The sequence below is a fragment of the Electrona antarctica genome (genome assembly GCF_951216825.1).
Source record: "Electrona antarctica genome assembly, contig: scaffold_679, whole genome shotgun sequence".
NCBI classification, from domain to species: domain Eukaryota; kingdom Metazoa; phylum Chordata; class Actinopteri; order Myctophiformes; family Myctophidae; genus Electrona; species Electrona antarctica.
In genome coordinates, this window is record NW_027637596.1 from 1 (window position 1) to 53936 (window position 53936).

A 53936-nucleotide genomic window follows, 5' to 3' on the forward strand; every position below is an offset into this window, starting at 1 on the left:
TTTATAAATCTATCTTAAAAGACGAAAATAAAACCGAGTTTTCCTGGTGTCATAAACTGTCAGAATCAGCTTTTGTTGCGTTGGTTCATGTGCTAAAAGACTGACTTTGAGAGCTGTTTCCCCGTTACAATGGAAGTCAATGAGCGACTTTTTTTATTTCTCAAATTTCTAACAAACAACACAACGGAGCGAAATAACTCATGGAATGGACTAGTTTGCCCATAATAAGGTAAGAAAACAACCCAAACCTCTAAAAAAGTGGTCTTACCCTTTAATGAGTATGGAGGTATATTAGGGACTCTGTGTTATTGGTTAGGTTGCTCCATTATAATGCTGTGTTTCCCGTGATTGTAAATTATGTTATATTGCCCTGGGAGGGCTTTCTGAGTTCATTAAAAGAAGTGTTTAAGTGCAAGTCGTTGTTGTTGCCTGGGTTTATACTGCATAAGGGTCCAAATACAGAGGTGTTCCTGACATATCGCCAACTGAGAATGTGCATATCAGTCGATATGTCAAGATATCACAGATGTCTATTGACATGAGGCATGATTTATTGATTAGGCAGAGGCAACGGTGCTTCTGACAGCCATGTTGTCAAGGTGATGTTTCAGTGATCAGAGAGCCCATGTTTTTCACCCGTGTCTCCCTGTCCTGACATCACTCAATCACAGCATTAGTGCTGAAACGACTGCTCCCGCTCGCACACGCTTTCACTTCAGGCACGAGGACGCTAGGAAAGCATTCTGTGCTCTCTTGATCTCACCACATACTGTACATGCATGAAAGACAGCACTGCGCCTTGCGCAACATTGTTGTTCTTAACGTTAATGAGAGCCAACACTCTGGTTGGTTTGATTAATGTACTGTAATGCCCAAATCATACCTATGCATAATCCTTAATAATCCTTAGCTTAGTGTAATAGTGTCTAGTGCCGGTGCTGTGCTTGGTGTAAGATAGCTAACGGTTATAATAGTTTATAATAGTGTCTAGTGCCGGTGCTGCGCTTGGTGTAAGATAGCTAAAGGTTATAATAGTTTATAATAGTGTCTAGTGCCGGTGCTGTGCTTGGTGTAAGATAGCTAAAGGTTATAATAGTTTATAATAGTGTCTAGTGCCGGTGCTGTGCTTGGTGTAAGATAGCTAAAGGTTATAATAGTTTATAATAGTGTCTAGTGCCGGTGCTGCGCTTGGTGTAAGATAGCTGCTAAAGGTTATAATAGTCTATAATAGTGTCTAGTGCCGGTGCTGCGCTTGGTGTAAGATAGCTGCTAAAGGTTATAATAGTTTATAATAGTGTCTAGTGCCGGTGCTGTGCTTGGTGTAAGATAGCTAAAGGTTATAATAGTTTATAATAGTGTCTAGTGCCGGTGCTGTGCTTGGTGTAAGATAGCTGCTAAAGGTTATAATAGTTTATAATAGTGTCTAGTGCCGGTGCTGTGCTTGGTGTAAGATAGCTGCTAAAGGTTATAATAGTTTATAATAGTGTCTAGTGCCGGTGCTGTGCTTGGTGTAAGATAGCTGCTAAAGGTTATAATAGTTTATAATAGTGTCTAGTGCCGGTGCTGTGCTTGGTGTAAGATAGCTGCTAAAGGTTATAATAGTTTATAATAGTGTCTAGTGCCGGTGCTGCGCTTGGTGTAAGATAGCTAAAGGTTATAATAGTTTATAATAGTGTCTAGTGCCGGTGCTGCGCTTGGTGTAAGATAGCTAAAGGTTATAATAGTTTATAATAGTGTCTAGTGCCGGTGCTGCGCTTGGTGTAAGATAGCTAAAGGTTATAATAGTTTATAATAGTGTCTAGTGCCGGTGCTGCGCTTGGTGTAAGATAGCTAAAGGTTATAATAGTTTATAATAGTGTCTAGTGCCGGTGCTGCGCTTGGTGTAAGATAGCTAAAGGTTATAATAGTTTATAATAGTGTCTAGTGCCGGTGCTGCGCTTGGTGTAAGATAGCTAAAGGTTATAATAGTTTATAATAGTGTCTAGTGCCGGTGCTGCGCTTGGTGTAAGATAGCTAAAGGTTATAATAGTTTATAATAGTGTCTAGTGCCGGTGCTGCGCTTGGTGTAAGATAGCTGCTAACGGTTATAATAGTTTATAATAGTGTCTAGTGCCGGTGCTGCGCTTGGTGTAAGATAGCTAAAGGTTATAATAGTTTATAATAGTGTCTAGTGCCGGTGCTGTGCTTGGTGTAAGATAGCTAACGGTTATAATAGTTTATAATAGTGTCTAGTGCCGGTGCTGCGCTTGGTGTAAGATAGCTAACGGTTATAATAGTTTATAATAGTGTCTAGTGCCGGTGCTGTGCTTGGTGTAAGATAGCTGCTAAAGGTTATAATAGTTTATAATAGTGTCTAGTGCCGGTGCTGCGCTTGGTGTAAGATAGCTAAAGGTTATAATAGTTTATAATAGTGTCTAGTGCCGGTGCTGCGCTTGGTGTAAGATAGCTAAAGGTTATAATAGTTTATAATAGTGTCTAGTGCCGGTGCTGCGCTTGGTGTAAGATAGCTGCTAACGGTTATAATAGTTTATAATAGTGTCTAGTGCCGGTGCTGCGCTTGGTGTAAGATAGCTAAAGGTTATAATAGTTTATAATAGTGTCTAGTGCCGGTGCTGTGCTTGGTGTAAGATAGCTAACGGTTATAATAGTTTATAATAGTGTCTAGTGCCGGTGCTGTGCTTGGTGTAAGATAGCTAACGGTTATAATAGTTTATAATAGTGTCTAGTGCCGGTGCTGCGCTTGGTGTAAGATAGCTAACGGTTATAATAGTTTATAATAGTGTCTAGTGCCGGTGCTGCGCTTGGTGTAAGATAGCTAACGGTTATAATAGTTTATAATAGTGTCTAGTGCCGGTGCTGTGCTTGGTGTAAGATAGCTAACGGTTATAATAGTTTATAATAGTGTCTAGTGCCGGTGCTGCGCTTGGTGTAAGATAGCTAACGGTTATAATAGTTTATAATAGTGTCTAGTGCCGGTGCTGTGCTTGGTGTAAGATAGCTGCTAAAGGTTATAATAGTTTATAATAGTGTCTAGTGCCGGTGCTGCGCTTGGTGTAAGATAGCTAAAGGTTATAATAGTTTATAATAGTGTCTAGTGCCGGTGCTGCGCTTGGTGTAAGATAGCTAAAGGTTATAATAGTTTATAATAGTGTCTAGTGCCGGTGCTGCGCTTGGTGTAAGATAGCTAAAGGTTATAATAGTTTATAATAGTGTCTAGTGCCGGTGCTGCGCTTGGTGTAAGATAGCTAAAGGTTATAATAGTTTATAATAGTGTCTAGTGCCGGTGCTGCGCTTGGTGTAAGATAGCTGCTAACGGTTATAATAGTTTATAATAGTGTCTAGTGCCGGTGCTGCGCTTGGTGTAAGATAGCTAAAGGTTATAATAGTTTATAATAGTGTCTAGTGCCGGTGCTGTGCTTGGTGTAAGATAGCTAACGGTTATAATAGTTTATAATAGTGTCTAGTGCCGGTGCTGCGCTTGGTGTAAGATAGCTAACGGTTATAATAGTTTATAATAGTGTCTAGTGCCGGTGCTGTGCTTGGTGTAAGATAGCTAACGGTTATAATAGTTTATAATAGTGTCTAGTGCCGGTGCTGCGCTTGGTGTAAGATAGCTAACGGTTATAATAGTTTATAATAGTGTCTAGTGCCGGTGCTGCGCTTGGTGTAAGATAGCTAACGGTTATAATAGTTTATAATAGTGTCTAGTGCCGGTGCTGCGCTTGGTGTAAGATAGCTAACGGTTATAATAGTTTATAATAGTGTCTAGTGCCGGTGCTGCGCTTGGTGTAAGATAGCTAACGGTTATAATAGTTTATAATAGTGTCTAGTGCCGGTGCTGTGCTTGGTGTAAGATAGCTAACGGTTATAATAGTTTATAATAGTGTCTAGTGCCGGTGCTGCGCTTGGTGTAAGATAGCTAACGGTTATAATAGTTTATAATAGTGTCTAGTGCCGGTGCTGTGCTTGGTGTAAGATAGCTAACGGTTATAATAGTTTATAATAGTGTCTAGTGCCGGTGCTGCGCTTGGTGTAAGATAGCTAACGGTTATAATAGTTTATAATAGTGTCTAGTGCCGGTGCTGCGCTTGGTGTAAGATAGCTAACGGTTATAATAGTTTATAATAGTGTCTAGTGCCGGTGCTGCGCTTGGTGTAAGATAGCTAACGGTTATAATAGTTTATAATAGTGTCTAGTGCCGGTGCTGCGCTTGGTGTAAGATAGCTAACGGTTATAATAGTTTATAATAGTGTCTAGTGCCGGTGCTGCGCTTGGTGTAAGATAGCTGCTAAAGGTTATAATAGTTTTGGATGTTTCATTATAGTTTAGTTTTAGTTTGTTTTGATTTTTTTTTTTAGTATTTAGAGCGGGTTTGCTCTAGTTATTATTATTATAATACGCTTAGTTTTAGTTTAGTTTTTATTAGATTTATCAGACCGTTTCAATCCTGCACAATGATGAATGAGTCAGGTGCAGGATTGAAAAGGGCCAGAGTAAGTATTGTTTAATAAAAACTCAAGAAAATATAGCATTTAAAAAAAAGAATATTCAGTTACAGATTAAGTTTAAAAATAAATTGCCAAAAACAAAAACTACGGGCATTTTGTCTAACATTTCAGTTAGTTTTAGTTCATTTGTAAACACACAATACAGTTTCAGTTACTTATCGTTTTTTCTTTTCCTTTTATAGTTTTGATTTAGTTCAGTTAAAATGTTTTTTTTTGTTTTAGTTTCACCGTTAGTTTTAGTTAACTATAATAACCTGCCACAACCCTATTACCACCACAAGCACCTTAATAGGGCCCTTTGTGTCTATGGCGGTGGTTCAAAGTGGGCTAAATGATAGTTAGGAACCAAATGGACCCTTACGGGTCTGTAACTCTGGTTCCATGTGTACACTCTCAGAGTTAAATTAACATTGATTTAACGATATAAAATGGGGTTCCCAGAGAGAAAAATGCCATTAAATGCAGGGGGTCCGTAGCCCGATGCATGTCCAACCGGGGGTGCTTGAAATGAAAATGGTTGAGAATCACTGCTAGAACCGTCATAAAAATATTCTCTTATTGGGGTCACTGGCATATCTTTTCAAATGTCAGCAGGCTAATAAATGTCAATTTAGGGGTCCTTGACATGAAAAAGTTTGAGAACCACTGGTAAAATGGTGCATTTATATAGCGCCTTTATCCAAGGCGCTTTACATAGATTGTGCATTAAATTCCCCATTCATACACTGATGGCGGCGCAAACCATGCAAGGCACCAACCAGCACATCAGGAGCAATTAGGGTTTCAGTGTCTTGCTCAAGGACACTTCGACATTAACTCTAAGGGAGCCCGGGTTCAAACTAGCAACCTTGCGGTTACCATCCAGCCACTCTACCACTGGTCTATGGTATGTATGGGTAGTGTAGTACCAACCTGGCCCAGGAGGAGGAGCTGGTCAGCACATTTCTTGGTTTGTTCATAATTGGATCTTTTCACCTCCTGCAGGTGGACTCGATCCAGCTGGAATTTCTGCAAAACACGAGTTAATCAAGACCATGTCACTTCACAGTTAATCAAGACCATGTCACTTCACAGTTAATCAAGACCATGTCACTTCACAGTTAATCAAGACCATGTCACTTCACAGTTAATCAAGACCATGTCACTTCACAGTTAATCAAGACCATGTGACTTCACAGTTAATCAAGACCATGTCACTTCACAGTTAATCGTTTGCCCGCCAGGAACATAGGAATATTAACACGTAGAATCTTGTAGCCTGCCACAAACGGAAAAGCCGTTTTAACAGCGATGTATTCATTAATGCATGTTTTAATACGATCGTATCTAAATCTACCGTCCGTTAGCTTTGTTATGCTTCTGACCCAATGGGCGCGGCCATTTTGAAAATGCGCGCGCATCCACTTACATTGCCGGCTCTGTTTTCAGACGGCTTTATCTCACAGAAGCGACATTGCAGAGGACGCTTTGTCCCAGACAAGCGTTTTCAACGGCCTGTAGCAGGCGCTGTGATACTCGCGGTCCACTTTTTCCACCACCGACCGAGAGAACAAGCACCAGCTTCGTCAACACACACGGAATGGTTTCATAGTAAAATGCGATTACGGATATTTGGCTCTTCAAAGTAAGTGTCACGCGCGATAAAACCCTGGCAGGACGCGACGGAGGGATTAATTAATGGCAGCGGTAAATGGGTTAATCAAGACCATGTCACTTCACAGTTAATCAAGACCATGTCACTTCACAGTTAATCAAGACCATGTCACTTCACAGTTAATCAACACCATGTCACTTCACACGCACAATGGAGCATTTTTACGCACAAAATATCATGTATAAAGACAGATGATCAAAGGTGTGGTTGAGAGAATGATCACCCTCATGTGTCTAGGTGTGTGTGTGTGTGTGTGTGTGTGTGTGTGTGTGTGTGTATGCGTGAGTGAGATATATAGAGATATAGAGAGAGAGATTCGATTTTTTGAGGGGAGCTAGCCCCTCCTATATGTCCAGCTTTGAGGGTTTGTGTAAACACAAACATTGAAGACAAAAGTGAGGACGCAAATTGTGATTGGCCAGAATGAGATGATGTATGATGATAAGAGCGCCTCTCACTTCACACGTGTGTGATTTGTTAGGTTTTTTTAACCCATTTAGGCCTGACGTCGAAATAAAAACAAATAAGTATTCTGAAAGAATATATATTCAAAGATTTGTGCCGCATTTTCACAATCTTTCAAAAATAGCAGACCTACAAGCTCGTAGCGCGCCACTGGGTGGCGCGCTACGAGCTTGTAGATCTGCTATTTTTCAATAGCTAAAGTATAACATAATGCTTAGTTAAAACACCAAAAGGGGTTCCCGCCCAGAATGGGCTAACACACTGTTGACATAATCACATTTCATATTCCCCGCTGGCCGCTGCAGAGCGGATGGAATTCAAACAAATGAGCGAATGGTGATTTTAGATAACCGAAATAAAAATTAAAAATTAATAAATTAGTACCGTTAACTATCTGTAAAAATATTTTTTTTACAAAATGTGAACGTCATGACAGGACTGGGGCAAAGACATACAGTACAAGTGAATAATGTATGTGTTGTGCTCTATGGCTCTATGTTTTGTTTGTGCTTGTATCGCTGCGTGCGTGCGTGCGTGCGTGCGTGCGTGCGTGCGTGCGTGCGTGCGTGCGTGCGTGTGAAAATCACGAAGCAGATATGCGTTATGCTTTTGTGAAGATGAGTTCTCCTCTGAGGCACAGCCATTGTTATGAATCATCACATAGATCAAAAATTCACTTAGTTTAACTTGCTGCTTTTATTGAAAACGTTTGTGCGTGCGTGTGTGCGTGCTTTGCCAGCATTATGCGTAGCTGATTGCTAAATAAGTGTTTCTGTTATAATAAAGAATAAAGTACAACAAAACATTTCCAATTTCGAAATGCCAGAGAGAGATCAATATTTACAAAGAATAAAAAAACACCATCATTTTAGAACATCCATTAACAGAAAAACCTCCAAAAGCTTGGAAGAAATCTGGTGGGCTGTCATGGCCATCCTTTCTCATTAACCCATTCTGACCTGAGATCAGATTCTAAAAATGTCTTCTACATCCTGACAGTTTTCTGAAAAAGCTATGTTTCTATGTCAGTCCTACAAGCAGCCCTCCAAGCTCGTAGCGCGCCACTCGGTGGCGCGCTACGAGCTTGTAGATCTGCTATTTTTCAATAGCTAGAGCATAACATAATGCTAACACCAAAAGGGGTTCCCGCCCAAAATGTGTTAAAAAGAAAAAAAAGAAAGAAAAAAGGAAAGGAAAAAGATAATAATCAAAATGCTCTTTCCTAGGCCTCATACAGACGTATCAAACACATGGTCGCCTCAGTGTTTTTCCAATGGGAGTCACATGGTTTGACCTACTGTAGCCTGGGCACCATTTCATTTCGGGTATATGATCCGGTCGGGAGCGGATGATATAGTTAGGCAGGAACAATCAAACGGAACTTCCTTTTCCCTCAAACAAATTTTTCAATCAGCAATCAAACACAAATGTTTGGTCAAACCATGTGACTCCCATTGGAAAAAACATTGAGGCGGCCATCAAACACAGACAGAACACAGAACATGAGTTCTGTACGTGTGTATGAGGCACTAGAAAAGCAGGGTATAGGCGCCTGGTGGAACAAAAGGCCAGACTATCTAGAAACAACGGGATATTCAAAATGTTTAATTTAAATCATTTAGACTCGAGGAAGCATCAGTGTCACCTTATAACTTTTAACCACTTTAACCATTATTTAAAAAAGCTGTTGAAAAATAGCAGATCTACAAGCTCATAGCGCGGCACCGAGTGCCGCACTACGAGCTTGTAGATCTGCTATTTTTTGAAAAATCTTGAAAACGTGCGCAAATCTTTGATAAGGTATTCTTTCACAGCGAACGTTTTTAACTCATATCTTTGTCCCATGGAGATTATCCCATATCTCCAAAACAGGTGGGTGAAACTGAACAACCAATATGTCAATTTGAAGCTATGATTCTCTGCTTTCATATTAAAAAAAACATTAAAAAAAATGAATCCAAATTTGGTCACAATTTCTGTCTGAAAGGGAGCTGCGATAACACTGCATACAGAAGAACGGGTTCATGAAGAACTACCACGGCTTCTCCGCCAGCCCTCACAGATCTTTGATTAAAAGCCTCCACTGTCACCTAGGCAACAAACATGGATGTCTTGTCTCCACTTGGTTGGCCGCGTGGCTGCCATGCCAACAGGCAGCCGTACGGGAGAGAGAGACGGAGGAAGGGGCCAATCAATGAGGCTTATATTAACCCATTTTGACCTGAGATCAGATTCTAAATGTCTTCTACATCCTGACAGTTTTCTGAAAAAGCTATGTTTCTACGTCAGTCGTTCTTCGACTTTTCAAAAATAGCAGACCTACAAGCTCGTAGCGCGCCACTCGGTGGCGCGCTATGAGCTTGTAGATCTGCTATTTTTCAATAGCTAAAGCATAACATAATGCTAACACCAAAAGGGGTTCCCGCCCAAAATAGGTTAAGGTAAACTTTTGCCAACACAGTCTACGGTGGGGGGGAGGGGGGATCTGTGGTCGATATTAAGTTTGAAAAAGTCACGCTGCATTGTTTGTCAAAGCTCTCTACGCTCCACCACCAGCCTCCCTCCTCTCCCCCTTTTCATGCCGATCCAGCCGTGTCATCGACGAGAGACATTGATCTTCCCAATGACAAAACCCTGCACAAACAAGGACATTTATTGTTTTTTTTTCTTTCATTGCTGCTCACTATAGCTGGGTATATTGACCCAGTGTGACAAGGGAAGGAATTCGGTGGGAGTACATGGAAGGAAGGAAGCTGAAATGCTAAATTTGAACTGCAAAAGGCTCCCTTCAAGCCCCGGGCTTAGTGAGAGACTAGGAAAAAAGAAAGAAACACAACCACTTTTAAGCCATTTTGACCTGAGATCAGATTCTAAAAATGTCTGTTTGAAAATGACAGTTTTCTGAAAAAGCTATGTTTCTATGTCAGTCGTTCTTCGATTTTTCAAAAATAGCAGACCTACAAGCTCGTAGCGCGCCACTCGGTGGCGCGCTATGCGCTTGTAGATCTGCTATTTTTCAATAGCTAAAGCATAACATAATGCTAACACCAAAAGGGGTTCCCGCCAAAAATGGGTTAAGCCTGGCGTCCCTATTTTGGGGCATGTCATTATAGGAGACAGATTTCAAGAAAAAAACAAAACAAAACAATGTTTTATTGCTTAAGCTTATGTAGTCACTATTCATTGATTCAGTCGTATACCAAAATCCATTTGAAGAAAAGGTTTCTCAGGTTCCCAGGTCGAATATTGATATGCAATTAAAATGCCATTAATCGAGATTAATTAATTACAAAGCCTCTAATTAATTAGATAAAAACTTTTAATCGCATCCCAGTCCTAAGACATACACACAACAGTCCAGGTGCTGCACACGCACGCACGCACGCACGCACGCACGCACGCCACACACACACACACACACACACACACACACACACACACACACACACACACACACACACACACACACACACACACACACACACACACACACACACACACACACACACACACACACACACACACACACACACACACACACACACACACACACACACACACACCTCTCTCTCTCTCTCTCTCTCTCTCTCTCTCTGCTTACTTGGAAGTAGGCGCTCTCGCACAAGGTGTCGTGGCAGATGTCCAGGTGGCTCTGCTTCTGGGAGACGACGACGACAGGTTGGGGGGTCTCTTTCTCGTCGCCCTGGGCCGGGGGGCGCTCCGCCGTGGGCACGCTCAGCTGCCGAGCCTTGGAGAACGACTGGAGGTAGTGGGCCGCCACCGTCCAGAACTGGAGGTCGGACTCGTCCCCGAACAGCCTGCGGTGGGTGTGGTGCAGCGCAGCGCACAACCAGTAGGTGGGGGGAAAAAGTATAGATAGATACTTTATTTATGTGTCATGCACACGAGGTGAAGCCTGGGTGCCAATCAGCGGCAGCTAGAGGCGGGATCAAGGCATACACAGTGCTGCCTTGATCCCGCCTCTAAGCTGCCGCTGATTGACCAGGCCGTTTGGTGGCCGGAGCATCAAGTCTGCCTGAGAGTTCCCAGATGGGAGCAGGAGGGGGGAACCCAGTGTACTCTCTGCTGCCCCATCTGGCGGAGTCAGGTTACCCGAGGTGCCCCGCCCACATGGACTTATAGGACACACCATACAAATCATTGCTTCAATATTGCATAAGTGTACAATAAAATGAAAACATTTTTTTTTTTTACACAAACAAAACATTCTGCCTTTTTTCCCACGCTTTGCATAAAAAGTCTGCTAAAGCAAAAATACCTTTCCTAAAACAAAATTCCAGTTTTTCGTATAGTCCTCTAACCAGAAAAAGTTAACACAGATGGTTGTCATTTTACAAAATGACATATAATGGGGCAGTAAAACAAAAAAATAATTTAATTTTCAATTTCTTTCAAATCACACACTAGACACGCTCTGTCCTCCTCAGGAGTACCAATGAATCTACACGTTTCTAAAGCTAATGATAGCTAATGATAAGGTGCAGCTGCAGAGGCGTATCTACAATAAGGCGAGGGCAGGCGTCCGCCTGTCCAAATCCATTTCTGGCCTGGCCAAAATCCATACAATGAGAAAAAAGGACAAAAACAAGACCTGAGAACTATTAAAATGGACAGCTGATTGGCGGTTGCGACCCTCAATCACCCATTGGAATGTAAATGCATGCCTTTCAGCCTTTGTATCCTACTCGTCTGGCAGGTATATCTCTTTGAAAACCTTTAGTGCTACGATTGTGCGCGGGGAGACGACAATTAACATATCTTGCCTGGCCAAAACGTAATTCCTGGATACGCCACTGTGCAGCTGTGCACAAAAAGATCTCTGACTTTGATACATTTTGTGTAACATAAGGTTCAGGGCCATAATTATTTTTAATAACAGCCCAACTCTCCTGTATATCATTCAATACTGCAATGTAGAACTAACTAAGTGCAAAACGTGTTGGCATGAAAATGTACTTAAAGTACCAAAAGTAGAAGTAGTCATTATGCAGAATGTGCCATTTCAAGTTTTTTGGAAAATAGCAGATCTACATGCTCACAATGCGCGACGCATTGTGAGCATGTAGATCGGCTATTTTCAAATGGCCGAAATGTATATATAGGGCTGAAGTGGATAATGTATGTTTTTGTAATAATGTACAAAGTAACTAAAGTTTTCAAATGCATGTAGTGGAGTAAATGTACAATATTTGGATCCAACATTTGGTGGAGTAGAAGCAAAAGTATTGGAAGTTGGAATTACTCAAGTAAAGTACAAATACCTACAAATTGTACTCAATTCATTGACCACTGACACCCCATCTGGTGTCTGAAAAAGGTACTCCAGGACCGCCCAGTCTAGCTTGTTTTGAGCCAAAAAGAAGAATATTACCATTCTAAAAACTGCGTCCGCATAGACCGCAAAAGCCAGGGGAATTTTCATTTTTCATCGTTATGAGCGCGTACAGGACACAGTTGTGAATCGTAATCAATTGATATCAAAAATAGGCGCCAAAAGGCGAACTCTGCGCAGAGGGCGTCAAAAGATAGCAACGCCCCACCGTTCCAACTATGGGATTGAAAATATATTCACAGTGCAAAGCAGTTGAAAGGAGGATTTTCAAGCCTCCATAAATGGGATTCTAGGATCGCTGTCCTTGGTGGATTTTCTGCCATCCACATTCCAGATTGAATTTGTGCCTTTGTACCGCAACGCTAACCTGACTCCGCCAGATGGGGCAGCAGAGAGTACACTGGGTTCCCCCCTCCTGCTCCCATCTGGGAACTCTCAGGCAGACTTGATGCTCCGGCCACAAAACGGCCTGGCCAATCAGCGGCAGGAGGGGGGAACCCAGTGTACTCTCTGCTGCCCCATCTGGCAGAGTCAGGTTACCGCAACGCTGCCACCATGTAAAAGCTTCTGACGAAAGGTAAAGAGTGTGTGCGCGTTCCAATGATACTAGAGTGTGTGTAGCGAGAGTGTGTGTGTGTGTGGGGGGGGGGGGGGGCAAACTCCGACTTTTTAAAGTGAACGCGTATGCTGGCCCTGGGAACCGGGGTTTATACTAACAGCTAGCAGTAGAGATAGAGTTAAGTAAAAGTACTTAGTTACTTTCCACCACTGCCTGCTGGTGGGATGCATCACAACCACAGCAAGGCTTTAGTTGAACCCAGTGTGGATAATGAGCTCCATGACATTAGCTTACTGTAGTTAGCTACTGTAAGTAGGCTGTATTCTTTGTTGTTCTGTACCATGGCGCTTTGTTCTCTAACGGTCTAACCCATTCAGACCTGAGGACGCATCTGTGTCGCCTTATAGCTTTTAACCACTTTAACCCATTTTGACCTGAGATCAGATTCTAAAAATGTCTTCTACATCCTGACAGTTTTCTGAAAAAGCTATGTTTCTATGTCAGTCGTTCTTCGATTTTTCAAAAATAGCAGACCTACAAGCTCGTAGCGCGCCACTCGGTGGCGCGCTATGAGCTTGTAGATCTGCTATTTTATTGACCCAGTGTTGCTATTTTGCTATTTTGGGTTCCCGCCCAAAATGGGTTAACCATTATTTTAAACTTTAGCAGTTGAAAAATAGCAGATCTACGAGCTTGTAGATCTGCTGTTTTCGCAAAAATCGTTTCACATTGAACGTTTTTAACTCAAATATTATTTGCTTCTGGGGGGTCCCTGGAACAACATATGTTCAGATGGGGGTCGGCGGCCAATTACATATTAATCTTGGTGCTATTTGCTGATATAGAAACAGGTTTTTCAGAAAACTGTCATGATTTTAGAAGACATTTTGTAGAAGCTGGTCTCGGCTCTTAATGGGCTAATGACCACGTCCATTGTCCAAGCCCACGCTTCGCCCCTGGCATCAAGCTAGCTTTAGGACCTTTCATGCCTTTCGTTATTGTCAGAGTTTTGCAGATTACACAAAGCTGTTGCTAGGTTACCTTTACCGATCTAAGACAAAGTGAAAGTGTTATTCTGTGCAAAGCAGGACCTTGGGTGTTCTCAGGTAAATTAAGGGTTTAATAATGCAATGGAAAAAACGGGGGAAAATTACAGTTCAGCTCAGAATAACTCTTCTAGGCATTGCCTGCAATGCCCGGTGGGAAATTAAAAACTGGGGCGAAGAAGACGCGAGAAATGAGGCTCGTCGACATTTCCCTCGCCTGTCACGCATTGTGTGGAGATGCAGAAGAGTGGTGTACACCACCACCACGTCTGGTTATTACATCCCAATCTGTCAGAGTGGTGTACACCACCACCACGTCTGGTTATTACATCCCAATCTGTCAGAGTGGTGTACACCACCACCACCACGTCTGGTTATTACATCCCAATCTGTCAGGCCAAACACAGAAACTGACACGTTGAAAAAGTGCATTTTGACTGCCGTCTGCCGCAATTCTCAAAACAGCCAGCCAGCCAGCCAGCCAGCCAGCCAGCCAGCCAGCCAGCCAGCCAGCCAGCCAGACAGACAGACAGACAGCCAGCCAGCCAGCCAGCCAGCCAGCCAGCCAGCCAGCCAGACAGCCAGCCAGCCAGCCAGCCAGCCAGACAGACAGACAGACAGACAGACAGACAGACAGACAGACAGACAGCCAGACAGACAGACAGACAGACAGACAGACAGACAGACAGACAGAACACAAATCCCTCAAGTCACTGTCAGACAGAATGTCATGCTTTATTTAATTTTTTTGTAACCCATTGTTTCACCCAGTGTTAATTATCTATTGTAATCCTGGGCTCTACAGGCTTTCCCCGGTTGGACGTATAGTGTGTGGAAGGAATACGTTATTCCAACCGGTTCCTTTCCCTCCATCAGGTGCCCCGGCTGGCCAGGGGGAGGCAGTTTAGAGACCAGGATTACTGCATGGTATTTGTGAGGGTACCTACTGTACCCTAGGGGACACGGGGAGAACATGCAAACTCTACTTGTAAAAGAGACTTTAGTCTCAATGTGGTTTTTCACTGGTTAAAAAAAGGTTATGGTACCACAACCGTGACCCGAAACGATGACGTGCCTGATTGACACTTTTGTCAGATCTCGTCACAAGATCTGACAAATACCAGATCTTCAAGCTCACGACGTGTCGCACCGCGACACGTCGTGAGCTTGTAGATCTGGTATTTCTGGTGTGCAACCAAGTATAAATCGGGCATTATCGTGTGGTCTTACCTTCACGGTGACATGTTGGTTTATGGTCAACGGCCATCATTTCACAATTCACACACACAGTTACCCATGAGGCCGTGCAACGGCGGCGAGCGGCAACTCACCGCGAGACGAGCAGGCAGCGCTGCAGCAGGTTGAGCTCGGGATCCTGCAGCACGCTCTTCATGTCGCTGCGTGAGGGGGGGGAGCCAATCAGGAGTCACAGAAATCACAACAACACAGTTAACAGCCAATTACACTTCAGCATGCGCACGCACGCACGCACGCACGCACGCACGCACGCACGCACACACGCTGATGGTAGGAGGGGGTCTGCTGCTTATCTGTCAGCTATAGCTGCCTGAGCTCGTGCTCAGCAGGCTCGTCGCTGTCTAAAGACAAAGGGATTGCTGCAGTGTTGGTTTCGTCGACGAATACGATGACGAAAAATGTTCGTCGTCTACCTTTTTTTCACTGACTAATTGAAAACTAAGATACGGTGACTAAAACTAAGACTAAATATATTGACAGTTTCGTCAACAAATAAAAACTAGACTAAAATGGTTGCAAGGGACTAGTGGACAAGAGATCCAGTATAAGAAAGTCATTTTACATTTGGTTGCATGCTGAAAATAGCCGGTACAAGCTCACAACGCCATGCCTGTGTGAATTCACTAAAGCAAACAAGCATGCATGTATAAACCCACACAAGCATACAGTACTGCAAAAAAAAAGAAACCCACATAAACTCAATGTGCGCACATGCACGCACGCACGCACGCACGCACGCACGCACGCACGCACGCACGCACCCACACCCCAACTCATGCTGTCACATTCTGGCCAGCTCCAGAAACAAACAAGGCACCATCAGACTAGTTCTCCCAGCGTGTGCCAAGAGAAGGCCTTGTGCTGCTGCTTTAGAAGACAGCACAGAGTCATAACTCACTTAGACATAGCGTTGAGCTGCTCCTGGATCAGCCCCTTTATCTCCTCTTTCTCAGTGTAGTCCCTGGAAGAGAGGCAGAGAGAGGGATCACTCTCAGCACGCTACAGAGACTAAGACCATCCCATGCTATGATGCACCCCAACATGTAAACACTGGACAGAGGTTTGTTCCGTAGGCAGCTCAGTGCTGGGAAAAGTACTCACATGTTTTACTTAAGTAATAGTATCCATACTGAAATACTTTGTTACATTTTTTTAACGAATTCAAAAGTCAAAAAAAAAAAGTATTGGTATCAAAATGTACCAAAAGTATAAAGTACTTATTATACAGATGTCCCATTTCACAAGTTTTCAAATGTATAAAAAATAATTATATATAAAAAAATATTTTGAAAATAGCAGATCTACAAGCTCACAGTGCGTCGTGATGCGAGGCATTGTGAGCTTGTAGATTGGCTATTGTATTTACATGTAGGGCTGACGTGGTTAATGTATGTTTTGTAATGATAATCAAAATCTACAAAGTAACTAAAGTTTTCAAATGATTGCAGTGGAGTAAAAGTACAATGTTTGCCTCGGAGTACCTCAGCATTTTTCTTAAAGCGCAATTAACATGCATTTTAAAACTGCTTTTAATATTTAATATCATATTGTCTATGTCCCTCAGAGCCTTTTCTCTGTCCCAAATCAGTCAGACTGAGGAGGTGAGAAATAATACGATCGCTCTCATCTAATATTTATGTCGAGGTTCGACGGCATCCACAGAGCACCGGCAAGATATTAAGCAAGATATTGGGGCAGGAGGGGGAGGGTGAGCGCTGGATGGAGGAAAAGCTCAATAATGCCAAAGGTCTGCTGAATGGGGCTAATGCGTCAGGTTGCAGTTAAATCTCTCTTGAGAACCTTAAAAGGCCAGACCTCGTCAGTGTAATGTTTGAGGGGCGCGAGGCCCTCCAATGCATGGCTTTTGAAATTACGTCATAATGGCAGCCACGTCGATCTATGGACTTCGAACTTTGTTTGTTTAGAGCACCTTTAACAAAAATAATTTGCCAGCCAAGTCTATGGACTTTTAACGTTTGTTTAGGGCCCGGATGTGACGACGTTATGTTGTACATCTTGTGACTGATTTTTGAGGGGCGCTCCTATATCCAGCGTTTGGTGTGTGTATCCACAAACAAACGTTGTCCTACACAAACATTACATTCCCATCGACAATGAATGGAGAATTTCACGCCATAGTGTCTGAGCACATTTTTTTCTACGTCATGATGATGTACGATGATAAGAACGCCCCTCACTTCACACTGGTGTGATTTTATTGTATACAATAACACACTGCATTCATGTCTCGTGACGTGTATATAGTGGCAGTGAATCTACAATGAATGAAACAGACTCTGCCACAATTCTGTGCAGGCTTAGATCTAAAAGTCAAAATCATGCTTCATTTCAACATTACCAGGCGGCCCTCACGTCACATGAGTGTGATCTTTAGTATTCCCATGGTGACCACTGACCTATGGCTTTATGGAGGCGAGTGTGTTTCACACTGCTGGTAATTGGCATTTCCTTTATGGCAACATTAACCCGAGTGTTAGGGTGTGTTAGCACGGCACCGTCTCATCACACTCGACAGACCATGACAGTGTTAGGGTGTGTTAGCACGGCACCGTCTCATCACACTCGACAGACCATGACAGTGTTAGGGTGTGTTAGCACGGCACCGTCTCATCACACTCCACAGACCATGACAGTGTTAGGGTGTGTTAGCACGGCACCGTCTCATCACACTCCACAGACCATGACAGTGTTAGGGTGTGTTAGCACGGCACCGTCTCATCACACTCGACAGACCATGACAGTGTTAGGGTGTGTTAGCACGGCACCGTCTCATCACACTCCACAGACCATGACAGTGTTAGGGTGTGTTAGCACGGCACCGTCTCATCACACTCCACAGACCATGACAGTGTTAGGGTGTGTTAGCACGGCACCGTCTCATCACACTCCACAGACCATGACAGTGTTAGGGTGTGTTAGCACGGCACCGTCTCATCACACTCCACAGACCATGACAGTGTTAGGGTGTGTTAGCACGGCACCGTCTCATCACACTCCACAGACCATGACAGTGTTAGGGTGTGTTCGCACGGCACCGTCTCATCACACTCCACAGACCATGACAGTGTTAGGGTGTGTTAGCACGGCACCGTCTCATCACACTCCACAGACCATGACAGTGTTAGGGTGTGTTAGCACGGCACCGTCTCATCACACTCCACAGACCATGACAGTGTTAGGGTGTGTTAGCACGGCACCGTCTCATCACACTCCACAGACCATGACAGTGTTAGGGTGTGTTAGCACGGCACCGTCTCATCACACTCGACAGACCATGACAGTGTTAGGGTGTGTTAGCACGGCACCGTCTCATCACACTCCACAGACCATGACAGCCGTGACATCAATGCCGATGTGTTGAGAGTCAAGACACTTAACCCCTTCTCCTGGTTCACAGGTCCCCACAGGCCTGCGTTTCTTCATGGCAAAATAACAAATTCGTTTGTTCCCGAATTCTGATGTGAGCATGTGTAGAATGTAACGTACGCTAAATGGTAAATGGTGCATTTATATAGTGCCTTTATCCAAGGCGCTTTTACATAGATGCATTACATTCACCCATTCATACACCGATTGCGGCGGAAGCCATGCAAGGTACCAACCAGCACATCGGGAGCAATTTGGGGTTCAGTGTCTTGCCCAAGGACACTTCGACATGTAGACAGGAGGAGCCGGGATTCGAACCGGCCTGCTCTACCTCCTGAGCCACAGTCGCCCCATACGCTACATACAGTACACATTGTGCAACTGCTGATAATAGCAGACAGACACTCAAATGGTTTGATACCCTCCTCCTGGACAATGACCATTTTGCTCTTACGTCATACTTGAGGAGAAGGAATCAATAATCACTAATCAATATGGTCAATTGATAAGAGGTTCCACCTACACTTGGGTGATGTCCATGGTGTAGGATCCTGACCATGGCTGCAGCAGCAGGAATGCCTTCAGGGTGAGGGCAGCTCTGGGCAGCAGCAGGTAGGGACACCACACTGGGTCTGAGGAGGTCCCCACATATACAGAACATTAGGGACACCACACTGGGTCTGGGGAGGTCCCCACATATACAGAACATTAGGGACACCACACTGGGTCTGATGAGGTCCCCACATATACAGAACATTAGGGACACCACACTGGGTCTGAGGTCCACAGATATACAGAACATTAGGGACACCACACTGGGTCTGAGGAGGTCCCCACATATACAGAACATTAGGGACACCACACTGGGTCTGAGGTCCACAGATATACAGAACATTAGGGACACCACACTGGGTCTGAGGAGGTCCCCAGATATACAGAACATTAGGGACACCACACTGGGTCTGAGGTCCACAGATATACAGAACATTAGGGACACCACACTGGGTCTGAGGAGGTCCCCACATATACAGAACATTAGGGACACCACACTGGGTCTGAGGAGGTCCCCACATATACAGAACATTAGGGACACCACACTGGGTCTGAGGAGGTCCCCACATATACAGAACATTAGGGACACCACACTGGGTCTGAGGAGGTCCCCACATATACAGAACATTAGGGACACCACACTGGGTCTGAGGAGGTCCCCACATATACAGAACATTAGGGACACCACACTGGGTCTGAGGAGGTCCCCACATATACAGAACATTAGGGACACCACACTGGGTCTGAGGAGGTCCCCACATATACAGAACATTGGGGACACCACACTGGGTCTGAGGTCCACAGATATACAGAACATTAGGGACACCACACTGGGTCTGAGGAGGTCCCCACATATACAGAACATTAGGGACACCACACTGGGTCTGAGGAGGTCCCCACATATACAGAACATTAGGGACACCACACTGGGTCTGAGGTCCCCACATATACAGAACATTAGGGACACCACACTGGGTCTGAGGAGGTCCCCACATATACAGAACATTAGCAGGTAGGGACACCACACTGGGTCTGAGGAGGTCCCCACATATACAGAACATTAGGGACACCACACTGGGTCTGAGGAGGTCCCCACATATACAGAACATTAGGGACACCACACTGGGTCTGAGGAGGTCCCCACATATACAGAACATTAGGGACACCACACTGGGTCTGAGGAGGTCCCCACATATACAGAACATTAGGGACACCACACTGGGTCTGAGGAGGTCCCCACATATACAGAACATTAGGGACACCACACTGGGTCTGAGGAGGTCCCCACATATACAGAACATTAGGGACACCACACTGGGTCTGAGGAGGTCCCCACATATACAGAACATTAGGGACACCACACTGGGTCTGAGGAGGTCCAGAACATTAGGGACACCACACTGGGTACACACACACACACACACACACACACACACACACACACACACACACACACACACACACACACACACACACACACACACACACACACACACACACACACACTGTGGTGTCTCCAGTGACAGCCACCATTCACCGGCATACGTTGCCATGGTAACCAGCAGCGCACCAAGCAGACAGAAACCCTACGTCACGAGACGCGCTCTGGGTGTCGTGGTAGACAACGCCTACCTACCGAACCTCCTACTCGGCCAGTCAGGGTTGATGCCGCCGCCTACTCGTCAGGTAACCACACTCACCTGCGAGCCTGAACGAGGACTATATAAACACAGACGGACTCGCGTGTCAGTGCAGGTTGGTTCACCACGTAGAGAGAGCTAGAGACGCAGCGCGCTCGTACAGCGAGCCTTGGGTGGCTTCATGGAGCAGCAGCAGTAGCAGTCCTGACGCGGAGACGGAGAGCGGAGCAGCCGCGTCTATGGACGAATATATGTAAATGGCCCGGTCGATCAATGCGAGGACAAGGAGCTCGCATCTCCCGGACGCCTTCATTCATCTCAGGTCGTAAGCCCACCTTTACTCTTACGTTCTATGGACGGCCATAGAAGACTGTTAAAGAAGACGGTGATTAACAATTCGAGCCTGGCCAGCTCCCATGGACATTGTGTGAGCGCCTCGATCTGAAAGAAGAGATCGCAGGGGAAGAGACATTGAGAAGCTGTTATTATTATTACTATTTGGCCGAAGATATCGTATAGCGGTGAAGGACCCGCCCACTCAACCGTATCCGTCTGAAGATCCGGTTGGGCCGGGCTCCGTGTCTAGACGCGCACCAGAGAAAGCCTCTTCTAGACCCACCTGCGGCAGTCAGGCTGCCCGAGGGCGCCCCCTAGGGCTCTGCCGCCGTACCAACTGTCCAAAAAGTGAAGTGCTAAGAAGAGGATTATTATCGGGTGTTTAACGTTGGTAGACCGCCCTGGGTGGACCCAGGGCCCCAACGTATGTTTCTGTTGGTTGTCAGTGTGTAACTCTGTGCCCTCTCACCCTACAGACCGGACTCCAGAGGAGAACAGAGCTTTACCCCCCTGAACATTGCCTCACACTGTTTATTTCCCCCTGTGAGAAACCCTGAGAAAATAAAAGCCGTGACTAGAAAAGTCCAGACCCTGGTTAACCTGAGCCCTGTGTTTGATTTACATCCGAAACCTCACATTTGGTGGAGAACGTGGGTACCTTCGATCCAAATCATCGCTGGCGATGGAACACGCCAATGCCATTGCTGCCCTGCTTAGGAGCCAGGCAGAGCTCCAGAATGCGGTTAGGGACCTAGCGCGCACCTTCGAACGCGAGGGCGAGCAACGCCGGCCACGAGGGGGCACACTCACCAAGATGGGCCCAGAGGACGACGTGGAGTCGTACTTGGAGGTGTTTGAACGCACCGCCACCAGAGAGCACTGGCCAGCAGACGAGTGGGCCAACATCCTGGCCCCGTACCTGTCCGGAGAGCCCCAGAGGGCCTATACCGACATGCCCGCTGGGGAGGCCCAAAACTACGAACGGCTGAAGGCGGCCATTTTGTCCGGCCTGGGCTACAGCCTTCCAGCCAGGGCCCACCGGTACCATCTCTGGTCATACACGCCCACCGAAGCCCCCCGGCCCCAGATCGCAGGTCTAATGAGACTGGCACAGAACTGGTTAACCACAGGAGAGGACATGCCATGGATAGAGCGGATAGTAGTTGACCGGGCCGTCCGTGCATTGCCACCCAAGGCCAAAGAATATGCTGCCGGCATTAGCCCCACCTCCGTCGATGCCCTGGTGGCCCTGCTGGAGAACCACCAGGTGAGCATCGACATGGCGAAGCAAACACGCAGTGAACCAACCCAGAAGGCCGACGACAGACAAGGACGAGAGAAGCGACGGCAGCAACCGACACCCTCTCGGTCCCAACCCCCTGCGAGTCAGCAGAACGAGCGCACCCAGAAGGCCAGGAGATGTTATGTGTGTGGTCAAGGAGACCACCTCTCCTGGGCTTGCCCGGACCGGCCCCGCGACGCGGATGCCTCTATGGCGTCGGCCGCCAGTCTCGACCACGGCCGGCCCTGCCTCCACACGGGGGGCAGCCTCCGACGCGCCACCATCCCGGTGCGGGTGGACGGAACCGATACCCACGCGCTGGTGGACTCCGGCAGCGTGGTGACGCTGGTGAGGGCGGACCTCGCCACCAGTACCGGGCCCCGGAGCCTCCCGGTCACCTGTGTACACGGAGACGTGCGCCGCTACCCAGTGGCACGGCTCCAGGTGCAGACCCCACGGGGTGACGCCCAGGTCACAGCGGGCGTGGTCCCCGACCTCCCGGTGCCCCTTCTGATTGGCACCGACTGCTCACTGTTCAAGAAGTACTGGCGGGCCAGGCCCCCGGGGGGCCGACGCCGGAGGGGTCGACGAAGTGCTGGCCCCCGCCTGGCCTGCCCGGCGCTCGCCGGGACCCCGTCTGAGCCCTCATCGGACGCCACCTCCCCAGACACCGAGCGGCCCGGGCCCAGCAACCCGGCCCTCCCGCCCGCCGACGCACCAGAGAGAGAAGCAAGCGACGACCCATTCACTCACTTCCCAGAGCTTGACACGCCGCCAGCCCATCTCCAAGGGAAGTTCGCCAGCGGCCAGTGGACCGACCCGAACCTGGCGCCGGCTCGGAACCACGTGTCCGCCGTCGACGGCGTCCTGAACCCGGGGGTGAGTGAAATTTCCCTACCACACTTTGTAGTGAAGCGGGGCCTTCTATACCGGTGTTATAAGGACAAGGCAGGCGAGCTTGTAGAACAGCTGTTGGTCCCAAAAGAATACGTCCTACGTGTGATGTATTTGGCTCACTCACACCAGCTAGGTGCCCACCTAGGGGTCCAAAAGACCTATGATAGAATCGTCACTCGCTTCTATTGGCCGGGAGTGAAGAGCGCGGTCGAGCGCTTCTGTAGAGCGTGCCCAGAGTGCCAGCTGGTGGCCCCCCGCGCAGTAGCCCATGCGCCGCTTATACCCCTACCAATCCTAGACGTTCCGTTCTCACGCATTGCGATGGATATAATCGGCCCGTTGCCTAAATCAGCCAGAAGCCACAAGTATATCCTGGTCATAGTTGATTACGCGACGCGCTACCCAGAGGCCATCCCGTTGCGCACCGCCACGGCTAAAACTGTTTCACACGAGTTAATGATGCTATTTAGCCGGGTGGGTGTCGTGGACGAAATCCTAACGGATCAGGGCACATGTTTCGTGGCACGCCTCATGACCAGCTTGTACAGATGGCTAAAAGTGAAACAGATTCGAACCTCCGTCTACCACCCGCAGACGGACGGGCTGGTTGAAAGATTTAACCAGACATTAAAAAAAATGCTAAAAAAAGTAGCAGAGGAGGACGGAAAAGATTGGGACCGCCTCATCCCGTATGTTCTGTGTGCCATACGAGAGGTTCCCCAGGCCTCGACCGGCTTCTCTCCGTTCGAGCTCCTCTATGGGAGGAGACCCCGCGGCCTCCTAGACCTCGCTAAAGAGGCTTGGGAGAGCCAGCCCTCGCCATTACGCAGCGTGATAGAGCACGTTGTCACACTCCAAGAACGCGCAAAACGCGTGTGGCCACTGGTGCGCGAGCACATGCAGAAGGCACAGGCCGACCAAGCGCGCATATACAACAGAGGCGCGCTCATACGAGAATTCAAGCCCGGAGAGCAAGTGCTAGTACTCGTGCCCACCACGGAGTGTAAATTCCTTGCCCGCTGGAAAGGACCTTACGAGGTGGTAGAGAAACTCAGCCCGGTAAACTACCGCGTCAGTCAGCCAGGAAGAAGGAGGGAGACGCAAGTATACCACATTAATATATTAAAAAAATGGCACGAGCCCGAGGCCATCCCGTTACCTGCTCTCCTAACTGCTGTCTCTCCTCAGATCCCACCAGTGGCCGTGGGCGAGGACTTGTCCCCCCAGCAGGCGCAGGACGTCCGGGAGCTGTTGGACCGAAACACAGACGTGTTCTCCGAACTGCCAGGGCAGACCAATGTCGTCCAGCACGACATCGACACGCTGCCGGGCAAAGTCGTGCGCCTCCGCCCATACAGGATCCCCGAGGCCAGGAGGGAGGCGGTCCGCGACGAGGTAAAAAAAATGCTGGAATTAGGCGTGATAGAAGAGTCGTATAGCCCATGGTCCAGCCCCATCGTACTGGTCCCCAAACCAGACGGCAGCCTGAGGTTCTGCAACGACTTTCGGAAGTTAAACGAGATCTCCGCGTTTGACGCCTATCCAATGGCGCGCGTCGACGAACTCGTACAGCGGCTCGGTCCCGCACGGTTCGTGAGCACCTTGGACTTAACAAAAGGGTATTGGCAAGTCTTGTTAACTCCCCGGTCCCGACCCAAGACTGCCTTCACTACCCCCGACGGGCTCTTTCAATATAAGACAATGCCGTTCGGAGTCCACGGCGCGCCGGCCACCTTCCAGCGCCTGATGGACAAAGTCCTCCGCCCGCACCGAGAGTACGCGGCCGCTTATATTGATGACGTCATCATTCATTCCGTTACTTGGTCCCAACACATAGAACGGGTGGAAGCGGTGCTGGCCGCGTTACGCACCGCGGGGCTCACCGCCAACCCAAAGAAGTGTCGGGTTGGTTGGACGGAGACGGACTACTTAGGCTATACGATAGGCCGGGGCTGCATACGCCCACAACAAAAGAAAGTGGAGAGAATACAGGCCTGGCCCCGACCCACCACCAAAAAACAAGTCAAATCATTCCTCGGCCTTGTTTCATACTATCAAAAGTTTGTGGAAAACTTTGCCACTCTGGCTGGCCCGCTCCACGACCTAACAAAAAAAAACCTGCCCCACCACGTATGTTGGACCGACAGCACCGAGGCTGCGTTCCAAGCGCTGAAAGCGGCACTATGCAGCGAGCCGGTACTGGTCACACCAGACTTTAGCCAGCCTTTCACGCTGCACACGGACGCATCCGGCACCGGCGTCGGCGCTGTGCTCGCACAAACAATAGAGGGCGACGAGCACCCGATCACATACATAAGCAGAAAGCTATTGAAACACGAGAGGAATTATTCAACAGTAGAAAAAGAATGCCTAGCGGTGAAGTGGGCAATTCACCACTTGCGCTATTATTTATGGGGACGGAGGTTTACGCTCATAACCGACCACGCACCACTCAAGTGGATGTCGACGAACAAAGATAGGAACGACAGAGTGACACGGTGGTTCGTCGAGCTGCAAAACTATAACTTCAAGGTGGAACACCGCCCAGGTAAAGAGCTAAAACACGCCGATGCACTCTCGAGGCGGTACGAAGACGGACAGGTCAGTGAAGCTTCTGGCGGGGGCGAGAAGCTTAGGGGGAGGATGTGTGGTGTCTCCAGTGACAGCCACCATTCACCGGCATACGTTGCCATGGTAACCAGCAGCGCACCAAGCAGACAGAAACCCTACGTCACGAGACGCGCTCTGGGTGTCGTGGTAGACAACGCCTACCTACCGAACCTCCTACTCGGCCAGTCAGGGTTGATGCCGCCGCCTACTCGTCAGGTAACCACACTCACCTGCGAGCCTGAACGAGGACTATATAAACACAGACGGACTCGCGTGTCAGTGCAGGTTGGTTCACCACGTAGAGAGAGCTAGAGACGCAGCGCGCTCGTACAGCGAGCCTTGGGTGGCTTCATGGAGCAGCAGCAGTAGCAGTCCTGACGCGGAGACGGAGAGCGGAGCAGCCGCGTCTATGGACGAATATATGTAAATGGCCCGGTCGATCAATGCGAGGACAAGGAGCTCGCATCTCCCGGACGCCTTCATTCATCTCAGGTCGTAAGCCCACCTTTACTCTTACGTTCTATGGACGGCCATAGAAGACTGTTAAAGAAGACGGTGATTAACAATTCGAGCCTGGCCAGCTCCCATGGACATTGTGTGAGCGCCTCGATCTGAAAGAAGAGATCGCAGGGGAAGAGACATTGAGAAGCTGTTATTATTATTACTATTTGGCCGAAGATATCGTATAGCGGTGAAGGACCCGCCCACTCAACCGTATCCGTCTGAAGATCCGGTTGGGCCGGGCTCCGTGTCTAGACGCGCACCAGAGAAAGCCTCTTCTAGACCCACCTGCGGCAGTCAGGCTGCCCGAGGGCGCCCCCTAGGGCTCTGCCGCCGTACCAACTGTCCAAAAAGTGAAGTGCTAAGAAGAGGATTATTATCGGGTGTTTAACGTTGGTAGACCGCCCTGGGTGGACCCAGGGCCCCAACGTATGTTTCTGTTGGTTGTCAGTGTGTAACTCTGTGCCCTCTCACCCTACAGACCGGACTCCAGAGGAGAACAGAGCTTTACCCCCCTGAACATTGCCTCACACTGTTTATTTCCCCCTGTGAGAAACCCTGAGAAAATAAAAGCCGTGACTAGAAAAGTCCAGACCCTGGTTAACCTGAGCCCTGTGTTTGATTTACATCCGAAACCTCACAACACACACACACACACACACACACACACACACACACACACACACACACACACACACACACACACACACACACACACACACACACACACACACACACACACACACACACACACACACACACACACACACACACACACACACACACACACACACATCACTTTTCCCATCAACTGCAATGGGCTATATGCATGCTCGCCACTTTGGAAATAACTTGGGCCCCTTCCCCGCTTCCTTCACAGGTGTTACCGCCGATACTAATGAAGGTTCTGTTCCATCCTGGTCAAACAGAGTCAGGTGCTGCTATTGTGTGTGTTATCTCACTGGAAACACTGCTACACCAGTGGGTCTAAAAGTATTGTTGAGCGGGTTCCAAATGGCCCTGTACGGGTGTGTAACTCTGGCTCAGGGTTATGGGGGTCCTAGGACCGAAACGTTTGCTTTTTAATTGCACTTTGAGCACAGAGCACTTTATGAGCATGATAAAATAAAGAAAAAATATTTTCTTAAGTCTCAGTTTAAGGAGTTTTACTTCTATTTTCTATACGGTGAGCGTTTTTCTGTCAAAGTTTCCCTTATGTTTTTGAGACCACCGCTACCGTAGTCAAGTCTGGAAAGAAAAAAAGGACGAAGAAATTAAGGCGCAGCAGTTTTCTCAGTGCTTCCTTGAAAATAAAAAGGTTTGAGAACCACTGCACACTAAATGGAACAGAGCCTGGAATAGCATGACCTGACGAAGATGTAACTGAAACATCGAAACGTTGTCGCTTTTTTTACTTGCACCCTGATAATTGCGAACGCAGTGAGCATTTACTATGAGACCCAGCAGATCACGTCTGTGTGTGTGTCTGTGTGTCTGTGTGTCACGCTGTAACACCACCCGCCCACCACCAGAGGGCGCAGCTGTATCACACACAAAAACACACACACACACACACATGCACGCACGCACACACACACACACACACACGCACGCAACTTAAAAAGGAAAAACGCACACACAAAAAACTTAACTTAAAAAAAAACGTAACTTAAAAAAAGACTTAACTTAAAAAAAAACTTAACTTAAAAAAAAACTTAAAAAGGAAAAACGCACACACAAAAAACTTAACTTAAAAAAAATACTTAAAAAGGAAAAACGCACACACAAAAAACTTAACTTAAAAAAAAACGTAACTTAAAAAAAAAATTAACTTAAAAAAAACTTAAAGGAAAACAAAACCTAAAAAAGAAACACGCACGCACGCACACATACACACACTAAAAAAATAACTTGAAAAAACATTTAATTTAAAAAAACTTAACTTAAAAAAAACCTTAAAAAGTACGTAATTTATTCTAATTGTTATCGCAATTTACGAGCTGCGTTCGCTTCCCGCGTTTGCGCGTCTTACTTGTAAAATAATAAGGGCTTAAAAGTTGCTCCAGTGCCTCCTTTTCTCCTGAAATAGTATCATTGGTAACACCTTTGAAGGATGTGAAAGGATTATGAAAGGAAGAAGACATGAAGTCGGGGTTGCGTCATGATGACACTCATCGGTGGCAAATCTCGCACCAGAAGTTCGATGAAATACATGGCAGTGGATGGGAGACGGCTGGACAGCTTGTAAACAAACATTATTTATGAACCATTGAGACCTTTGTCATATAATCGGTTCAGGGATATAAAAGAACATATCGTTGTTTTCTAATCACTTGCTGTTCGATGTGCACAGTACATCAAACGGTGGACAGTCTCGCGATACTTGGCACATACAGAAACATACTTTGTGCTCTTTAGATACGTCTATAAAATGACACAGTGTACACATCGGAAAGCAACACAGCAGGCAATTATGTCTTCTGTTATTTTCCTGAGCCGAGTATTGTATAACCCATTTTGGACGGGAACCCCTTTTGGTGTTAGCATTATGTTATGCTTTAGCTATTGAAAAATAGCAGATCTACAAGCTTGTAGGTCTGCTATTTTTGAATAATCGAAGAACGACTGACATAGAAACATAGCTTTTTCAGAAAACTGTCGGGATGTAGAAGACATTTTTAGAATCTGATCTCAGGTCAAAATGGGTTAAAGGTCACAATCATTCAGAAACAGTGTTTGTTCATACAGTATGCTTGTCCACTCGGCTCCATTGACTCCAATATACCGTGTTGTTCCACCAGAGTTTTGGCTGCAGTTTGCCACCGAGTTTTATGAATCTGCCGGCTTGAATTGCAGGGTATAGAGAGAATGATGCTGGCGACCTTTCCTTGTAAGTAGTGACGCACCGAATATTCGTCCGCAGAAAATATTCGGCAGAAAATGGCTAAAAATGCATTTTCGGCCTATTCGGTTTCGGCCCAAATAGGCAGAAAAGATATCACCGAATAGTAAAATATATCACCGAATAGTGTATGCAATTAATGCATTCAAAAGAGCTGAATAAATGTTTTATGGACCCATAATAATGATTATTTTTTAAGTTAAGTTTTGCCATAACCATTTATTTTACCATAAATCAGGTAGCTTTAAGGTACGGCCATGACAGCAATGGTAGGAAAAAAGATATATAATATTAATCATATTCGGATATTCGGTATTCGGCCAACTGTTTCCTATATTCGGTATTCGGTTTCGGCCAAGAATTTCTCTTTCGGTGCATCCCTACTTGTAAGCTTCCTTGCCTGGAAGTAGGAAGAGTAAAGGTGGTTGCACACTGGACGCGTTTTTCGGAAAACCGACGGAAAAACGCGTGTCCGGTGTGCAGGGACCTTTACTGTATTGATTCTGTGTGCACAGAGCCCACTGTGTTACCGGTGAGGTCCTGCTCGTCCATGCGGTAGCTGGCAGACTTCATGGCCATCTCCAGCACTCGAATGCAACCGTCGTCTGAGGCCAGCACCACCTTGTCCGACGTGCACCAGTCGATGTCCAGGATGCGGTAGTTGACGTTCCGACCGATCCGTATGCTGCTCACCATCTGCACCTGCAGGAGATCCAGGGAGAGACTATAGCAGGGCTGGGCAACTTTGACGATGGCGAGGGCCAATATATTTCCACACTCACTCCAGAGGGGCCACAGTGCATGTTACTGTCATAGCAAAAATAGCCGATCTACAAGCTCAAAACGCGTCGCAGCGCGACGCGTTTTGAGCTTGTAGATGGCTATTTTTGCTATATTTGAATTGAAAACCTGAATAATTTTTTTGCCATTTTTTTATTGGAATCCTGAAAAGTAACCTTTTTTAATATATTTCAAATGCATTTAGTTATAGTTATGTTAACTTTATGAACTGTTACCATAACTACATTGGACACAAAAAGACAATAACATTTTAATACTAGTCATTAAGTAGGCCTACTACTACTAGTCATTTAATACTAGTCATGAAGTAATTAAAGAGAGTTTGGAATCCAAACAGCTGAAATCAATACTATATCAGTATTCTGATATTAACATGCGGGCCGCATTAAGTGAAGGTGGGGGCTGCATGTGGCCCCCGGGCCGCCAGTTGCCCAGCCCTGGACTATAGTGTTGACTTTGACAGCATTTCGTCATCATTTCAGTCGACAAGATCAACACTACGGAGACGGAGAGGACCCGGAGGGGTTGCGAGGCGTGAAGAAACCACTAAATTGCATCTTTGTGTGACATCGTAGTGACCCTAATCAACCCCTGCTACGAAGCCCTTTAAGAAATCCAGAGAAAATGACAATGATTTGATTGAAATAATAAGTAGCTGGTGCGGGCTGATTGAATGGATCGTTAGTGCAGGGCAGGACAGCTTGTCTGACACAAGTCTGGGGCTTACGGTGGCAAAAAGACCCGCAGTGGAGCAAACCCCAGTCCCCACGATGGCAATTCTTTTTGTCTGCATCGCCTCAACAGAGCCAGTATCCCTAACCCATTTTGACCTGAGATCAGATTCTAAAAATGTCTTCTACAGCCTGACAGTTTTCTGAAAAAGCTATGTTTCTATGTCAGTCGTTCTTTGATTTTTCAAAAATAGCAGACCTACAAGCTCGTAGCGCGCCACTCGGTGGCGCGCTATGAGCTTGTAGATCTGCTATTTTTCAATAGCTAAAGCATAACATAATGCTAACACCAAAAGGGGTTCCTGCCCAAAATGGGCTAAAGATAAAGCTGTCTATTAGGGGTGTAACGGTATAGTAACTGTATCAAAAGATATGTAAACAGCAAATATTGTATCGTACTGTTTGACTTTGTATCGTACCGTTTTGTGATGGAAATAATTGGTATTGAATCGTTTTGCAATGTAAATAATCAATTTAATCAATACTAAGTACAGTAGCATTGAATTTAGCAATTTTAAGAAGACAAAAGAAAAAGATGTGTTTAATTACTTTTCCATTCCATATAGCTACACTTGGTCTATTGCTAAATGTGTGTATTCTCTGTGTTCATGTCAAGGCGTGGGTTTGTCCATAATGTGTGTGTTCAAATACAATGTCCATCTATTTGCCAGAGAATCACTGTTTACTCATTTATATCCATACTAATACATCTTTCCCTAAACTCATTTTGGGCGGGAACCCCTTTTGGTGCTAGCATTATGTTATGCTTTAGCTATTGAAAAATAGCAGATCTACAAGCTCATAGCGCGCCACCGAGTGGCGCGCTACAAGCTTGTAGGTCTGCTATTTTTGAAAAATCGAAGAACGACTGACATAGAAACAAAGCTTTTTCAGAAAACTGTCAGGATGTAGAAGACATTTTTAGAATCTGATCTCAGGTCAGGTCATTCTACGCTGTTCACTGTTAAAATGTATTGTTACACCTAGTGTCTAAACAGCACTGGTTCCCTAGCAGTGGGTCCCATGTGCGGGACGGGTCACGGACACATTTTTAATGCGTCCCTTTACTTTTGGCTTACTAAACTTTTGTTTTTAATTATTAGTATTTCAAAACATTTTCAAAAAACATTCCCCCCCCAACGTTTCATTAATTAACCCATTTTGGGCGGGAACCCCTTTGGTGTTTTAAACATTGTTATAATTTAGCTATTGAAAAATAGCAGATCTACAAGCTCATAGCGCGCCACTCGGTGGCGCGCTATGAGCTTGTAGGTCTGCTATTTTTGAAAAACCTTGAAAATATTTATTTCAGAAAACTGGAGATTTTTTAAAATTTCAACGTCAGGCCTAAATGGGTTATACCAAAATTCAATGATTTTCACTCGTTTGGGTCTCATGAGAATGTCCAATTTCTGTTTTGGTCACGGGTTAAAAAAGTTTGGGAACCACTGCTATATACAGGATATCTGAGACCCCGCCTGGAATACGCTACCCCAGTGTGGCCAAAGCCCACACAATCACGCTCAAATCCAAGATCTGGAGCATGTTCAAAAGGCACCTCCTTCTTGCATGAGAGGAGACGGCCACCCAAAGCCCTTCTCCCTCTGTTCTCTACGGCTGTGGTTTCCAGCCCTTTTCACATCAAAGCCCATTCTCTATTGGGCATTCCAGCCACGGACCACCATGTGATTAGATTTAGCCTCTCAGACCCAAAACTAAAGAATATTTTGTGGTTGTTGCTGGATAAGATTTTGTCCATAATTCCATGCTGTATTGATGTTGTACCATTAGGAGAGATAACAGGCAAACGTTTATCAAAATAGCTATTCTTCTTGTACATTCTCTAATTGTGTAGACTTCTTGTAAATTAGCTGACGCAGATGTTTAACAAATAACTCTTGAGAGCATAACATTAAACCAAATGGTAAATAAATGGTGCATTTATATAGCGCCTTTATCCAAGGCGCTTTACACACATTCATACACCGATGGCGGTGGAAACCATGCAAGGCACCAACCAGCACATCAGGAGCAATTAGGGGTTCAGTGTCTTGCTCAAGGACACTTCGACACTAACTCTGGGGGAGCCCGGGTTTGAACTTGCATCCTTGCGGTTACCATCCAGCCACTCTACCCCTGAGCCACCGCCGCCCCAATGGACTCGTACAGGTCCATTTGGTTTCATTTTACACTCTCAAGAGTTAAAGATCTATAAGGGTCCATGTGGTTACCAACTCTCCATCATTCAATGTAGCTGGGGACCACCTGGAACCCCCTCAAGGACCACTGGTGGTCCCCGGACCACTGGTTGAAAGCCACTGCTCTATGGGACAGAAGGAATGATCTATGCACTGATTTAGCACAATAAAACTTGAGATGATGAATCAAAACAAACTTCTAATCCCATTGGTGTGATTAGAACTGCTCGATATGAAAGATCCATGATCCGTTTCATCACATCCCTCTTCAACAACTGTGCGAGAAAATAGCCTTACGAACTCGCTGTCGGTTGTCTTGTCATGCATACTAAGCTGACAGAACCAGAGGCTAAAACATGGCATAATAAGCCAATATTTGCTTGAACCCATTTTGACCTGAGATCAGATTCTAAAAATGTCTTCTAAATCCTGACAGTTTTCTGAAAAAGCTATGTTTCTATGTCAGTCGTTCTTTGATTTTTCAAAAATAGCAGACCTACAAGCTCGTAGCGTGCCACTCGGTGGCACGCTATGAGCTTGTAGATCTGCTATGGGTTAACCACTGGTTAACCCAAAATGGGTTAACCAGTGGTGGTAGAGGGATAGAAGCTGTGGTGGAAAGTAATTAAGTACTTTTACTTAATTACTGTACTTAAGTACCATTTTGAGGTATTTGTACTTTACTTGAAGATTTCCAATTTCCAATACTTTGACTTCTACTCCACTACAGGCAAATATTGTACTTTTACTTCACTACAATTATTTGACTTTTGTTACTAGTTACTTTGTAGATTTTGATTATTATTACAAAACATACACTAATGACTTCAGCCCTATATACATTTCGGCCATTTGAAAATAGCCGACCTGCAAGCTCACAATGCGTCGCAATTGTGAGCTTGCTATTTTCAAAATAATTGTATACATTTTGATAACTTGGAAATGGGACATTCTGCACAATGAGTACACTTTTGTACTTTCACTCAAGTACATTTTGAATTCCGGACTTTTACTTAGTTCTACATTGATACTTTTACTTAAGTAAGAAATGTGAGTACTTTTTCCACCAACCAATGTTTAAACCTACAGGAGACATCACACACATTGTTCTTTGGGAGGGGAATAACACGTTGACAAGTACAACTTCTCCTTGTTGTAGCCTACTGCAGTCTGGTGTCACTGTACATTTGGCCAAAGATCTCGTCCTGTACAGTGTGAGCCACTGGCAACTATATATATATTTTTTCTTTTTTTTTTTCTAAAACTATATACAAATGTTGTTTTATTGTCCTCCGAAAAAGAAAACATCTTAACATACCATTACAGAGACCTGGAAAAACAACCTTTGTTTGTCAAAAAAAAAAAAGGTTAAGCCCAAGACATTATACAGTAAGCAAACTTAAACATTGATTGTGATGTCACGGGGACTTTAAGTCATTCAATATGGCATTTTCAAAGCCCTTTTTCTCTGGCTTATTTCGGGGCTGTATGGGAGCCATTACAATGCAGCCGTCAGCGAAGCACTGGTGCATTTCAGATATCTCTCCATTTGATTCTCCCTCTACTCCCTTTCTCATCTATGGCTGTCGCTCTCCACTTCCCCCCTCGGCAGCTCTCCCCACATCTGTTGTCTGCTTGTACCACAGGGGAGAGGAGGAGATCTCATTTTGGCTCCCCGTAGAAAATTCATTTCTGCCTTCATACTCCATAGGGGCACACCCACCCAGCCCCCATTTCTTTATGTTCCCCACCTCCGTGATTTGCAGTCATGCACCAGAGCATCCATCTTTGTCCAGACTCATGTGTGCCTCCATATATTTTAAGTGTTCTCTAAGCGCCTACACGTACACGCTCGCCTCTTAACCCAGTTTGACCTGAGATCAGATTCTATAAATGTCTTCTACATCCTGACAGTTTTCTGAAAAAGCTATGTTTCTATGTCAGTCATTCTTCGATTTTTCAAAAATAGCAGACCTACAAGCTCGTAGCGCGCCACTGAGTGGCGCGCTACGAGCTTGTAGATCTGCTATTTTTCAATAGCTAAAGCATAACATAATGCTAACACCAAAAGGGGTTCCCGCCCAAAATGGGTTAACTAGATTTGCTGTTTAGCATGCATGGGGACCAGCGGGAGGCTGGTCTATATTAGATATTAGATCGAGTGATGAGTTGGAAAGCCTGGAATACAAGGTAGACATGTACTTAAATGAGGTATAATGAAGGCTGCGCCGGGAAAGTAGCCATCCCTGAGAGGAAAAAAAGACCATTGTGGAAAACAGATTTACAGAGAGTGTGTATATAATATAGTCCATCTATTCATATTACGGATAATTCTACTGTATGAGTGTCCGCGGAAAGCCTACAAAAGCTACAAAACAAGTTGAGCTGGCTTCAACTTCAGCTACAAAGATACAAAGCCACAAATACGCTGTGTAGCTTTGCATCTTTGTTGCTGGTTTCAACTTCAGCTACAATAATACAAAGCCACAAAGATGCTGTGTAGCTTTGCATCTTTGTTGCTGGTTTCAACTTCAGCTACAAAGATACAAAGCCACAAATACGCTGTGTAGCTTTGCATCTTTGTTGCTGGTTTCAACTTCAGCTACAAAGATACAAAGACACAAAGACACAAATACGCTGTGTAGCTTTGCATCTTTGTAGCTGGCTTCAACTTCAGCTACAAAGATACAAAGACACATAAATACGCTGTGTAGCTTTGCATCTTTGTAGCTGGTTTCAACTTCAGCTACAAAGATACAAAGACACAAATACGCTGTGTAGCTTTGCATCTTTGTAGCTGGTTTCAACTGAAGCTACAAAGATACAAAGACACAAATACGCTGTGTAGCTTTGCATCTTTGTAGCTGGTTTCAACTTCAGCTACAAAGATACAAAGACACAAATACGCTGTGTAGCTTTTGCATCTTTGTAGCTGGCTTCAACTTCAGCTACAAAGATACAAAGCCACAAAAATGCTGTGTAGCTTTGTAGCTTTGTATCTTTGTGTCTTTCGCATCTGCCTGTGTGAATGCAGCATTAGAGTGAGAGCTTTAGTGACATACTGTACTGACATTGTTGTTTAGGGACAATTACAGTCCCATGGAGACACATACAATACCTGAAAAGAAAGAAACTTTCCAGACCATTTTGTTTCATCTGAGTTATGAGGTGCAGCTCTGCTAGACTTGATCAATTATGCAGGGGGTGGGAGTGTCAGTCAATGCCATAGGCTATCCAGTAATTACAGATTATTTTTATATTTTAATCCGGTTGATTTAAGAGTCTGTTCATTAATTTATGAGGGGTCATTGGAGGAATTCAGAGCACTCTGAAATAAAACGTTGTGACCCTCCTGGTGACAGAAATAGGATGTGAAAATGAAAAGTCAGTGAACAAAAGAAGAAAGTGACCCTCGCCAGCACAAAACAATGAAAAACGGTACAATAGATCAGCCCTTTCTGGATCAGGGACAACTTGAAAATTCTTCAAAACGTAATATATAGCAGCCTCTATCGGCAGCTGCGTTAAGTGGTCAGATGGGTGGGCCACGTGCATTTTCAGAGCACGTTATGATTAATCAATATAGAGTAGATTGTGTTCCGACTTGGATATACTTTAAGTTCCGATTTAGCAGTATCGGCTTTAACACTAGCATGCCTGATTTAAAATCTCTACTAGTAAGACGGCTAACGGTCGGGCTGACCGTGTTTTTCGTGTGATTTGATTGGCCATTATCTCCCCCACTCGTCTAATGTTCTTCACACCTCCCTGCACCCGTTGACGGCTTGCCATTGTCTTCTAAATGTTACATTCCAACTAATTCAAGGCAGCAGTTTCAACTGACAGGACAACTCAAGTTATTTTTTCTTTTTCATTTCAGTTTACCAAACTATAATTATAGTGACGATGTGAGCGCTATATATTCAATATAGCGCTCACATCGTCACTATAATTAATTACCCTTGCGCAGCAAACACTGTCCGACTTTGTATTGAGACAATAAAATAGGCTAACACACGTTATTGTAACAGCCAGAGCCAGGCACACACAGAGAAATACGACATTAGCGTTATATATTGTCATTTTTATATAGAGGGGAAACATTATAGGGAGGGAGGTCTATCGCGTTGGAATGATTCATGTCATTGATGTCATTTTTACACTGTTCGTTTAGCGTGCCCTCCGAAAAATAAAGTCACAAACAATGTCTGTTTATTTCTCCCAAAAAAGTTTTTTTGGGAAGGCGAAGCCTTGCCTAGCCTTACAGACCCGCTGCCTATGATCGATGTAATTTATATATATTTGATTGATTGTGCCAGCCGAGAGGTCCGTAGCAGAAGGTTTATAGCAGCACGGTTTAAATATACACCATAGGATAGAAGAAGTCATGTGACGCATCGCCGCCACAAATAGTGCTACAGCGTTATCTAAAATGCACTTCCGCATACCTCACCGACAGTTACTTGGATCCATGAACATATTCTCTCCCTCAGGGAGAGAAAAAAAAGAGAGACGTGATGCATGAAAACCATTTCCACTGCTCGCGTGCAGAAAAGTTTACAGACAAAGAAGGACGGACAGAACTGTTATCTTTTCACTGACAAAACATCGGGTTGGACTGATTTCAATTATTTATTATTTGGAATCGTGCATCGGCAAGCATTCTCGCTCCAAGGAAAGGAAATGTCGGTCTTGCTATAAACTATAAACTTTATTATTAAACAACATTTAGTCTATGCTGTGAGTACATTCGTAATGTAAGTTTGCCTACATGTGGCAGTTGGAATTAAAATGACACATTAGCTTGAACAATGCCCGTCTCCAGCCAGGAGGGAGGTGTGAACAGCACTGCTTGCGGGGGAGAAAGGGTGAGGAGTCTGAGGCCGGTCCGACGGACCGAAAAAGAGCAGGTTCAGTAGGTAGATGTACGTCTAATATCATATTTCCAAAACGTTTCAGATGAAAAAAAAAACAGAGATGATTTGAATCGAACATTTAGAAAAAGTCATGCAAGGGGAACTTTCTCAGGACGTCATGGGCAAAGAAAATCCACTTCAAAATTTCAAAATCGGTCAGCCAGACCGCTCCGACGTGCTAGTGTTTAAAGAAGATGTTCAATTATCATTCAAATCTTAAGTTTTCATCAATTATTTGGGGGTGCACATGCAAAATCCCCCCTGGTCTACTCATTTCAAGTTTTCAAATGTATACAAATCATTTGAAAATAGCAGATCTACAAGCTCACAATGTGTCGCATCGTGACGCATTGTGAGCTTGTTTTCAAATGGCCTAAATGTACAGTATATACAGTACTGCAGGGCTGAACTGGTTCGTAGTACGGACAAGATATTATCTTGTACGGACGAGATATTATCTTGTATGGACAAGATACAATATATTTTGAATGCATGGCCATTCAGGGGCTCTGCAGGTTCATGTATGTTTTGTAATAATAATCAAAATCTACAAAGGAACTAGTAACTAAAGTTTTCAAATTAATATAGTGGAGTAAAAGTACAAAAGACTGATGTAGTGGAGTAGAAGTAAAAGTATTGGAAATTGGAAATGCTCAAGTAAAACACAAATACCATGTGTTTTACTTAAGTACAGTACTCCACCACGGTTGAGAACCACTGAGAAGGAGGTTTGTGGCCGTTGCTGTGAGACAGCAGCAACTCAGCCAACACCCATTTTATTCATTTGATGATTCAAGTTTCTTTATTAGGACAAAAGACCCCTTGAGATGTACGGTACCGTCTCGTTCTCGAGGGGCTCCCGACACAGATACATGTCACAATCATTTCATTTTTATCCCTTTTCAACAGATATTTACTTCAACGGAGAGAGACGGCAGCACAGTTGCGGCGCCACATGGGGATTGGCATTTATTTCCGGATGGCCACGTCAAAGTGGTGGGTGGGCAGAGTCGTTGTGCATGACTGAATCAGAGACGGTATCTTTGGACGAACCCCCCCCTGTACTGTAGTAGAGAAGGCTAACCCCCCCTGTACTGTAGTAGAGAAGGCTAACCCCCCCGTACTGTAGTAGACGAACCCCCCCCTGTACTGTAGTAGAGAAGGCTAACCCCCCCGTACTGTAGTAGAGAAGGCTAACCCCCCCATACTGTAGTAGACGAACCCCCCCTGTACTGTAGTAGAGAAGGCTAACCCCCCCGTACTGTAGTAGAGAAGGCTAACCCCCCCATACTGTAGTAGACGAACCCCCCCTGTACTGTAGTAGAGAAGGCTAACCCCCCCATACTGTAGTAGACGAACCCCCCCTGTACTGTAGTAGAGAAGGCTAACCCCCCTGTACTGTAGTAGAGAAGGCTAACCCCCCCTGTACTGTAGTAGAGAAGGCTAACCCCCCCATACTGTAGTAGACGAACCCCCCCTGTACTGTAGTAGAGAAGGCTAACCCCCCCATACTGTAGTAGACGAACCCCCCCTGTACTGTAGTAGAGAAGGCTAACCCCCCCTGTACTGTAGTAGAGAAGGCTAACCCCCCCATACTGTAGTAGAGAAGGCTAACCCCCCCATACTGTAGTAGACGAACCCCCCCCTGTACTGTAGTAGAGAAGGCTAACCCCCCCGTACTGTAGTAGAGAAGGCTAACCCCCCCTGTACTGTAGTAGAGAAGGCTAACCCCCCCTGTACTGTAGTAGAGAAGGCTAACCCCCCCATACTGTAGTAGACGAACCCCCCCCCTGTACTGTAGTAGAGAAGGCTAACCCCCCCTGTACTGTAGTAGAGAAGGCTAACCCCCCCTGTACTGTAGTAGAGAAGGCTAACCCCCCCATACTGTAGTAGACGAACCCCCCCCTGTACTGTAGTAGACGAACCCCCCCCCTGTACTGTAGTAGAGAAGGCTAACCCCCCCTGTACTGTAGTAGAGAAGGCTAACTCCCCCTGTACTGTAGTAGAGAAGGCTAACCCCCCCTGTACTGTAGTAGAGAAGGCTAACCCCCCCATACTGTAGTAGAGAAGGCTAACCCCCCCATACTGTAGTAGAGAAGGCTAACCCCCCCTGTACTGTAGTAGAGAAGGCTAACCCCCCCCTGTACTGTAGTAGACGAACCCCCCCCTGTACTGTAGTAGAGAAGGCTAACCCCCCCTGTACTGTAGTAGAGAAGGCTAACCCCCCCTGTACTGTAGTAGAGAAGGCTAACCCCCCCATACTGTAGTAGAGAAGGCTAACCCCCCCCATACTGTAGTAGAGAAGGCTAACCCCCCCTGTACTGTAGTAGAGAAGGCTAACCCCCCCATACTGTAGTAGACGAACCCCCCCCTGTACTGTAGTAGAGAAGGCTAACCCCCCCCTGTACTGTAGTAGAGAAGGCTAACCCCCCCATACTGTAGTAGAGAAGGCTAACCCCCCCATACTGTAGTAGAGAAGGCTAACCCCCCCTGTGCTGTAGTAGAGAAGGCTAACCCCCCCCTGTGCTGTAGTAGAGAAGGCTAACCCCCCCATACTGTAGTAGACGAACCCCCCCCTGTGCTGTAGTAGAGAAGGCTAACCCCCCCCTGTGCTGTAGTAGAGAAGGCTAACCCCCCCATACTGTAGTAGACGAACCCCCCCCCTGTACTGTAGTAGAGAAGGCTAGGGTGAACTGACGAACCCCCCCCTGTACTGTAGTAGAGAAGGCTAACCCCCCCATACTGTAGTAGACGAACCCCCCCCCTGTACTGTAGTAGAGAAGGCTAGGGTGAACTGACGAACCCCCCCCCTGTACTGTAGTAGAGAAGGCTAACCCCCCCATACTGTAGTAGAGAAGGCTAACCCCCCCTGTGCTGTAGTAGAGAAGGCTAACCCCCCCCTGTGCTGTAGTAGAGAAGGCTAACCCCCCCTGTACTGTAGTAGAGAAGGCTAACCCCCCCCTGTACTGTAGTAGAGAAGCCTAGGGTGAACTGTCATCCCCACTACTGATACGGGAAGTCAGAAGAGAAGGCACTTCCACAGTGCATGCTTTTCATTTAGCCCAAAAGTTTAGCCATTTCTTCTGTTATTTTTTCATCAAAGAGAACTGCTGCAAAAAGTTGACTTCCTGTGTAGATGGTAGTCAGTCTTGAACGGTTCTATTTTGTGGGTTTTATAATCTGAACTGAGGCCATAATTAAGAGGGACGGCCGGAGGGATTGGAATTGCGCCGTTGGAGATGTAATTCTGAGAAAATCGATCCCGATTTCTGTCATTGAGGGCTCTAGCTCTGAATGTTTTTTTTAATTAGCTACGAACATTGACAATCTATAATCACAATCAGCAGCGAGCGCTCATACGTGGAGAGGACACTGCTTTAAAATGCTAAACATCACCTCATCAACTCAAAATGAATATCCTATGGAGTGTACATACCTGTATGACTGAGCTGTGGAAATTGCTCTCTATGTAACTGTATTTTATTTTTTGTCCTGTGTTATGTCAAATGTGTATCATATCATATCATATGAGCAGACAGCTCAATTACCTTAAAATCTATGAAACTAATTATGAAAGGTGCAACATTAGCTTTACATTTCTTAAAACTTGAAGTTATTGCGAACGAAGTGAGCACTAACTATAGAAGCTGGCCAAAACTGTCTGTCTGTCTGTCTGTCTGTCTGTCTGTCTGTCTGTCTGTCTGTCTGTCTGTCTGTCTGTCTGTCTGTCTGCCTGCCTGCCTGCCTGCCTGCCTGCCTGCCTGCCTGCCTGCCTGCCTGCCTGCCTGTCTGTCTGTGTGTGTGTGTGTGTGTCATGCTGTAACACCACCCGCCCGCCACCAGAGGGCAACTGAAATTGGAACGATACAGAGAAGAAATTGAAACGATACAGAGGTCTCTCTGTGTGTGTGTGTGTGTGTGTGTGTGTGTGTGTGTGTGTGTGTGTGTCAGACTGCCACAACAGCTTTGTTCGCTTTGTTCGTCTTACTTGTCTAGCTAACTTGTCTAGCAGTTTAGCAATAATAGATAACTCCCCATCATCCGCCCAGGCTCCCCCAACGTGGTACATCCAGGGAGAAGCACAAACAGTATTGTGAGAGAAAAACTCTATACACAGTTTGCACTGGTCCCCCTAGGCAGTGTCCCATGAGTTCAGACTGTCCCACACTGGTACCCCTAGGCAGTGTCCCATGAGTTCAAACTGTCCCACACTGGTCCCCCTAGGCAGTGTCCCATGAGTTCAAACTGTCCCACACTGGTCCCCCTAGGCAGTGTCCCATGAGTTCAAACTGTCCCACACTGGTACCCCTAGGCAGTGTCCCATGAGTTAAAACTGTCCCACACTGGTCCCCCTAGGCAGTGTCCCATGAGTTCAAACTGTCCCACACTGGTACCCCTAGGCAGTGTCCCATGAGTTCAAACTGTCCCACACTGGTCCCCCTAGGCAGTGTCCCATGAGTTCAGACTGTCCCACACTGGTCCCCCTAGGCAGTGTCCCATGAGTTCAGACTGTCCCTCACTGGTCCCCCTAGGCAGTGTCCCATGAGTTCAGACTGTCCCTCACTGGTCCCCCTAGGCAGTGTCCCATGAGTTCAGACTGTCCCTCACTGGTCCCCCTAGGCAGTGTCCCATGAGTTCAGACTGTCCCTCACTGGTCCCCCTAGGCAGTGTCCCATGAGTTCAAACTGTCCCTCACTGGTCCCCCTAGGCAGTGTCCCATGAGTTCAGACTGTCCCTCACTGGTCCCCCTAGGCAGTGTCCCATGAGTTCAAACTGTCCCTCACTGGTCCCCCTAGGCAGTGTCCCATGAGTTCAAACTGTCCCACACTGGTCCCCCTAGGCAGTGTCCCATGAGTTCAAACTGTCCCACACTGGTACCCCTAGGCAGTGTCCCATGAGTTCAAACTGTCCCTCACTGGTCCCCCTAGGCAGTGTCCCATGAGTTCAAACTGTCCCACACTGGTACCCCTAGGCAGTGTCCCAGGAGTTCAGACTGTCCCCCACTGGTCCCCTATAGGCAGTGTCCCATGAGTTCAGACTGTCCCACACTGGTACCCATAGGCAGTGTCCCATGAGTTCAAACTGTCCCACACTGGTACCCCTAGGCAGTGCCCCATGAGTTCAAACTGTCCCACACTGACTGGTACCCCTAGGCAGTGCCCCATGAGTTCAAACTGTCCCACACTGGTACCCCTAGGCAGTGTCCCATGAGTTCAAACTGTCCCACACTGGTACCCCTAGGCAGTGTCCCATGAGTTCAGACTGTCCCACACTGGTACCCCTAGGCAGTGTCCCATGAGTTCAAACTGTCCCACACTGGTCCCCCTAGGCAGTGTCCCATGAGTTCAGACTGTCCCACACTGGTACCCCTAGGCAGTGTCCCATGAGTTCAGACTGTCCCACACTGGTACCCCTAGGCAGTGTCCCATGAGTTCAAACTGTCCCACACTGGTCCCCCTAGGCAGTGTCCCATGAGTTCAACCTGTCCCACACTGGTCCCCCTAGGCAGTGTCCCAGGAGTTCAACCTGTCCCACACTGGTACCCCTAGGCAGTGTCCCAGGAGTTCAAACTGTCCCACACTGGTACCCCTAGGCAGTGTCCCAGGAGTTCAAACTGTCCCACACTGGTACCCCTAGGCAGTGTCCCAGGAGTTCAAACTGTCCCACACTGGTACCCCTATAGACAGTGTCCCAGGAGTTCAAACTGTCCCACACTGGTACCCCTAGGCAGTGTCCCATGAGTTCAAACTGTCCCACACTGGTCCCCCTAGGCAGTGTCCCATGAGTTCAGACTGTCCCCCACTGGTACCCCTAGGCAGTGTCCCATGAGTTCAGACTGTCCCACACTGGTCCCCCTAGGCAGTGTCCCATGAGTTCAAACTGTCCCACACTGCTACCCCTAGGCAGTGTCCCATGAGTTCAAACTGTCCCACACTGGTCCCCCTAGGCAGTGTCCCATGAGTTCAAACTGTCCCACACTGGTACCCCTAGGCAGTGTCCCATGAGTTCAAACTGTCCCACACTGGTCCCCCTAGGCAGTGTCCCATGAGTTCAAACTGTCCCACACTGGTCCCCCTAGGCAGTGTCCCATGAGTTCAGACTGTCCCACACTGGTCCCCCTAGGCAGTGTCCCATGAGTTCAAACTGTCCCACACTGGTCCCCCTAGGCAGTGTCCCATGAGTTCAAACTGTCCCACACTGGTACCCCTAGGCAGTGTCCCATGAGTTCAGACTGTCCCACACTGGTCCCCCTAGGCAGTGTCCCATGAGTTCAGACTGTCCCACACTGGTACCCCTAGGCAGTGTCCCAGGAGTTCAAACTGTCCCACACTGGTACCCCTAGGCAGTGTCCCAGGAGTTCAAACTGTCCCACACTGGTACCCCTATAGGCAGTGTCCCATGAGTTCAAACTGTCCCACACTGGTACCCCTAGGCAGTGTCCCATGAGTTCAAACTGTCCCACACTGGTACCCCTATAGGCAGTGTCCCATGAGTTCAAACTGTCCCACACTGGTACCCCTATAGGCAGTGTCCCATGAGTTCAAACTGTCCCACACTGGTCCCCCTAGGCAGTGTCCCATGAGTTCAAACTGTCCCACACTGGTACCCCTAGGCAGTGTCCCATGAGTTCAAACTGTCCCACACTGGTACCCCTAGGCAGTGTCCCATGAGTTCAAACTGTCCCACACTGGTACCCCTAGGCAGTGTCCCATGAGTTCAAACTGTCCCACACTGGTCCCCCTAGGCAGTGTCCCATGAGTTCAGACTGTCCCACACTGGTACCCCTAGGCAGTGTCCCATGAGTTCAAACTGTCCCACACTGGTCCCCCTAGGCAGTGTCCCATGAGTTCAGACTGTCCCACACTGGTACCCCTAGGCAGTGTCCCAGGAGTTCAAACTGTCCCACACTGGTACCCCTAGGCAGTGTCCCATGAGTTCAAACTGTCCCACACTGGTACCCCTAGGCAGTGTCCCATGAGTTCAAACTGTCCCACACTGGTACCCCTAGGCAGTGTCCCATGAGTTCATACTGTCCCACACTGACTGGTACCCCCCTAGGCAGTGTCCCATGAGTTCAAACTGTCCCACACTGGTCCCCCTAGGCAGTGTCCCATGAGTTCATACTGTCCCACACTGGTACCCCTAGGCAGTGTCCCATGAGTTCAGACTGTCCCACACTGGTACCCCTAGGCAGTGTCCCATGAGTTCAGACTGTCCCACACTGGTACCCCTAGGCAGTGTCCCATGAGTTCAGACTGTCCCACACTGGTCCCCCTAGGCAGTGTCCCATGAGTTCAAACTGTCCCACACTGGTACCCCTAGGCAGTGTCCCATGAGTTCAAACTGTCCCACACTGGTACCCCTAGGCAGTGTCCCATGAGTTCAGACTGTCCCACACTGGTACCCCTAGGCAGTGTCCCATGAGTTCAGACTGTCCCACACTGGTACCCCTAGGCAGTGTCCCATGAGTTCAGACTGTCCCACACTGGTCCCCCTAGGCAGTGTCCCATGAGTTCAAACTGTCCCACACTGGTACCCCTAGGCAGTGTCCCATGAGTTCAGACTGTCCCACACTGGTACCCCTAGGCAGTGTCCCATGAGTTCAGACTGTCCCACACTGGTCCCCCTAGGCAGTGTCCCATGAGTTCAAACTGTCCCACACTGGTACCCCTAGGCAGTGTCCCATGAGTTCAAACTGTCCCACACTGGTACCCCTAGGCAGTGTCCCATGAGTTCAAACTGTCCCACACTGGTACCCCCCTAGGCAGTGTCCCAGGAGTTCAAACTGTCCCACACTGGTACCCCTAGGCAGTGTCCCAGGAGTTCAAACTGTCCCACACTGGTACCCCTAGGCAGTGTCCCATGAGTTCAAACTGTCCCACACTGGTCCCCCTAGGCAGTGTCCCAGGAGTTCAGACTGTCCCACACTGGTACCCCTAGGCAGTGTCCCATGAGTTCAGACTGTCCCACACTGGTACCCCCCTAGGCAGTGTCCCATGAGTTCAACCTGTCCCACACTGGTCCCCCTAGGCAGTGTCCCAGGAGTTCAAACTGTCCCACACTGGTCCCCCTAGGCAGTGTCCCAGGAGTTCAGACTGTCCCACACTGGTACCCCTAGGCAGTGTCCCATGAGTTCAAAGTGTCCCACACTGGTACCCCTAGGCAGTGTCCCATGAGTTCAAAGTGTCCCACAGTGCCTCAAAGGCAACACACACATGCTGTGCAGCGTAGCAGCACGGTATCGACGCCAGTGAAGTGCCGCCCAGAAGCACCAACAGGACACGGCACGCTTCTAGCCAGCTCTCTAGGTGTTGAAATGTTGGGAATATTCAAAGGGGCTTTTCTCAGCTTTGGGTAAAACGGCACAATCATTTTAAAATGGTCATATCTCCTTCAAATATTTTCCAATTTCATTGAATGTTACATCATATGAAAGCTTACATTCTGTACTTTAATAATCTGTAAAAAACTGAAAAATTACTCTGGTCGAGATGAGGGCCCATTTTCCAGATGCGGTCGCATTTGTGGTAACAAAATGTGGCAACGCCTGGAAATAGAACAGCGGCGCATCGGAGCGCCGGGCGAGCCGTGAGCGCCGGTGTGGGACAGGTCCATTGAAAACATTGGAGGCGGCTGTTTTGACACGTGTCGTTTGCAGCCTGTGTGTGTTGCCCTTTTAGTACTGCTGGACTGAGGCTTGTATGGTTCTCTTCAAAATGTGTGAAAAGAGAATAAGGTCCAGCTCACACTGGACTGAGCTCCAGACTCAATAATGTATTTTCTCACCACAGGGGACATCACGTTCTGAGCCTCATGGCTCTTCATCAGACCGTCTGATGAAGAAACGTCATGTCCACTGTGGCGAGAAATAAATTATTGCGTTTGGAGCTCAGTCCAGTGTGAGGACCTTATTCTCTTTTCTGTTATTTACCTCGGCCCAGCATCTGGCGTTTTAGTTAAGGTGGCTTTACACTAGCTGATTTTTTTCAATCTGAAATCTGATAGCACCACACACTAAAGGATAATCGGGCCCGATTATTTTATACAGCACACACTACACGAGTTTAAAACTCGGGCGCACCTCGGGCGTAAATATCAAACATTCTTGATGTTGATCGGGCCGATCCCGATGATCCGCGCTGTGAGCGGCCCCAAGCAGATCGGAGGGATTACGATTGGATCTTTTATACACTCACTCACATTAGACGATAATGTATGCCCGAGAATCGCTCCCGATTGAGTCGGGCACCCCCCCGAGCGTCAAAAATGCCCGATTATCGGCTAGTGTAAGGCCACCCTTAGTGGATGTGCGTGTGCTCTATTATCTTTTTTGTGTTTTCTCTACAAATGTGTACCTCTTTGGTGTCCCAGACTTCTGCCCCATCTGTGTACATGACCAGCAGCTTCTGGTTGCCCTTTCCTGGGGCAAAGCGGATCTTCTTTACCCAGCCACGGTGAGTAGGGATCCCCCTGGAATAATACGTCAAGTTAGTCAAAGCTATTTGTATACCACATTTCATACAGAGGGAAACTCAATGTGTTAAAAATAAATAAAGATAAATGCACTAGTTAACCTACAGTATGATTCATTGGCTGATTGTCTGGTCTTTATTGTTTTTATTGAATTAATTTGTTTGCCTACTTTTGTACCATCTCCTAAGCTTCTTTTAAAAATTGAAGGATTTCATAAATATTGAGCCCAGAAAAAAAATCAATCAGCCTTTCAATCAGAGTGAAACAAACAAAGAAACGGACTAATTGATTAACTGATTAAAACAGATTAGAAAAGGCTGATTACGTGAGCGGAGTACATGGGAGCTTAACTCCCACGTATCCTACACTAAAACCGGCCAATGGGAGGGCAGGTTGACCTCTGACGTCACTCTGACTGAGCCATAACCATATAAGGAGTTCACAATGCAGCTACACCCAAATAACGTGTTGTCTAACCTCAATGTGTCGTCACGGCATCAGCCTCAAACAAATCAGTCAGCTCCAAACATGGGCACGAAAAGGGGGCATGTTATATTATATTATATGGACATCAGCGATCTCCATATATGGGCATAAAAGGTACAAGTACTGACAGTTGTCGAGAGCCACAGATCCGGCTATGCCCATAGCGGTCATGTGCATGTATTTAACCCATTTTGACCTGAGATCAGATTCTAAAAATGTCTTCTAAATCCTGACAGTTTTCTGAAAAAGCTGTTTCTATGTCAGTCGTTCTTCCGATTTTTCAAAAATAGCAGACCTACAAGCTCGTAGCACGCCACTCGGTGGCGCGCTATGAGATTGTAGGTCTGCTATTTTTCAATAGCTAAAGCATAACATGATGCTAACACCAAAAGGGGTTCCCGCCCAGAATGGGTTAAAACTCAGAGAGCACAGCGGAAAGGACGCAAGGAAGTACGGCGCCCTAAATAAATAGAGGCATGAGCCGTTACCTGGACAAACGGGCCTTGAGGTCCCAGAAGTTGAGGTTGCCGTCCACATCTCCAAGAACCAGTGTATCACCTTTCCAGGCGATGCATGCAATGCTGCCCATGCTGCCCTGCAATACAGGAAGAGATTACAGTCAATGCTGCCCATGCTGCCCTGCAATACAGGAAGAGATTACAGTCAATGCTGCCCATGCTGCCCTGCAATACAGGAAGAGATTACAGTCAATGCTGCCCATGCTGCCCTGCAATACAGGAAGAGATTACAGTCAATGCTGCCCATGCTGCCCTGCAATACAGGAAGAGATTACAGTCAATGCTGCCCATGCTGCCCTGCAATACAGGAAGAGATTACAGTCAATGCTGCCCATGCTGCCCTGCAATACAGGAAGAGATTACAGTCAATGCTGCCCATGCTGCCCTGCAATACAGGAAGAGATTACAGTCAATGCTGCCCATGCTGCCCTGCAATACAGGAAGAGATTACAGTCAATGCTGCCCATGCTGCCCTGCAATACAGGAAGAGATTACAGTCAGAATGCATGCAGGGGCGTACAGTACATACAGTACGTGATCAAAGCAGGGGAGGCCCACTAGCAGAACAATCTCGCATTCCCATTCAGTCACATACTGCATGGGTTCCCAAAGTGGGGTCCGGGGACCCCTAGCGGTACTTGAGGGAGTTCCAGGGGGTAACTAGCTAGAGATAGACAAATGTGTCTGTAACTCAGAGAGTGTACAAATTTGTACACTCTGAGTTAAATTAACAGTGGTTTTACAATATAAATTGGGGTACCAGAGATATAAATGCCATTAAATCGGGGGTCCGTAGCATAATGCGTGTGAAACTGGGGGTCCATGAAATTAATATGATTCGGAAAAACTGCTAGAGCCATAAAAATCATCCCTTATCAGGGTCACTAGCATATGTTTTCAAATGGGGGGTCCGTGGCCTAATAAATGTATTTTTGGGGGTCCTTGACACGAAAAGGTTTGGGAACCACTGACATAATGTTCACATCATGTAGACTTTGAGTGAGCCCAGTGTTGATTCCGTCGACTAACACTATGACAAAAAAATGTTTGTCGACTACCTGTTTTCACTGATGAAAACTAAGCTATGATGACTAAAACTAAGACTAAATATATTGACAATTTTGTCAACAAATAAAAACTTAGACTACTGGACACGAGATCCAGATAAATCATTTTACACTTTGCTGAAAATAGCAGATCTACAAGCTCTACAACGTGTCGCAGCAGTCAATATGGGCATATGGTGGATATATACTTTATGTACAGACTATCAACAGATCACCCCCATATGCTGGGCAAACCACCACAAAGAACGATGCTCTAAAGTCACATCTTGTCTTACAATGCAGATCTCAGCCCATAAAACAGCTATTCCCGATTACACGAACAACAAATCACTCCCATAAGATGTGATGTTTGTGTGTGTCAGGACGTGAACGGGAAACACAGGAATAAATAGATGGGAAAAAAGTGGCAAAAGTCAAAGTGATATCAGCAGAAGTGAAAGACAAAGTGCCGGCGAGACAAGATACGATCAGATCACCTTCAGCGCAACTACTGCTGCTGAATGATGCCATAGAACTTTAACCCATTCTGGGCGGGAACCCCTTTTGGTGTTAGCATTATGTTATGCTTTAGCTATTGAAAAATAGCAGATCTACAAGCTCGTAGCGCGCCACCGACTGACATAGAAACATAGCTTTTTCAAAAAACTGTCAGGATGTAGAAGACATTTTTTTTTAATCTGATCTCAGGTCAAAATTAGGCCTGACGTCGAAATAAAAAAAAAAGTCTTCCGAAAGAATATATATTCAAAGATTTGTGCCGCATTTTCACGACTTTTCAAAAATAGCAGACCTACAAGCTCGTAGCGCGCCACTCGGTGGCGCGCTATGAGCTTGTAGATCTGCTATTTTTCAATAGCTAAAGCATAACATAATGCTTAGTTAAAACACCAAAAGGGGTTCCCGTCCAGAATGGGTTAAGGGAGCAATTTCATCAGCTTGCTGACAGAGATATGAAGCTCCTACATCATCCTCCTACAAAACCTATTGGGATATGCAAATCCTCTCGGCGTAGAGAACTTCGGGCCGTTTCATAGATAGCGCTTTAAATCCCCCAGGAGAACCTTCGCTGTCAGTCCGAGGGCATGCGAGAGGCGCAGCTAGTGGAATAGACTTTTAATCAATAGCAGAGAATGCTCAGAAAAAGGACAACTTTATATAATTAATTGCCTGCACACAGTGCATTGATTCAGTCGGAATGACTACTTGTTCATGGATGTTACGTGCATGTGCGCACGTGCGTACGTGTGTGTGTGTGTGTGTGTGTGTGTGTGTGTGTGTGTGTGGGGGGGGGGTGTGTGTGTGTGTGTGTGTGTGTGCGTGTATGTCCTTGTTTGTTTGGTAAGGGGTTGTTGTGAGTGACATTGTGTTGGTAGTTAACAACGTACCGCCGGTGATGCAACAAGGACACACAGAGTCAGTACACGTTCAATTAAAGGCCTTGTTGTGTCTAATTACAGCCATGAACAATAGGTTGGCAGAGAGATCGACTAGTGATGACAAAATAAGCATCTGCCTCTAATAAATGTCATGCCATGTAATCATGGTATTAACAATTATTATCGAGGTTCAGTCAGATAACTCAGGGGTTCTCAACACGTGGGTCGCGACCCCCCAGGGGGTCATAATTTGGGGTTTTGCAACTGAATGGCTGGAAAATGGAAATTGAGCGTTTACATAGTACACGTAGTGCATGCATAAACTTTCCTTAATGATTATATCTGGTTTCAGTATTTATTTATGATGTATTTTCGCTATAATTAAGGTTATTGTAGTGGTCAATTTGTATTGTGGGGTGGGAAGGGGGGCGGGGCAGGGGGTCGTGAGACATTGCCAAAGCATTTCCGGGGTTCCCCAGCCTGAAACGTTGAGAACCCCTCACAAATAGATTGAACAAATATTTATTATAGAATGAGAATACAAGTGTAGATAATATTTTATCTTGGTGATATATCTCGGCTCTGCAACAAGGGAAATAGATATACAATAACTAAGCATCCCTTTGTCCCTCTGTCAATCACACTCCTTAACAGAGTCCTTGCAGAGGGCAGACAGGGCAGGGGTCGAAGGGTTTGAGGTGATGTTGCACTAGGTATGGTGGTGTGTGGTATTTTAATGTTGTACGGGTCACTGTGTGCCTTTGTTGTCTTGTATTGTGTATTGTATCTGTATGCTGCAGGGGTCCAAGACAATTGATGCCGAGTGCCAGGCAGGGAGGCATTGGGTCCCATTTTTACAGTCTTTGGTATGACCCGGCCGGGGATCGAACCCACGACCTCCCAGTTTCAGGGCGGACACTCTAACCACAAGGCCACTGTCTGGTCATCCTAGTTAGTATCCTAGTTTCATGAGGCACAACATTGTTCTCCCGGCAATGTGCATGTGTAAGTCACTAGCACATAAGTAGGACACCTACTGATTGACAATGTCAATAAAGTTATTTGAAGCAGGTGCATTGGAATTCAACCCGGAAACGTATAAGTAAACATTTGGAAGCGTATGTTTCGCCATTATCGCACAGTCAGCGATCTGTAGGCATTTCATAACAGTATTTTACTTGCAAGTTCATTCAAATCATCAAATCATTGGGGCGACAGTGGCTCAGGGGTAGAGTTTCCGGATGGTAACCGCAAGGTCGCCAGTTCGAACCCGGGCTCCCCCAGAGTTAGCGTCTAAGTGTCCTTGAGCAAGACACTGAACCCCTAATTGCTCCTGATGTGCTGGTTGGTGCCTTGCATGGTTTCTGCCGCCATCAGTGTATGAATGTGTGGGTGAATGTAATGCACACATCTATGTAAAGCGCCTTGGATAAAGGCGCTATATAAATGCAACATTAACCATTTATCTGTCCAGTGACATGGCTCATCAAGTAACTAGAGAGCAGCAACAACACCGCGAGGACTCGGCCTTGTGAGGATGGTTTTGAGAGCATTCTGAGGATTGGTAATCATCTTTCAATCTGCACTCAGGCAGCTTTACTAGGTGATAGCTCACTTTCATGGGACATCTGTGGCTCAAGATAGAGTAGGCTCAAAGGTAGAGTGGCCATTTGGGAACTGCTACATTCCAGGTTCAATCCGTTCCTGGTTTAGTGTCAAAGTGTCCTTGAGCAAGACACTGAACTAGAGCTGGGACTCGATTAAAAAAATTAATCTAATTAATCAGAGGCTTTGTAGTTAATTAATATCGATTAATCGCATTTTAATCGCATATCAATATTCAACCCGAGAACAGTGAGAAACCTTTTTTTTCAAATGTTTTTTGGTATCCCAGTGAATAGTGACTACGGGATTCCAACATTTTACTGTCATTAATATACCTTAGAGTTGTTGTGTGGATATAATAAGAAAGTCCCCCCCATTCTGTGTTGCCTAGAACTGGAGGTCTGAAAAAAATCAGTAACATTATGAAGTACATCTCAGTGACATCACAAAAATGTACTTCATAATGTTACTGTTTTTTTCAGACCTCCAGTTCTATAGGCAACACATAATGGGGGGACTTTATTATGTCCAGTGCACACAACTCCATAGAAAAATGTTGAAAATGAGTGGTATTCCCCTTTAAGCAATACAACTTTTTTATCCCAACAGATAAACAAGAGCAGCAAGTGCCTATATAGTAGGCATGCCACGGTATGAGATTTTACAGTACGGTACGGTGCCGGTATTGAAAACCTATACCTCGGTATTCCACGGTATTTATATTAAAAAAAAAAAAAAAAAAAAAAAAGATTGCCCCCCCCCCCCCCACCTATGTCTAGTGACTACCCCCACCTCCTTATAAGCGCTTCTTTGTTCCCCAACTTGTAGGCCTACATATCTTATTTTTTTATTTTTACCTTTTATGATAATTTGAATTTTGTTATTTGTCATGTGACTTGTCATGATTATGAATTGATTACCCAGGACCGAATGGAAACAAGACTGCAAGGACTTTTTTCAGTGATCCCTTTGGACATTGACTGTACCCTATACTGATTACATTTCTGCCAATAAAGTATTCAATCAATGAATCAATAGCTATTCCCCACTGTATTTCACTGTACTATGGCTCCCCCTAATGGCCGTTTTGTACCCTGCACGCTGTATTGCAATCTGCGCATGCTCACAACTGCGTGCCTCTGTGTTGTTGACACTTGACAGTTCACACTTTTAGTTTAGTACATACATGTGGAAATATGGAATATACAATTGGATCTGGGTGTCTTTCAGCAACACTAACTCAAAGGTAGGAAGCAACTTTTCAATCTACTGCAGCTGTGTGGTGAAAATAAATGTTTTGCCTTAGTCTGGGAGTGGAGTTGCACTGCATGCGCGCAGCATGCGCCGCCCACCAACGCTGTATTAAAATACCGTAAGCTCGGAAATCTCACGGTATCAACACCGTGGCTGTTCCTGTCGCGGTATTACCGAAATTCGGTAAACCGCGGCATGCCTACTATATAGTGTCTTCAGTGTGTATATGAAATACTCAAATCTGCTTTACATGGCGGGGCATGAGAACAAATAAAAACAACTTTATTATGGGGGAAACATTTCACATGAGGTTGGGGCTGACCCACGCTTGTCGCTTGCTACTTCAGTATGTTTCGCATCATGTTAAACTGAAGCAGCTAGCAAGCCTAGCATATAAGCTAACGTTGGTCATAAATGGATCCTTTCCCTCTGACATTGCACACAGCCATGACGCTATCCACGCGTCCATCCGATAGCTTTTACATCTAAATGTCCCATCCATGGAGCAAAAGCGATATAAGCGGCTTCTTCATTAGATTCATTTGGGTTTGGATTTTGGGC

The 53936-nt window shown here is 46.2% G+C and overlaps 1 protein-coding gene across 1 annotated transcript; it reads right to left on the minus strand.

Moving 5' to 3' along the window:
* Positions 1 to 5420: 5420 nt before the first annotated feature.
* LOC306918792 (WD repeat-containing protein 11-like) lies at positions 5421 to 48144 on the minus strand (the record flags this gene model as incomplete). The annotated part of the gene is made up of 8 exons (XM_079531657.1): positions 5421 to 5516; positions 10229 to 10445; positions 14917 to 14982; positions 15741 to 15803; positions 18753 to 18861; positions 29480 to 29651; positions 46952 to 47066; positions 48044 to 48144. Coding segments are annotated over 8 exons (939 nt in total), but the record flags the coding sequence as incomplete, so codon positions are not given.
* Positions 48145 to 53936: the final 5792 nt, after the last annotated feature.